The sequence below is a fragment of the Cryptomeria japonica genome, chromosome 8 (genome assembly GCF_030272615.1).
Source record: "Cryptomeria japonica chromosome 8, Sugi_1.0, whole genome shotgun sequence".
In the NCBI taxonomy this organism is placed as follows: Eukaryota; Viridiplantae; Streptophyta; class Pinopsida; order Cupressales; family Cupressaceae; genus Cryptomeria; species Cryptomeria japonica.
Window position 1 is genome coordinate 495,456,494 of NC_081412.1, and position 72,089 is coordinate 495,528,582.

Sequence of the window (72,089 nt, forward strand, 5' to 3'; positions counted from 1 at the left end):
CCCCACCACTCCAAGGAGAGAGAAAGGAGGTCACTAGGGTTGACGGTTTTCACTTAGGGGAGACTTTACATTCAAAAGAGGGGTTGAAACCCACAAGATCCAATCCCACACAATGCAAGATTGGATTCTAAATGAGTTTCAAGGGTTAAGATAGCAAGGCTACCCTCTTTTGTAAAGAATGTAGATAGAAGGATTGAGCTAGGAATGCATGTAAAGTGAGAAAGATTCACTTATAAATAGAGATAGAAATATAGGATGAAGTTGCGGACCTGGAATTAGTATTAAAATGTCGAGACAATGCTGTCCTGCAAATTTGAGTGAAAGTTGATGGGATGATGGCGCCCAACGTGCACACGGTCCTTCGAAAAATCCGCGAAACGAAGGGGGATCTGTTCGTCTCTGCATAAGGATTCCAAATCTTCAATTACAGCCGCGTACCTACAACCTACACATAGAAAAGAGAGGATGATTGGGGGGTTAGGGATTAGGGGTTTGCCCTTAGGTCAAACCCCGGTTTTGGAATTAACCAAGAAATGAGAATGTTGTAAATGTAAATGTTTGTAATGTAAACAAGTACTGATACCTTGTTGTAAGAATGTTTGTATTCTTACATGCGAAGGTGTAATGTTGTTGTATGTTGTAAGTTGTAAGTGATCTCCTCTTCAATGGTTGAATCCTTGTCTTGAATGCAACACTTAGCCTTGAATGGAGACTTAGAATGCTCAATTGCTTGAAGGAATGCTTGAATGCTTGAATGCTTGAATGTTTGAATATCGTTTCTGCGTCTTGTACACATATGTCCCTCCTTTTCATCTACCCTTTCTGAGAGGGGAAATGTAGTTTATATACTTTCCAATTAGGGTTGAAAGACTGATTTTTCCAACCTTGGGCCGACATAGCAACCTTATTTTCCAATTTGCAAACTTAAAGGCGCGAAGCCTCATAAGAGACCGGGCCCAAAATAGGGCCAGGGACCAGGGCACTGGGCGCCATGGTCCTGGGGGACCAGGGCACTGGGCACCCTAGTCCTGAAGGACTAGGGCACTGGGTGCCATGGTCACACCTCCCAAGACAGCAGGGTGCAAGGAGGGATCATGCCAGGGTGCTGAAAAATGTAGTTTTTGATGTCATAAACAAGTTTCGGGGTCTCCATTCAGGTTCAATGTTGCATCACCATCGTGAAGACCCAAATGTAGTCAAAATTACAAGTGTCACAATTTTAGGATGCTACACTATTATTGAATCTTGTAAGGATAAACATTGGTTAAAGGCTATGGAAGATGAATTAGATCAGATAGAAAAGAGAGAAACTTGGACTTTAGTTCCCCAACCTAAAAATAAAAATGTTATTGGAACTCAATGGGTTTTTAGGAATAAACTAAATGAGGATGGTCAATTTATAAGAAACAAGGCTAGATTGGTTTGTAAAGGATATTCTCAAATGGAAGGAATTGATTATGGTGAAACATTTGCACCTGTAGCTAGAATTGAAGCTGTTAGACTATTTTTTGCCTATGCAGCTTATAAGAACTATAAGGTTTATCAAATGGATGTTAAATGTGCATTTTTGAATGGTGAACTTAAGGAAGAAGTATACATTGAGAAACCTGATGGTTTTTCACTAATAGATGATAAATATATGGTTTGGAGATTTAAGAAAGCTTTATATGGATTGTAACATGCTCCTAGAGCTTGGTATGCTAGGTTGGATAAATATCTTTTGAAGCTTGGTTTTACTAAAGGCAGTGCTGATAGTAATTTATATTATAAGATCATTGATGATGATATTTTGATTATTGAAGTATTTGTTGATGATATCATTTCTGGAGAAGATAAATTGTGCATGGAATTTGCTAACAATATGAAGAATGAATTTGAAATGTCTATGATTGGTGAGATGAGATTTTTATTAGGTTTGTAGATTACTCAAAATGACAAAGGCATTTTTATCTGTCAAACTAAGTACCTGAAGGAATTGTTGAAGAAGTTTGGTATGGATAATTCCAAACCAGTAATTACTCCTATGGTGACAAGTGAGAAATTATCTATCAACGATACTTCTACACCAGTAAATCCTGACAAGGTATAAATCTATGATTGGTGGTCTCTTATATTTGACTCAGACTAGACCAAATATTATGAATGTAGTAAGTATTGTTTCAAGATATCAAAGCAATCCTAAAGAAAACCATGAATGTGTAGTAAAGAGGATATTCTGATATTTGCAAGGAACAACAGAGTATGGTTTATGGTATTTTAAAAATGATGATTTCACTTTATGCTCATATACTGATTCAGATTGGGTAGGAGATACTGATGACAGGAAGAGCACTTCTGGTGCAGCTTTATTTCTTGGAAAGAAACTAGTTTCATGGATCAACAAAAAATAGTCATGCATTTCTTTATCTACTACAGAAGTTGAGTATGTTGTAGGAGAAACTAATTGCACTCAAGTCTTGTGGATGAAGCAAATGTTGAAGGATATAAGTGTAAATTGTAGTGAACCAATAGTTATCTATTGTGAAAACTCTGCATCTATTGACATGTCTAAGAATCTGGTATTTCATTCTAATACTAAGCATATATCAATAAAGTATAACTTTTTGAAGGACAAGGTAGCAGCAAAGGAAGTCAAATTGGTTTATGTGAACACTAAAGATCAGATTGCAAACATATTCACTAAACCGTTGTCTAAGGAATCATTTAAGTATTTAAGAGATAGGTTACGGGTTTCTGCCCCTCTGATAGAGACTTGATTGATGTAGTGTGTCATCAATATGACATGCATTGTCAGAGACATTATTCATTTCGGTACTGAAGAGCGGTGCTACTACTCAGGGGGAATAGTCAAATTTGAGATACAAAGGTATATATTCTTGCTTTGATATTTTTATCAGATTTCTAGCATTGATGTCAAAGGGGGAGAGATAGTGATGTGAAAAATAGAAAAATTGGGAAGAGATAATGATTGGGAGAGATGTATTCAGAACCTTACAGAGATATCATTCATAGGGGGAGAGTTATTCAAGAGATTGATGGTTGTCTTCCATAGGGGGAGACTTGTTTGGCATTTCTTTGTACTTAGACTTTTTTTATCACATCTAGTGTTTCCATCAATGCCAAAGGGTGATATTGTTGGAATTATGGATGAATTGATTATGTGTTGCATTGATGTTTTGTCATTGATGTCAACACTAGCTGATATGGTTGGTTACCGACACTAAAAGACAGGTTTTGGTTATCGACAGAGGAGACTATCTATTGGACATTTCCGACATGTTTGGATCTATGGGATATGTTTGATTCATTTATTATGTGCTCTTGAAGCATGTATTGGTTAGATGGTATGGATATGGTAATTGGATGCTCTGGTAAAACCTTACCGACACTATTTTATGGCTCTACCGGTAGAGCTTTCACTAAGGAATCTTGACAGGATGCATAAGTGGTGTTGGTGCAGCTTCTAGATGGATTTCAGGATGATAAAGAAGTTCTTTGATCATGATTCAAATGCTTCAAGACATTTCTTTGGTTTGGTGGGCCCAGAATAGGTCTGACACCTATTTAGGTTATGGACCGGTATCATGATAATGTGTTCTCTACACATTACCGAGATATTTTATGGATTGGTTATTGTTGTTTTTGTGTTGAGCTGACATGGGATATCGTTGTAAATAGATCATGTATTGATCCTATTGAAATATCTTTTAGGTGGTCGACCTAATTGGTTTAGGCCTTAGGGTTTTTATAAATAGGAGGTACAAGCTCTTTGTAAAGTATCGTGGTTATTGGAAAGGTCATGGTCAAGGATTGTAATGTGCAAATGTTGTAATATTATTTAGGAAGAGGATTTGGTCGATCATTCATGATCAAATTGGGATTAAGAAAGAGGATTTAGTCCTCTGGTATTGAGCTTAACTGGGACTATAATCAAGCATGGTAGATGCTATCTATAGACACCCAAAAATGGTCAACGCTTGCGAGGTCATACTTTAACATTTGCGCATTGCCTCATTTTAGGTTTTTGCGTCGCATTAACATTTCTCCTATGTTACACACTTGGTTTTTATCATTTGCGAACATTGAGTCATTCTTCTACATTCTTCAATCATCTCGTCCTCAAATTTGGTCTTGTCGATAACATTATCCAGTCATGATTTTGATCGATTTTACTCTGTTGCATCAATGTGCGTATTCATTTGTCATCATTTTGGACATCATCAATCCTAATTAGGGTTTTGTCCTCCTATCAATCTTATCAATCTTATCATCAATCCTATCAATCTTATCAATCGTATCATCAATGTCATCATTTTGGACATCGTCAATCCTAATTAGGGTTTTGTCCTCTTTTCGATCTTTTCATCTAGCGATCAGTTTATCAATCTTGTCGTTTTACGATCGATTTGTCATCGATCATTGTCTTGTTCAATTTTATCATTTTGCGGTCGATTTGTCATCAATCATGGTCATTATCTTGTCATCTTGCAATCTATTTTGTTGTCGATCCTTGTCCACTTGTCAATTTTGTCATTTTGCGACCGATTTGTCATCGATCGTTGTCTGTCTCAATTATGTCAATTTGGATCAATTTGTCATTGTTCCTCATCAATTGGCGCATTTATCAATCAAATCATTTTGTCACATTGGTCATTTATCAATTCAAAATCATGACATTAATTATCTTCAATCAAGACCTAATTGTCATTTTCGCATTTCTAATTCGTCTTCTAGGGTTTTATGATTTAGTCATTTAACCTAATTTGCCATTTCTTCCTCTAGGATTACTAAATTATTTATTAATCCTAAGTTTCCTCATTACAATTAAATATTCATTTAATTGGCTAATTATTCCTCTTTGTGAATTGATTAATAAATGAAAAATTATTAATTAATTCACTAAATCCTAATTTCTAATTTCCTTCAATTTCTAATTCCTAATTGTCATCAATTTCAATTTCCTAATTTTTCAAATTTCTAATTCCTTTTCCCCCCTATTTCATCTCCTAATTCTATGGGAGTGACATTTCAATATTGTCATGAAATTGTCATAATTGATAATCAATCAATTTTGACATGAAATGTGTCATAATTTGTCATCAATTATCAATCAATCAAATTGTGCATGGAAAATGCATAATTTGTCATAATTTGTCATATTGATTTGCAATTTCCATTTGAATTGCATCATGCCAATCTTGTCACTTATCCAATTCTTCTATAAATTGGATAATTTTCTTCAATCAATCCCTTCATGAATCACGAATTTCTATCAAACTACCGAACTTACGTTTCTAGTACTCTTGAGCTTTTTGCTTTCAATTGTGTGAGCACTTGTAGGTGAGATCCACAAACCCATTGAAGAGGAAAGAACAACAATGGAGCCGCATGGAAGAAGCATCTGAATTGTTATATGGTTTGCATGATATTTTCTTTTAGATGCTTTGTTTTCATACCTCTATTGAATGTGCTTTGGAATTAGGTTCATTTCAATGAGTGTTCTTTTGATTGAGTTACCATGTCTTGTGTTTTGATTGATCTACTTATCTTGTGATGATTCCTAATTTCTATGCTACATTAACTGGTGAACCTGATGTGAATACTAACCTTCTAACCATCTTACTGTGTTTTGGAGTGCTTCTAAGTTGATTTGCAGGTCAAAAACTCAAAAACAGGGCCGTGCAGTGCATTCTGGACACTTCTGCACTTCTGTGAAGCATTCTGCGCCTGTGTTGAAACATCTTGCACCTATGTTGAAACATTCTGCGCTTGTGTTAGACATCCTGTGCTTGTGTCTTGACTTCTGCGCCTGTGTAAAGTCCATATTAGAGGTGAAAAATGCAGTTTACTTGAAAATTTTGATGTTTTTGCATTCTATTTTCTATGGTTTGGATTTTGGTACTAATTATTTGTGCAGGATCTTGGCATACGCATGAAAAAGACTAAAAATCAAACTACTAACATGTGTTATGTAGATTCGATGGTCAAAGACAACAAATCAAACATCTAACTAGGGTTTTGTAGGTTGCCTTGGAGAAACAACCAAATTGTGTGTTTGAGATTTTTAATTAGGCACTTAGTGAATTATAAATAGGAGGAAATGAACCCTTGTTTGCTTTGTTTGTTAAGTATGACATTGGAGTAGGAGAGTATGCTCTCATCCTTCATAGGGTGATCAGAAATCCAGATCTTCGATACCATGCTTGTGTTGTTGATTGTTTGTCACCCTTAGAGGGCCTGCCTTCCCGACCACTTTGCTTTAGCAAGCAAGTGATAATCGTGAGAAGGGAACGACCCAAAGTGAGTACAGCTTGAATTCCTTGGCATTCTAACTCACTATAAAAAAATACCCGATGAGTGAAAGCTTTGAAGGAAGTGTTACGTGGGAATTGCAGTTACTTGGGAAGTGATGACCCTTGAACTCTTTCTCATATCAACATCTAAGGAGGGCCTCTTGGTCTAAATCACGCTTGCACGACTACATTTGTTTGGTAGCTTGATGGGCTTAATGTCTCAATCATGCTTGCATGACATCAAGGAGTAATGCTTAACAAAAATCCTTACTACATACCTTGTTTTAGAGGCCAAAAACCCTTCTAGTTGCTTGAGAAGGACAAGTTCGGATACTTGGAAGAGATACTAAGTTCGCCATGGGGAGATTCCATGGGGACTGATGCTTGGCTACCCTGAGAAGTGAGTGTCATGGAGGGGAGCCCGTGGGGTCAATCATCTATGTATTCTCCTTGAATCCCATAATGAGTCTACCTCTCAAGTACCTAATGTCTTTGCCTACCCTAAGGAATGTGGAAATGAGCATGATTGTCTTGAGTCTAAGTTGTAACATCTTGTATTCTTTGATTGTCAAAAGTTGAATGTTATCCCATTTCAAAAGCAAAACAAATTAATCAAAACAAGATTAAACACAAAAGACATTCATCCAACAAAAGTTCAACAAGGTTCAAAACACATCTTCCAATATGATGATCAAATATTGTTCCAAATCTTGTCTCAACTCTTATGTCACTTACATTTAGGTTCATCCTAGGTTGCATTTTTCGAAGTCATTATCAAGTATCAAGGTTAAGTTTCACCTAAGTCATACTTCTTTTGCATATCAATAAAAGTCATCCATTTGCATATGTCCTCTTGCATAAGAGTAATATCATTTCATAATTAAACCTTAGGTTTCATCTTAGGTTGACATTGTCATACATTTGCATTTGCATATCCCAAGTCTCTTCATTAAGCCTAAGTCAATTGTCATATCATATTAAGATCATTTGCATATTAATTATCCTTTCGCATATAGTGTCAAAACTAGGTCTTGTCATACTTGAGTAATCCAAATCTTTGGTAAACCCTAAGTCATTGTTAGGAAGTCTAGACCTTATCAAAGTCTTTTGTCCTTTTGTCGTCAATATCATTTCGTCAAACCTAGCTTAGTATCCAAGCATATAGGGGAGACATTGTCATCTTATCCTTTGTCAATTAAGTCCTTTTGTCCTTTGAGGTCTAGGCATCATTTCAATTTCCTAAGGGTCTCTTTTAGATTTGCATTCATAAGTTTGTCAAGATCTTCAAAAACAACCAAAAACATAGATTGCATTTTCATCTATTTAGTTCGCATTTAGCTACATATCATATATTGTCTTTGAAAAATTCCAAAAAAGAATTGCATTTGCAAAAGTGACATGCCTGTTGAGACAAGATCAAGATCTAAGAAGATGAGTGAACCAATGTATCAATCCATGGATAACATAGTAAATTCGCAATTTCAAACAAGTCAAACAGTGCAAGTTGAAGGTTCATTAAACACATCTCTACCACCATATGGAACGGTTCAACTTGGACCACCTCCATTATATGAACCAGTATTTGTACCCATGAAACCAGGACATGGGAGTGTTCCACCAACTCCAAGAGGAAGTGCACCTTTTAATTGGGATCAACCAAATTTGCAACATGACATTCGAACTCAAACATTGTATGAAGACCAAACTCTTTCACAAGGATTCGGTTCAGACCAAGGTATTCAACAAGAAACGAATCCAAATGTCCAACCAGATTCTTCATCTGATTCTGATGCTTCTGATGATGTCGACATGTTCCTTCAAGATCCCAAGGTAATAAAAAGGATGGATAAGTTCCTGAGCAAAGTCTTTAAAATGTGTCCTCAAAAGTATCTTCACATGATGGGTAATATGGCTTCCTTAAATGAACCAATTAATGTGCAAACACAACAAGGCAGTGAGCCGTTAAGTTTCTCTTCGCATCCCAATGAAGAAAATGTGCAACAAGAGCTTCAACCTACATTGATGAGTAAACGTGCTTCAAAAGCATTGACAATGACTATTCCTCAAAAGTCATCACTTGAGACGATAAATAATCCATTATTCAATACAACGCCTATAATACAAGATCAAATGAAGACCATGCAAATATCGACAGTGGTTCCTCAACAAGAAGTGGTTCCTAATATGCATAAAATTGGATCAACATCTAAGATACAAGAAAGTTTCACAATTGGAATGCCTAATGTCAATAATTTCCAAAGCAATTCCACGATGCAACAAAGTTCTTATGTATCTTTGTCAAACACTATTGCGATGGATCCTTCGATAATGGCTACACAAAGAGCTATGGATAGTGGTGTGCATCACCAACAATTATTGCAACAATTGAATAATACGCAAAAGGTACAATCGAATGTGAAAACAAACGATGTGCAACAACAACAATATCGCATTCGACAAGAAATTGCAGCGCCTTCGGCACCATTACAAGTTAACACAAACTTGCAACCATCACAAGGGATTGGACAAATAACACAGCAAGTTAATGCAAGTGCTATACCCCATCCTAAGGAGAAGCAACGAAAATCATCTAAACAAACTTTTTTACAAATGATTGGATATACACTGCGACAACAATTGGCACAAAGTCAACAAATTCCAATTCGTCAACACCAACAACATGTGCCACAATATGTGCCAAGGCAAACAAGTTATCCTACTTCACAACCGCAAGTGGCGCCTATGCAATATCAACCTAGGCTCCAAGAAGCACAACAACAAAGTCAATATCAAGGCATAGCACAACCGCAACAACAAGAGAAGTACCAAGAACTTTATATGCAGGAGACGCCAAAAATGACCATTGCAGAGTATCAATAGCCGATCGAAAATGAGATATATCAACAAAGAATACCAACTGGAATTAATGATGGACCTCTACAATCTGATACAATTGCGCAACAACTTGAGAAGTTGCAATGAAAAGTTGATGCATTAGAAACTAAAGGAACAAAGAAGTTGTATACAGATCAAGATTTATGTCCTAATCCCTTTGACAAGAGTGTATACATGCCTCCATTCCCTAAGGATTTTGAGGCACCCAACTTTGAGAAATATAGAAGGAATGGCAAACCAAAAGATCATATTCGAGCATTTTACATGGCATGCACAGAAGTAAACTATGAGGATACATATTTAATGCGATTATTTGCATGAAGTCTCACTGGACAAGCTATGGATTGGTATTCACATCTGCCAGGAAATATAAAGACTTGGTCAGAACTGGCGCAAAAGTTTATATCTCATTTCGCATTCAACATCGACAGTGATGTGACTATGTCGGATTTATGCAATACCAAACAAAAGCAAGGTGAACCATTAGTGACCTTTTTGCAATGATGGCAAAGTTTGTATAGTCATTCTTCTCTCGATATACCTGAAGAACAGCAAGTGAATCTGTTTATCTAGAATCTGGTCCCAGAAATGATGTATGAGCTAAAATTGAAAAGTCCTAGCACTATAGAAAAACTCATTAAGAAAGGAATGAATATTGAAGTAGCTCTTGTAGCTAAAGGAATTATCAAGCTCAATAAGGACAATGACAACACAAATTATTCAGGGGATAGAAATAGATTTTGGTATAAGAACAAGAATGTCACTAATGATGGTGTTGTTGATGCGAGAACGGTGAATGCAAATCAACCCCCATTCACAATCAAGAAGTTGAGTGTTCCTAATATGTCGACTATGGAACAAAATCAAGCACCCAGGAACAATGTTACTCAACAGTCGCAATATCAACAGCATGCTCAACAGTCGCAATATCAACAGCATGCTCAACAGCCGCAGTATCAAGAGCATGCTCAACAGTCACAATATCAACCACATGCTCAACAGCTACAATATCAACAACATGCTCAACAACAGTATGCTCAACAATATAATCAACAACAAGGCCAACAACAAAATCAACAACGCAAACCCTTCCGATCGCGGGATGGGCCTCCTCGACAGTTTACACCATTGGGAGAGCCTATCGAATCAGTCATGAAGCAATTAATACAAGTGAAATTTATCAAGCTACCAGATATTAAGGCAGAACCAGTGGTAAAGCCGCATTGGTGGAATGATAATGCATACTGTGAATATCATCGGTCTAAAGGACATAAAACTGCTTCATGTTTTCAATTAAAACATATGATTCAAGATTTATTGGAACAAGGAGTAATTGAGATAGATCCAACCCATCCGACCTCTAATACTAATCATACTATTTTCAAAACTCCTTTGCTTGATCATGACAAGGGTAAAGCGTCTTCTTACAATTCTATTCAAACAGCCAATTATGCAAATACCGGTTATCACAATGTCATTAATTGTTTTCATGCGTCAAATGAGTATGTGTCCACCTTGAGAATAAAAGGACAAGATCCTTCTTGTGCGGTCACCACTTGTCGATCCAAAATAGTCGTGAAAGGAGCTCCTGCCATTCCTCCCAAACCAACTCCTGCAAGTCAGTATAATCTTTTGGATCATCTAGGAAAAACACCTGCACAAATATCCATTCTAGAGTTGTTGAAAATGTCTCCCATGCATCGTGCAGTCCTCGATAAAGCTTTGACTGAGTCCACTGTCCCGACAGATATTGATGTTGACCAATTTCAAGCGCGGATTGGACATTTAGCCATTTCCCAAAGTGTCGCATTTTCCGATAGTGATATATCACCTGACAAGCTTCCCCATAATGACCCTTTGCACCTAGAAGTCTTTGTCCACAATTTCAAAATCCGATGAGTCTTGATAGATGGCGGAGTAGGTCTTAATATCTGCACCTTAAGAGTGGTCATTGGCCTTGGATATTCAGAAAATGACATTGATGCTTCCAAAAGGATAACAATTAAAGCCTATGATGATGCTGAACGCCCATCCAAAGGGATAATTGTATTGCCCATCAGAGTTGGTCCAGTGACGGAAAACACTTTCCTACAAGTCCTAGACCTTGATCTCCCTTATAATATGATCCTTGGCTGTCCGTGGATCCATGCCATGAAAGCAGTTCCGTCCACTTATCATCAATGTCTAAAATATCCTTACAACGGAACTGAGATAACCATTCCAGGAGATCCTAATCCGTTCCAGTTCTGTGCTACCCTAAAGGATACTCCTCAGCGGCATGTACCAGTCAATAGAGAAGCCAAATCAGACAGTTATGTGGATCCCAATGCATTGTTAGATGCTGTCAAAGGAAAACTGAAGATACAAGACCAAGGGTGTGGAGAATATTCAATGGACCAAACATTCCTCATTGGGAATTTGCCGATGTCTCCAAAGTCATATGGAAAGCCACATTTATTGCAAAAGGAACCCAAGGTCATTATTCAATATCAGCCTCCCACTACATTTGCAAGATGGGGAGAACTTGACAAAGAAACTATAGATGATGATGTCATAGATTGGCTCTATAAAGATCCAACTGAAACCCCACCTGTCAAGCTACCAGTGGAATTGTATGGCAAAGGATTTACTATGCTGTAGAAGAAAGGATATGATGGCTGCAGTGGCTTAGGCCTGAACAACAATGGAAGGCTAGAACCCATCATACCTGAGAGGTGACCCCCAACTTTAGGGTTAGGTTTTGTACCGTTATGAATTGGATCCACATCTACCAAAAGGTCCACGTGTCAAAAAGTGCCTGATTCTGACGATGAAATAACACCTGAGGATACCCGACCCAAGACTGATTCTAATGAATGGGAGTGGAGTTCTTTTTCTTCTAGCTCCTATGCCCTTGACAAGATCTTCATTGACCCTGATAACTTGCCTATGGAGGATAAACATGAAATAACTCCTCTTCCTAAAACCTGTCCTCATGCTTGGATCGAGTCATTTTGGGATTTCAGCTCCGAATCTGACATAAGCAGTTCAGATAGTGACACCACAAACATTCACATTTTTACCATATCAGCCCTCTCTATCCTTACAATCGATGATGACATGCCCCTCATATATCCCCAACTTAGCCAATATGACCAACAAGAACCGCTCACATTGGACTATTTTCAGAATGACGAAGCAATTGTAGAGTTCATGGGACTACGGGAAGGTATACCACAAGGCGACCATAAGGCAGGCTTTGCTATTGACCTGGATTCAACAGTATATTTTGGGGAGTCAACTCCCTCTTCCAGTCATGAAAAAGAAAAAGAAAAAGAAAAAAATCAAAAGAATAGATCTTTGAGTGAAAACCGTAAGGCGCTCTCTGATCGTACAAAAGTAAAAATAAAAGACGTACCTGCGGGTGAAAACCTTTCTGAGGTGCCCAAAGGTGGAAGAGTGGATGTACCCCTATCAATTCAAGACAAATCAACATTGCTGGTGGAGATGACCGAGGAAATCAATTTGGGAACACCTGATAACCCTAAGGTCATTCACTTTGCTGCCTCCTTGTCAAAACAAGAGAAGATTGATTTTATTAATTTCTTTCTAGAGAAGAAGATCAGCTTTGCGTGGTCCTATGTAGATATGCCTGGCCTCGATCTAGAGTTAGTCCTTCATCATTTGCCACTAAAAGCAGGTGCTAAACCTGTCAAACAAAAACTTAGAAAAATGCATCCTCAAGTGGCTCTTTTGGTCAAAGTGGAATTGAAAAAATTGCTAGATGTGGGCTTCATTAGACCCATTGATTACGCAGATTGGATTTCAAATCTAGTACCAGTTAGCAAAGTAACTGGGGGCATCCACATCTGCATAGATTTTAGGGACCTGAATAAAGCATGCCCTAAGGATGATTTTCCATTGCCCAACATAGACATCATAGTGGACATGACGGCTGGTTATGAGATGCTTTCACTAATGGATGGTTTCTTCGGCTACAATCAAATCCATATTGCACCTGAAGATCAGCATAAGACCGCATTCACATGTGCTTGGGGCACCTATTGCTGGAATGTGATGCCCTTCAGTCTCAAAAATGCCGGTGCAACATATCAAAGAGCAATGACGACAATCTTTCATGATTTCATGCATACTTTGATGGAGGATTATGTGGATGACTTGTTATGCAAATCTGTCACCAGAGATAGTCATCTAGCCATCCTGGGCCCAATCTTTGACAGAATGGAGACCTACAAACTCAGGCTCAATCCAAAAAAGTGTGTCTTTGGGGTTACAGCTGGAAAATTACTCGGATACATTGTTTCTCACCGAGGCATTGAGGTCGACCCCGCCAAGGTCAAAGTAATAATGGATATGCCTCCACCTTCAAACCTCCAACAATTAAGAAGTTTGCAGGGAAAGCTCCAGTCAATTCGTCGCTTCATAGCTCAGCTGGCCGACAAATGTCATCCATTCCAACATCTACTGCACAAAGGTGTCGCTTTTAAATGGACCGAGTAATGTCAATCAGCTTTTCAAGCTCTAAAAGACTATTTGTTGTCGCCACCCATCCTAATGCCTCCTATCGAAGGAAAGCCCTTTTTATTGTATATCTCTGCAACTGAAACAGCATTAGGCGTTCTCTTGGCCCAACAAGATGAGAATGGCAAAGAAAGAGCTATTTACTATATCAGTCGGACATTGGTAGGCTATGAACTAAATTATTCCACTATTGAGAGGGCATGCTTAGCAGTGGTATTTGCAACACAAAAGCTCTGACATTATATGCTAAGCCATCAAACATTGTTGATTGCAAAAATTGATCCCTTAAAGTATTTGCTTAGCCGAGCAGCTTTGACAGGTCGCCTAGCAAAATGGGTCATGATTCTCAGTGAATTTGACATTGAGTATATGGAGCGAAAGGCGATAAAAGGACAAGTCATAGCAGATCAACTGGCAGATGCTCCTATTTCAGATGATCATCCCATGTTGACTGATTTCCCAAATGAATCAGTCTTTGCTCTCACACCATCCAATGAATGGAAGTTATACTTTGATGGGTCCCACACCAAGTTCGGATCCAGCGCAGGCATTTTGTTTGTCACCCCTCAAGGTGACGCTATTCCAAAGTCGTACAAAATAACTTTCCAATGTACCAATAACATTGCAGAGTATGAAGCATTGGTCACAGGACTCCGAGTGGCAGTTCACTGGAACATCAAGCATTTGCAAGTCTATGGAGATTCTCAATTAGTCATCCGACAAGTGAATGATGACTACGAAACAAAAGATGAAAAGCTTATTCCTTATAAGCACATGGTAGACTTCTTCAAGACAAAATTCATAGCTATCCATTTCAGTCAAGTGCCAAGAATACAAAACAAGTCAGCAGATGCAATGGCTACGATTGCTTCCATGATAAATATGCCTCATAATATGGACAAGTGTGAATTCTTGGTCGAACAATTGCTAGTCCCCTCTTTTGACATTCCGATAGCTGACGTGATGTGCATTCTTGTTGGTCCCAATTCCCCCTGGTACAATGACATATATCAGTATTTGAAATCCCAAACCTTACCACCTAACCTTTCCGCTAACCAATGTCGAGCCTTTATTTGACAAATGGCCAAATATGTCATCATCGCGGACACCCTTTACCGCCGTTCTTTTGACCATACCCTCCTTAGGTGTTTGGATTCTGACGAAGCACAAACGGCTTTACACGAGGTTCATGATGGTATATGTGGGGGCCATTTCAATGGTCTTAGCTTAGCCAAAAAGTTGATTCATGCTGGGTATTATTGGTCCACTTTGGAAAAAGATGTTCATGAGTTTGTTAAAAAGTGCTACAAGTGTTAGATCCATGGAAATTATATTCATGCACCAGCGCAAGAGCTTCATTCTGTTATATCTCCATGGCCCTTTTCTCAGTGGGGTTTGGATCTTATTGGCAAGATTCAGCCAACATTTGCAAATGGACACAAGTTCATTATTACAGCTATAGAATATTTTACAAAATGGATTGAAGCCATCCCCATGACCTATATCACTGGTGTCCAAATTTCAAAATTCTTGCTAAATTATATCGTATGCAAATATGGGGTTCCCCTTGCCATAGTCACAGATAATGGTCGACCCTTCAAGAATAAAGATGTTAAAGAGCTTTGTGAAAAATTTCATATTCAACACCGTTTTTCTAGCCCATACTATCCACAGGGTAACGATCAAGCTGAAGCATCGAATAAAACCATTATCAAGATCCTGAAGAAAGTTGTCAATGACGCTGGTCGAGATTGGCATGTACAATTAAATCCAGCACTGTGGGCCTATCGCACTTCTATCCGCACCCATACTGGTGCCACACCTTATTCCTTGGTGTATGGTGCGGAAGCCATTTTACCTTTGGAAGTCAAGATTCCTTCCTTGAGGGTTTCCTTGCAACACCTGATTGATGATGAGACACACAGAGTCTCTCGGCTGCATCAGCTTGAGATGTTAGATGAAAAACGTCAGACAGCTCTGACACATTTGCAAGCATACCAAAACCGTCTCCAACGCTCTTATAATAAGAAGGTCCAAGGGTGACACTTCGAAGTGGGAGACCTGGTTTTAAAGGCAAATCCCAAGAATGCACAGTCTACTGACATCATCAAGGGCAAGTTTGAACCTAATTGGGTTGGGCCTTTCATAGTAACTACAGCCTATGGCTCGGGGGCATATCAGCTTGCGACTCTAGAAGGTGAGCCTCTGTCTGATCCTATTAATAGCATGCATCTTCGCAAGTACTGGGCATAGTTTTCTGTCAGATATTTCTTCAAATATGATCCTGAAAAAATACAAAAAACATGAACAAGCAAAAAAAAAAATACAAAAAAAATGAAAAAAAGAGAAAAAATGCAAAAAAAAAGAGAAAAAAAGTAAAGAGCAAAAAAATGATTCGCCCTCTAGTGAAAACCTGGCAAACAGGCACTTTGGGCAAGTACCATGGTGAAAACCTGGCAATCAGGGGCCATGAGTAATGAGATTATTGCTCCGTCATCTATCGTGACTTCTAGCCATGCTTTCTCTCGGCCAGTTATCATGCCTATCTTTGACTCAACCCAATGTTTTATTCCAGGCCTGTTATTGGTCAACATCACTATCTCGCTTATTCCAGTGTCTTGTACATATGTTTTGGTCCTGGTTTATGTGTCTTTCAAGTGCGCATTGGGTGCTTTTCCCTCATCATGATCAATCACTGGAGCATTTAAATCCAAAAAAGTCTTTAAAAAAAGTCATAAAAATTGAAAAATGTCCTGAAAAAATTCATAAAAATTGAATAAAGTCCTGAAAAAATTCATAAAAATTGAATAAAGTCTTGAAAAAATTCATAAAAATTGAATAAAGTCCTGAAAAAATCTCTAAAAATCAAATAAAGTCCTGAAAAAACACAATAAAAAAAATTAAAAAATTGTAAAACTCCAAAAACAAAAACACGCATTTTGTAATAAAGTATTCCCTTTATGCAACAACAGATCACTGAGCATTCATCCAAGAACACTAGCAATCAATCCAACATTGTGCTTTAACTGAAATCATGCTTTAACCAGATGAACCTTTTCAATCAAATCAAACACTCAAACTGATCACAATTGTCTTATCAATCGAATTTCAGCATCAAAAAATCATTTGTCCTTGTCACATTATCATGGGTCTTATACAGGGTGTGGTATACTCGAAACCAGACTGTGTCCTGTCTTAGACGGGGTACCGCATTTCCTGAAACTAGACAGCATGATCGTCCTATCAGCACGTTCAACTTTTGACAATGAAGATCAAGATGTTTGTTTGATTTGCTTGAATTTGTGAGTCTTATCTTTTTATTGATTTATCTTTGGCTTCAATCATGTCCCTATGTTGCTCGATGATGTCACTGAGTGATTTAGAGTGACCGGGATGGCTCATGGTCTCTTTCTTTGATTGTGATTGTCGTTTGTCTGTGATGTGTCTGTCTTTCGCAAAAAAGGTTGCATTTCAGCTCTGGCCTTCCATGCCCTGATGCTATGCATCCATTTTGCTACATAAAAATAAAGGTTCTCACCTACAAAGTGCATTACTAAAAGCAAGTTTTTCGTCATCTTTAATTATCCTCTGTCTTATTTCTTCTTACTAACATTTCTTCCGTCAGTCCGGATAGTCAGTTCGGTCTAGTGCTCCGATATCCACATACATATTGCATCCTGCATCCATTTGGTTAGTACATTTGCATTCCAAGCATTTTATCCATTTCATTTCATAAATACATCAAAAATACATAAAAATACATCCATACATGTTCCTAAACCAGTGCATAAGTCATCCATACATGCAAAAAAAAACATAAGTCATAACATATTGCATCCATCATATCGATCCATATCATATCACATATCATAATAATGTCGGAGTACAAAACTGGACTGTCTGTCCTAAGTATGGCCAGCAGGCTGACTACATAATATCAAACTACATAATGTCCATTGTCTGTCATGAGTACGTGCCTCTGTCACTGGGTGCTCCCTCTGTCCTCCTCATCCCCGCAATGTCCCGTAAGTCATCAAAATTCATGAACTTCAACACATGGGTTTTCGAGATACATACCGCTGCTCTTGCATCCTCCAGTCATCTGAATGTGCGTACACGTTCTCCAAGGTGATCCGCCGTTGGAATGTTCGCCATCTGTCTGCAAGTGTCCTTGTCCAGAGCAACAAATCCTCCTCTTTGGCTAGTAAAAATGAGCACTTTTCACCCTCTTGGTTTCATTTATAGCTCTTTGTCATTGCATAGATGGACGTGCATCCTCTCCATCTTATGTTGGTCATGGTCTTGTGCACCTTAAATTGCTTGTCCTTCATGCATCTGATATCCGATTTTCAGTCCGTTCGATCCTATCATTTTTTATCGATCAATTGGCCTCTTTTCTGCATGTTTCCGGCCAATTCCTCGAGGGGGCATGCATATGTCATTATCATTGTCTGGGGCATTTTCGTTATTGTTCTTTGAAACAACGCTTAAAATCACATTGTCTCAAAGAGGGGCAAAATGTAGACACCCAAAAATGGTCAACGCTTGCGAGGTCATACTTTAACATTTGCGCATTGCCTCATTTTAGGTTTTTGCGTCGCATTAACATTTCTCCTATGTTACGCACTTGGTTTTTATCATTTGCGAACATCGAGTCATTCTTCTACTTTCTTCAATCATCTCGTCCTCGAATTTGGTCTTGTCGATAACATTATCCAGTCATGATTTTGATCGATTTTACTCTGTCGCATCAATGTGCGTATTCATTTGTCATCATTTTGGACATCGTCAATCCTAATTAGGGTTTTGTCCTCCTGTCAATCTTATGAATCTTATCATCAATCCTATCAATCTTATCAATCGTATCATCAATGTCATCATTTTGGACATCGTCAATCCTAATTAGGGTTTTGTCCTCTTTTTGATCTTTTCATCTGGCGATCAGTTTATCAATCTTGTCATTTTACGATCGATTTGTCATCGATCGTTGTCTTGTTCAATTTTATCATTTTGCGATCGATTTGTCATCAATCGTGGTCATTATCTTGTCATCTTGCAATCTATTTTGTTGTTGATCCTTGTCCACTTGTCAATTTTGTCATTTTGCGACTGATTTGTCATCGATCGTTGTCTGTCTCAATTATGTCAATTTGGATCAATTTGTCATTGTTCCTCATCAATTGGCGCATTTATCAATCAAATCATTTTGTCACATTGGTCATTTATCAATTCAAAATCATGACATTAATTATCTTCAATCAAGACCTAATTGTCATTTTCGCATTTCTAATTCGTCTTCTAGGGTTTTATGATTTAGTCATTTAACCTAATTTGCCATTTCTTCCTCTAGGATTACTAAATTATTTATTAATCCTAAGTTTCCTCATTACAATTAAATATTCATTTAATTGGCTAATTATTCCTCTTTGTGAATTGATTAATAAATGAAAAATTATTAATTAATTCACTAAATCCTAATTTCTAATTTCCTTCAATTTCTAATTCCTAATTGTCATCAATTTCAATTTCCTAATTTTTCAAATTTCTAATTCCTTTTCCCCCCTATTTCATCTCCTAATTCTATGGGAGTGACATTTCAATATTGTCATGAAATTGTCATAATTGATAATCAATCAATTTTGACATGAAATGTGTCATAATTTGTCATCAATTATCAATCAATCAAATTGTGCATGGAAAATGCATAATTTGTCATAATTTGTCATAATTTGTCATATTGATTTGCAATTTCCATTTGAATTGCATCATGCCAATCTTGTCACTTATCCAATTCTTCTATAAATTGGATAATTTTCTTCAATCAATCCCTTCATGAATCCCGAATTTCTATCAAACTACCGAACTTACGTTTCTAGTACTCTTGAGCTTTTTGCTTTCAATTGTGTGAGCACTTGTAGGTGAGATCCACAAACCCATTGAAGAGGAAAGAACAACAATGGAGCCGCATGGAAGAAGCATCTGAATTGTTATATGGTTTGCATGATATTTTCTTTTAGATGCTTTGTTTTCATACCTCTATTGAATGTGCTTTGGAATTAGGTTCATTTCAATGAGTGTTCTTTTGATTGAGTTACCATGTCTTGTGTTTTGATTGATCTACTTATCTTGTGATGATTCCTAATTTCTACGCTACACTATCTATGGTAGTTCACTCTATTGGATTGTTGTCCATTTATCTTGAGAAGGTTGTAGCCTCTCTGTAGTCAAAGAGACTCTTTTTGTAATGAGCAGTATGCTTTAGGCAGTGTGCCTTCCTGCATGTTGAGGCCCCTCATTGTAAGACATACTTTCTGCAGAAGTATCATCTAACTATGGGTAGGCTTCCCACCATAGTTTTTCCCTTTCTGGGTTTTCCACATACAAATCATGGTGTTATGTGGTATGGTTACTTTGCATTGATTATTTGTTTATTTTTTAAGTTGCAGTGTTTACCGATATCTGTTTCTTCTTTACCGATACTTAATTTGGTTAAAGGTTATTGAGTGGATTAAATGTTATAATTTATTAACAACTGATTCACTCCCCTCCTATATTTTTTTCACCAGTTATCCTAACACTCTAGAGTATCATCTTATTATAGGTAGGTTCCCACTATTGTTTTTCCCTTAATCGGGATTTCCACGTCAAAAATATTGGTGTTATGTGTGTTTCTATTATTGTTGTTATCTTTCTTTTTTTCTACAGTTGATCAAATCTGAGATTGTGCTTTTTTTGTTTAATTTGGTGAAAACTGATTCACCCCTGCTCTCAGTTTTCTTTCTTTGTTTTTGCCAACAAGTGGTATTAGAGATAGATCCTCCAGAATAAGTTTAACTACTTGATGTGATCCAGTATGGCAACCTATGTGTTCAATAAGGAGAGTCCTAGATTTGATGGAAACAACTATACTATTTGGAAGGACTAGATGAAAGTTCATCTAAAGTGTCTTAGAGAACATTATTGGAAGATTACAAAGAATATCTACAATGTTCCTCCAAATAGACCAGTTACTGCTGATGAAATCAAGGAACCTGAACATAACATAAAAGATAAGAAAGCATTTATGGCTAAAGTGATTAAACTTGTTATGAACATTAGATGTGTTGGTGGAACACTTGAGGAAGATGAGATTGTTGCTAAGGTGTTGAGATCCTTTCCTTCTTCTTATAAAGCTAAAGTTTCTACAATTGATGAGATCTAAAGTGTGACTAGTATGACAAGAGACATGTTGGTTGGTAAGCTTGTTGCATTTGAGTTGAGAAAATTTAGAGATTTGCATGGTAAATCTAAGACTGCATTTAAAGCCTTTGTATCTAGGAAACAACTGTATGATTTGGGAGAGAGTTCATCTAGGTTTTCAAGATAAGAAAGAGAGATGAGAGAGATGGAAGAGCAGGAGGGAGAGTTGGATGAGCTTGAATCACTTATAGCTCGAAGATTGCCTAAGGGAGCTGGTAATTATGATGGAAATTTACCTTTCAAATGTTTCTCTTGTAATAAGATAAGACATTTTTCTTCTAGGTGTCCTAAAAGAATATCTAGATATGATAAGAATGATAAATTTTAAAGGCATGATAGATCTGATAAGCATGATAGATATGAGAGTCATGAAAAGTATGACAAGCCTTACAAGACCTACTAGAAGTACAAAAATAAGAAGAGATGCTATTATACTACTGATGAAGGTGTGAAAGATGAGAAATCAGACAATAGGAATTTAGGAGATGAATTTGTTTTTATTGCTATCAAGGAAGATGATCCAATACCAATGAGTCCTACAAGCTGCATTGTTTGAGAAGAGAGCTTTGGCTACTAAGATTAAAGAGAAAGATGAATGGGTAATTGACATCGGTTGTTCACATCATATGATAGGTGATAAAAGTAAATTTGTGAATATGGAAAGGTATGATGGTGGTATAGTAAGATTTGGGGATGATAAAGCTTGTGTGATTCGTGGTGGAGGTTCTATATCTTTTTATGCTAAGAATAATATTAATGATGTCTTATATGTTGAAGATTTAAATTAGAATATTTGAATGTTAGATAAATGGTTGACAAGGGATATGATTTGCCATTCAAGAATGGTAAATGCAAGATTCTGAATGCCTTCGGTATAGAGATTGTAACAGGGACTAAAACTAAAGGTAATATATTTCACTTGAATGCCACTCAAAAAAAGTTGTTTGATTGCTCAAATTGATGAAAGTAGGTTGTGGCATAGGAGGATGTGTCATGTTAATTTTGACTGCATGATAAGAATAATTTCTACACAAGCTATTAGGTATTTTCCTAAGATTGTGAAGCCCTCTAAACTGGTATGTAAGGAATGTCAGTTGGGAAAGCAAACGACTACATCATTTAGAAGTAAGTTGTATACATCTAAAGGTATATTGGATCTTGTGCATACTAACTTGTGTGGTCCTACAAGAGTCAGAAGCATGCAGAGTGGCAGGTTTTTCATGTTGATGATTGATGACTACTCTAAAATGATGGGGGTGACTTTTCTAAGGGAGAAATCACAAGCATTGGAGAAATTAAAGATATTAAAAGAAAACATGGAGACTGGGATGAGGTTGAAGCTGAAGTGTTTGAGATCTAATAGAGGATGAGAATTCACATCCGGTGAGTTTGATTCACTTTTTGAGAGGAATATAATTAAAAGACAATTATCTACTCCTAGAACCCCTTAGTAAAATGGAATTGTTGAAAGGAAGAACATAATAATATTGGATTTTGCTAGAATGATGTTGATTGAAGGAAATGTTGCACAAATATTTTGGAAAGAAGTTGTGAACACTATTGTTTACACATTCAACTAAGTGCATATAAAAGGTGATTCCGATAAGAGTCCCTATGAGCTATGGTTTGGTCATATTCCTACAGTTAGATATTTCAGAGTTTTTGGAAGTAAATGTTATAAAAAAAGAGATGAGGATATAAGAAAGTTTGATGCACTTGATGTGATGAAGGAATCTTCTTGTGATATTCCACTAAGAGAAAGGCCTACGAGTGTTACAATAAGAGGTTGAAGAAGATAGTGGAAAATGCAAATGTGAAGGTTGATGAATGCCATGGGAAGAAGACCAGAGCATTTGGATATGAGATTGATGATCAGGATATGAAGCAAAATGATTTGGTGGTGACAATTAATCAAGATATTGCTGTTGCAGGTGAGGAACTTCAAGAACCTGAGAATCAAAACAATCCAAAGACTCCAAGGTATGTGAAATTTAATCATTCCGAGAATCATATTATTGGTGATAAGGATAAGGGTGTGATGACTAGAAGAAGAATTTCTACACAAGAGATATGCCTAATTTCTAAGATTGAGCCTAGAGATGTTGTTGAAGCATGTAAACATGAGAACTAGATAAAATCTATGGAGGAAGAGTTGAATTAGAGAGAGGAGAATAACACTTGGGAGCTTGTTTTGAGACTGAAAGACAAGAATGTAATTGGTACTAAATGGGCGCTCCAGAATAAATTGAATGAAGCTGGTGAAGTTGTGAGAAACAAAGCAAGATTGGTATGTAAGGGATGCTCTTAGATGGAAGGTATTTATTATGAAGAAACTTTTTCTCCTGTAGCTAGAATTGAAGCTATTAGATTTTTGATTGCATATGATGCTTAAATATTTTTAAGGTATATCAGATGGATGTCAAGTCAGCCTTTTTGAATGCTAATCTTGAGGAGGAAGTCTACATTGAGCAACCAGAAAGATTTTCATTATTAGATGAAGGAGACATGGTATGCAGATTGAAGAAAGCATTGTATGGACTAAAGAAATCACCTAGAGCCCGATATGCTAGATTAGAAAAGTATTTGATGAAATTGGGATTTTGTAAAGGTACTGTTGACAGCAATTTATACTTTAAGGTTGAGAATGATAACATTTTGATTGTTGAAATGTTTTTGGATGACATTTTTTTTGAAGGTGATGATGATTTGAGTATGAAGTTTGCTAAAGATATGAAAAAGGAATTTTAAATGTCTATGATAGGTGAGACAAAAAAATTCTTATGATTGATGGTTACTCAAATTGGTAAAGGTATTTTCATTTCTCAATCTAAGTATGTGAAGGAACTGTTGAAGAAATTTGGGTTAGCTGATTCCAAACCTGTTGGAACTCCTACAGTGACTAGATGCAAGTTATCTAAGAAAGATGAATTTTAGAAAGTTAATCAAACCTTGTACAAATCTATGGTTGGTGGACTATTGTAGCTGAATCAAACTAGACCAAATATTATGCATACTATTTGTCTTTATGGCAGATTTCAAGATGATCCTAAAGAGACTCATGTTACTTCTCTGAAGAGGATTCTCACATATTTGAAGTGGACTATTGATTATGATTTTTTTAGACACAATGCACCACTGAGAGGGGGGTGAATCAGTGGTTCTCAAACTTTTCCATTTAAACTATCCTATGTGTGCATACTAGTTATTAGATTTAACTCAGAATAGACTTACCGATTAATGAGGAGAGCAACTCAAATGCAAACACACAAAGGGGCATCACATAATACTAGTATGTATGAGGAAAACCCAAGAAGGGAAAAACCTCAGCGAGAAATGTTGTTGGAGTCTACTGCTCCAATCCAGCCTCACAATCAAATCTCTATTACAATGTTAAGGGCACCAACCCAAGGAGCTACAACCCCTGCCTTGTTTATGGGCTACAACCTAAAGCATCTTCAACCCCTGATTTAGGGCGACAACCCTTGATTTAGGGCAACAACCCCTACCAGATTTATGGGCTACAACCCAAATGATCTACAACCTCTACACTAAGAAATAACTCAGTAATCATAATGAAAGCATGAATTACAAAAGTAGTTGTCTTGTTACAATTTAATCTTGTAACCATTCCATATACCTTAAGTTAATCTTGTAATCATTCCATATACCTTATGTCGATGAGATATCATCTCTGCTACACCGATACACCTCTCTTGTTGCTCACATCTGCTGCTTCACTACCAGTAAACTCTACTAGTATAGTCTTCTCTTCTTCTGCTCTACCAGATCTCCTCCTTATTGCTCTTCTCTTCACCGGTGCTATACTCTGTCGGTTCTATGTCTCCCTTTTCTATAGCTTCCTTCACTTCTACTTTGCCGGTATGGACACTATCGGTTCTGCTATGCTATCGATTGAACTCTTCAACCTGGTTCTCCCTCACACTCAGTCTCTTCTCAGATACTCATTGAGCATTTGATTGATTTTCTCTAACTTTTAGAAGTAACACTCAATCACTTAGAAATAACACTATATTCTTCGATTCAGCAACAACTTAACTATATCTTTGGCCTGCATATTTATAGCCTTGTTTTCCTACCAGAAGCCTATTCAAATTCTAGGCAGTTAGGGTTTCCTCATCATCCTTGAGGAAAACAAAATCTAATCCGATCTCGATCAATCTAATCTCCCTGACAACCAACTATACACCTTTGTCTTTAACGCACCTTCTTGATCACACCTTCTATCTCTAGCAATCTAATTTTTCCCTTATCGACTGATCTCTTGGTCAACCACCAAGGTCAATCTTATTATTTCCTTCATCCACCTCGATCTCCTCAATCACTCTTAGCTAGTTCTTAGTTGTCCTCTAGACTTCAAGATGCACACCTCTGCCACAACTTTGCAACATGTCTTGTGGCTTGTGGGATCTTCCATTAATGTTGACCAACTCTGCCACTACTCCATCAGTGTTCATTCCATCTACCACTGCATGCAATTCCACCATATTGACTCCATGTAGCATCCATGATGACCAACTTCCATCTTGAATCTTCAAGTCAATCCAAATAGGATCACTGACCAAACACTCTACTAGTTCCTATTTTCTACCAATTTACTAACCTTGCCGGTATCTCACATTCTACCAGTTAACTCATCATGTTTGCACTTGTTGAACTATCAGTGGAATGCCTAAACTGGTATTCAAACATGTCTATCCAAAGCATGCACATTCCCACACAGAGGGAGGTATTTTGCATATGCACCTTTCTCATATTACCAATGAACATTCATATCGATAAAACCTCTTGATGACACTATGTCATCAACCTTTGCTAGACTCCATCTTTAGTTAGGCCACATTCCTCTATTTGCACCTTCTCATCCTTGCCTTTTCCTTGATTATCTCAAACCATATCACAATCGGTTTGTCAAGGTGACAAACCCATCACTCTTAAACTGCACTGACATACCAAACATGCCTTCTATGTTGGTCTAGTACATAACCCTAATTCCATGCATGTGAGGCATTCCTTTATTTTACCACTAGATCTGGTGTGATCTTTAAGAACTTGCCTTTACCTCTTCTTCCTTATCTCCCAGAACTATAATGCATATTATGCATGATAGGAAGTAAGCTCCACTTACTAGTTGAGTGACACCTAGTCATCTACTTTCCACAGTGTACTCATGTGACTTCCCTATTTGTGCAGCACATCTTCAAACAGGCACATGTGATCTGGTGTTGGCACTTTCACTGTTAGTCATCTCTTCCCATGATGATTGCATCTTCATCCGGTGGGAGTTTTGTTGTTCTATGACCTTTCAGTACACAGATGACCTGTTCATCCTTCTCCTCTATTGTTGATGTGATTCATGTAACATTCTTCCTCTTCATCACAAACAACATCCAAGCACCTTGGCCAGCTGACAACCACTCACTTGGTTGATTTGAATTATCCATATCAACACATCATTTACTAGTTGACATCCTTTCCTTACTCATGATACACTATACCAGTAACCTATCCATCTCATCCACATAAGTCAGGCACTAACTTGTGTACTGGTAACACTAGTGGTCATCCATCTGAATGACATTCTCTTCCTTACCTTATTGGTGTCTTGCAACACAAAGTGATATCAAGGATATCTCAACTTTTACTCCTTCATGACAATGTTGCATATACATCTCTCATATCGGTATTCATCCCATACCAGTTGACATCAATGACAACACAATGCCAACAATCTCCCCCTTTGACATTGAGGTCAACACATGTAGTATCCGACATACTACATAATCTTTCTCCCCCTTTCTATGATCCATGGATTCTCACACATGTAGTATGCGGTATACTACAAAATCCTTCTTCTTTAACAATGGTAAAGGGCACTGTCAGGATATCATTCCTCCTTGTATATATTGTTCACTGACATAATTCTTTCTCCCTTTTTTCCCCATTGGAAGCATCTCCTCCTTTGATACCACTTGTTATATTTTCTCAAGTTATAGTACTTGAGATGGTGAACTCAACCATCAACTAAAACCAATTGAGTATGCATATTTGATAACATTTTATTAAAACACTCAACTACAGAAGGATGTGTCAATGAATACTACTCACCTACCGGTCAACCTGCATCACCTCCCATTTGATCCCAAATTTCTTTAGAATCAAATGTGATTGTACCATGAATACAACCAACCAGAAGACAGGTAAATACCCATAACCATGAAATTTTCTTGGGTATCCCTACTAGAATTTCCATCACATGCAGTTTGGGCAGTCAGTATCGTTACAAGTTCAAGCATGTTAGCTCTACATCGTGAGCACTTGAACTCCCCCAGAGTCATACATCTCACATCCTCATCTTCGATCAGGTCCAATACTGGGACTCCAATTATTTCCATATACTGGTTGAATTGTGTATATGTGATCATCTTATGATCTTTTAGCTCCATTATATCCACCACAACCAATGACATGATCTTGAATCCACGCAAGGCCATACAATGACATCACCATGTCATAAATTAAACTCGTTAGCCCAAAAACATGCATGCCTACATGATCAACAACCCTGCCAACATATGCTATTAAGGTCTTTTCCAATACCACCTGAGACATAAACAACCTCATTTTATGCTACCAGGGCTATTGCAATGATTTCCAACCTCATTATCTTGCATAACCTACAAATACTAGTTAGCATTCATACCGGTAACATCCTGCACAAACCGGTTTCTTGTATTGGTCCACTATCACTACCGAAGCACCTTCTTGTTACTCTTAATCTTTTTTGTCATGTGGCATCTAATTTCAATTGTTAACCTCCATTCATTGACACATGCAGTAGTGATCCAACATTGATCTGTAGGTGTGTAGTCAAGGAAGCTTCTACACACACTTATCATCTCATTTTCTTCTTTCATACCGGCAACAACATGTTTTTCTATGTTGCCTTCTTGACTAAGGGGGTGAATGATAAATTCAATGTACTACTCCCCTTGAGGTTTTGTGTCTCCTTTAAGCCTTAGGAGATATCTCTTGTGCATTGAATGCACAGTGTCGGTACAAGGTCTTCTTTCTCCATACCTGCTTGTTTTCATTCTTCTTCCCATTTTCAGACTTGGCAGTAGGTCTTTCCTTCTTCTGCTAATGGGTCCTTCCATTTCCTAATTTTGCATCATAGCCAGAAGTAGTGCTATAGTAGCACACAATATCCATTCCAACTTCATGATTAGGGAATCTCTTAGCATGCTGGTTAGACCTTCTTCTTCTTGTCCTCCCATTGAATCCTACTGCTAGAATTGGTGGACCCCTTGCTCCTATAGGCACATTCCTTTTTTGGTTCCATGCCGATCTCTGACTTCCATATGCTCTGTATCCACCTTTCTATAGAGCATAGTTGTTATGTCAACCTCAATGTGACTACAGGTTCCTCTTCCTGCACTCAAACTCTCTATGGCCAAAACCATTATAGTTATGACAAACAATATTTGCATAACCGCGAGAGGGGACATGCATATATCTACTCTTGGATACATTCTTCTCATATGCGTGCTGTCTACGAGATCCTATATTATTCTTTCTAGATCTCTATCTACATTCCTCTGCCCTATTGCCATCAGCATTATATGTAAAATAGTAACCAGTAAAGGATGGCATATTACTTACAAATTTATTCTGCCACGCACGGGGAGATCTTACCAGTCTAGAATCTCCATCTCTTCTTCTTTAAGAATGGATCCTTGGTTATCCATTCTATGCAGCTCTTCCATCTGGTCTCTTCTTTTCCCACACTTTCTTTTCCCTATGGGTGGTAGCATTTATTTGTCCTCTACCAGTAGGAGTTCTTCTTTGCTGCATCCTTATTTTCTTGCTTCTAATGAAGCTATCTTCTCCCATCTTCCGTTTACCTTTGGGATTTGCATTGTTCCTCCTTCTTGCAACATCGGTCTTCATTCTTATCTACACGTCTTCACTGGTTGTATTTAGACCAACCTTCTCCCGAGGAGCATTTCTCGCTATGAAGGTTTGGCATTTGTTTTCTCCATTGGAGTAGACAAACAAAATGTCATTGTGGGGGACATTCTTGCTAGTGGAGCATTCACCAGCACCATTGCCTATACCTTCAGTATCCTTGGCATGTTTTTGCTTCTTCAACATTTTGTCCAAGGCATCACTACTGCCATCAAACCAGATTCTCACCTTGAGCTCATTTTGACATTTCTCAAGGTCATTTTGGAGAATATCCATTTTTCCAACCAGCTACAGATATTCTTTATCTTTAACTTCTAGCACAGATGCTAGATCATTACATCGACACTCCTTGGTGTCTTCTTCTTGAGTATTCAACTCTAAGATGCATTTCTTAAATTCATCAAGGTTTTTTGTCAGCTAGTTCTTCTCTACTATAACAACATTTTTGAATAACTTATATTTATTTATTACACTTCTGAGCTCCTCAAGAGAATTTACAAGTTCTCCTTCAAGATCTGTCTTTGCTTCTTCTTCTTCTTCACCTTCACTATCACTACCAAACACATCTTGTTGGTGGAATCTATTTGCCTTATCACTCCTAGATGTGTGCTCCTCTCCTTCAGATTTTTGAGCCATGAAGAGGTCTGTCTCCTCATCACCAAAACTTTAGCAACTAACAGATCTACCTTCATCATCTTCAGATATATGAGATACATTTATCATCCTATCACCACAAGTTGATCTTGCAGTAGTAGGCTCATTTCCATGGAGCTTCTTCAGTCTCTCCCATAATATTTTTGTTGTTTTGCATATGTCCACCTATGAGGAGACATAAATTGTAAGTCCACTGAATATAGCCTTCATGGCTTCTTCATTGCACAAGGATCTTCTTTCATCTTCAGGACTGGTGGGAGGACTAACATTCCTAGTGAGACCATTAACAACCAACATGCATACATCAAACCCTAGATAGGATAGGAATACTTCCATTCTGCAACTCCAGATAGCATAGTTTGATCCATAAAAAACTGGAGCAGGAATTAACACTAAACAAACCATTGTGTCCTTATGCCAAAATCTACCCAAGCTAGAGAAATCTCATCTGACTGGGAACCTAGGCTCTGATACCAATTATTGGACATAATGCACCATTGAGAGGGGGGTAAATTAGTGGTTCTCAAACTTTTCCCTTTAAACTATCCTATGTGTGTATATTGGCCGGTTAGTGAGGAAACCAACTCAAATGCAAGCACACAAAGGGACATCACATAACACTAGTATGTATGAGGAAAACCCAAGATGGGAAAAACCTCAGTGAGAAATGATACTGGAGTGTACTGCTCCAATCTATTCTCACAATCAAATATCTATTACAATGTTTAGGGCACCAACCCAAGGAGCTACAACCCAAAGGAGCTACAAACCCTAATCTAGGGAAACAACCCAAGGAGCTACATCCCCTACCTAATTTATGGGCTACAACCCAAAGGAGCTACATTCCCTACACCAACCAACAACTTGATGATCATAATGAAATCATCAATTACAAAAGTAGTTGTCTTCTTATAAGTTAATCTTGTGACCACACTATATACGTTACTCTACCGGTGAGATATCTTCTCTGCTACACTAGTACACCTCTCCTACTCCTCACATTTGCTACTTCACTGCCGATAAACTCTACTAGTATAGTCTTCTCTTCTTCTTCTCTACTAGATCTCCTCCTTCTCTTCTCTTCACTGGTGCTATACTCTATCATTTCTATGTCTTCCTTTTCTACAACTTCCTTCACTTCTTCTCTACTGGTATGGACACTACCGGTTCTTCTCTGCCACCGATTGAACTCTTCAACCCAATTCTCTATCACACTTAGTCTCTTCTCAGATACTCATTGAGCAGTTGACTGATTTTCTCTAACTTTTAGAAGTAACACTCAATCACTTCGCAGTAGCACTATCTTCTTCTATTCAACAACAACTTAACTATGTATTTGGCCTGCATATTTATAGCCTAGTTTTCCCACCAAAAGCCTATTCAAATTCTAGGTGGTTAGGGTTTCCTCATCATCCTCGAGGAAAACCAAATCCAATAATATCTTGATCCATTTGATGTCCCTAATACCCAACTATACACCTCCGCCTTTAACGCACCTTGATCACGCCTTCTATCTCTGGCTATCTTCTTTTTCCCTTATTAGTTGAACTCTTGGTGAATGAACAAGATCAGTCTTGTTGTTTCCTTCATCTACCTCAATCTCCTCAATCACTCTTAGCTGGTTCTTAGTTGTCCTGCAGACCTTAAGCCGCACACCTCTGCAACATGTCCCATGATTTTGGGATCTTCCATTAATGTCGACCAGCTCTACAACTACTCCATCAGTGTTCATTCCATCTACCACTGTATGCAAGTCCCCCACCTTGACTCCATGTGACATCCATGTTGACCAACTACCAGCTTGAATCTTCATGTGGGTCTAGATAAGATCGTCAACCAAACACTCTACCAGTTCCTCTTTTCTTCTAGTTTACTAACCCTATTGGTATCTCACATTCTACTGGTTAACTCATCATGTCTACACTTGCTGAACTGCCAATGAAATGCCTAAATTAGTCTTCAAACATGTCTATCCAAAGCATGCACATTCCCACATAGAGGGAGGTCTTCTACATCTGCACCTTGCTCATATTACCGATGAACATTCATACTGGTAAAACCTCTTGATGACACCATGTCATCAACATTCACTAGACTCCATCTTTAGTTAGGACACATTCCTCTGTTTGCATCTGCTCATCCTTGCCTTCTCCTTGATTAGCTCAGACCATATCACAACCAGTTTGTCAAGGTGACAAACCCATCACTCTTCAACTACACTGGCATCCCAAATATGCCTTCTCTATCAGTCCAATGCATAACCTTGATTCCATGCACTTGAGGCATTCCTTTGTTTCACCTATAGATCTAGTGTAAGCCTTTAAGCACTTGCCTTTACCTCTTCTTCCTTATCTCTTAGAACTATAATGCACATTATCCATGATAGGAGATAAGCTACATATACCGATGGAGTGACACCTAGCCATATCTTTTTTGCAGTGTACTCATGTGACTTCCCTATTTGTGTACCACATCTTCAAATAGGCACATGTGATATAGTGTTGGCACTTTCACTATTAGTCATCTCTTCCCATGATGACTGCATCTTCATCTGGTGGGAGTTTTGTTGTTCTAAGACCTTTCAGTACACAGATGACTTCTTCATCCTTCTCTTCCAATGTTGATTTGATTCAGGTAACATTCTGCCTCTTCATCACAAACAACATCCAAGCACCTTGGCTTGTTGACAACCACTCACTTGGTTGATTTGACTTCTCCATGTCAACACATCATTTACCAATTGACATCCTTTCTTTACCAGTGATACACTATACTGGTAACCTATCCATCTCATCCACACATGTCAAGCACTAACTTGTGTACCGATAACAACAGTGTGATGAATCAATGATGAATAGTTAGTACCAAACTGGTACTGAAAGGGGGGTGAATCAGTACTAATAAAAACACTTTTCCTTGAACCAGTTTGACTAAGAAGCCTACACTTTGACTAGAAAGTAATAATACCGATCTAAACTAGATTACTACCGGTTAAACACGGTGAAAGACATAAACTGGTAACTCAGCTTTCCACACAATCTAACATCTTATTTCCACTTCACCCATATGCATACACTAGTAATACTTTAACAAGAATGTAAATACTTATAGGTTCAACATGCTTTACCTCTTAATAGAGAATAACAAAGCATCATATAAAAAGCATCACACATAACACATATTTTTTCACGTGGAAACCCAACTGGGAAAAACCACGGTGGGGATGAATACCCACAAGTTGTTCTTTGGACCCTTTTGAAGTCTGCTCTATTAGGAGCCTAGTTCGGTTAAAGACCTTACAATAGGTTCTATTAGGAACCGATCCTGCTAGGGATCACCCAGATAAGGGATGGCTAGAATACTCGGTTAAGGGTTAAACCCTGTTAGAGGTTACCTTGTTAGAGGATTTTATGAACTCAATGGTTTTGATTCACCCTATTAAAGGATTTACAACAAGCTAGTTAAAGCTGCTCTGTTAAGGGATTTTCCAACTGTTGAAGTGGTTAGAGGTCAATAGGTATTACAATGATCTGGTAACAGCACTCAATGCCAATGCAGATCCACTTTAGTTCCTTCCTTCTACACTCACACTCTGGAGGTACCCATTCTCATATCTGGTCTAGCAAGAATCACGTATCTTTGCACTTAGATAGACACACAATTGTAAAGCGGAAAATCGCGGTCGAACCCTAGTTGGTCTCCCCTCTTCTAACTCCAAGGAGAGAGAAGGGAGGTTCGCTAGGATTCGATGGGTTTTCACTTAGGGGGAAGACTTTACATTCAAAAGAGGGGTTGAAACTCATAAGATCCAATCCCACACAATGTAAGGTTGGATGCTAAATGAATTTCAAGGGTTTGGAAAGCAAAGCTACCCTCTTTTGTAAAGAATGTTGATTAAGGAAATTAAGCTAAGGATGCATAGAAAGTCATAAAGATTCGCTTATAAACTGAGTTTAGGTTATAGGATGAAGCTGCGGACCTGGAATTAGCAGTAAAATGTCGATACGGTGCTGTCCTGAAAATTTGAGCAAAAGTTGTTGGGACGATGGCGCCCGACGCCACGGTCCTCCGAAAAATCTGCGAAACGAAGGGGGATATGTTCGTCTCTGCACAAGGATTCCAGATCTTCAATTTCAGCCGCGTACCTGCAACCTACACACAGAAAAGCGAAGACGATTGGGGGGTTAGGGATTAGGGGTTTGCCTTTAGGTCAAACCCCGGTTTTGGAATTAACCAAGAAATGAGCAAGAGCTGTAAATGTAAATGACTGTAAAACAAGTACTAATACCTTGTTCTAAGGATGTTTGTATCCTTATGTGCAAAGGTTTAGATGTTGTATGTTGTAGTATGTAGTATGTGATCTCCTCTTCAATGGTTGAATCCTTGTCTTGAATGCAACACTTAGCCTTGAATGGAGACTTGGAATGATCAATTGCTTGAATGCTTGAATGCTTGAATGCTTGAGTATAGTTTCCACGCCTTTTCCCTCATCATATCGAATGAGAGAGGAAAATGTAGATTATATACTTGTCATTTAGGGCTGATAGACTGATTTTCCCGACCTTAGGCCGACTAGGGAAGTATATTTCCAAATTGCAATCAAAAAGACCCGATATCACTTAGGAAACCGGGCCCAAAATAGGACCCAGGGACTAGGGCACTGGGCGCTCTGGTCCCACCTCCCGGGACATCAAGGTGCAAGGAGGTTCAGGCCAGGGTGCTTGAAAAATGCAGTTTTCAGCGTCGTGAGCGAGTTTTCGGGTCTCCATTCAGGTTGCGTGTTGCGTCGCCATCGTGAAGACCGAAATGCAGTCGAAATTGCAAGTGTCACAATTTTAGGACGCTACATTTAGCCCCCACTTTAGCGGGAGTATGTATGCTCATACTTCCGGTAAAGTACAAGGAAACAACGTTGAAAGACTTTCACCACGTCAAGGAGGCAAGATACACCAAGCCCCCAGTGGACTAAGGATCTTACAACTTCGATTGACAAAGTAAAAGGGAAGATCACGAGGGAGAACCATGACTATCAGTAGTAAGGCTCCCTCACTATGAGTCATGCAAAAGAAATACCAAAAATCTTCAAGACAAAGCTAAGTTCGCCAAGAAATTTTCAAGTATCTTTGAAAGGATAGATAGGGTGTATGCCCCCCTACGTTAAAGCGATCGCACACGCCTCAACGGGGGTGATTGTTTTAACATAGTGATACACATAAGAAATGAGAAAGGAAAAAGGAGCATGTTATCGCAAGGATTTAGCCCCCAAGTGTGAGATAAGCCCAAGGATAATAGACACAAAACACAAAGCACGAGGTGACTTCGCTTTCCTCGGGGTCAGTATGCTGTATGATAAGTAATGTATATATCATATGTATGTATGCATAATTGTTCTTCATTCCCCAATCAAGGAAGGTCACCTAGAAGAAGGGAACACATGTGTCTTTTGAGTCAACATGAGAGAGACCAAAGAGATCTCAATGCTTTGCATCATCCTCAAGTAGACAACACTAAGGACGACAAATAGAAGAATGAGAATAACATATAGAAGAAGTAACAAAAGAGAGGGGGAGAGAGTCTGCTATGCTAATGTAACTAGTCTAGCATGTCATCTACCCCCCGATCTTGCTGATCAATGTTTTGGGAAGGCAGGGAACACACTAGAGGAGGAACATCCAACACAGCAGATGGAGCTATCACAAGATCCAAACAAGGGCTATGTTCATGTTCCAAGCCATGTTGTTCTTGTCTAGGAGCAAGGATAAGTGCTTTAGAAAATTCATTAGATAAATGGTTATCAACATCAACAAGTTCATATTCACTATCAGAAGCAAGAGGAGTAATATTTTCATCTATATCATCATCAAGATTTATAAAAATTGGATCTTTAACTCACACAGGATCAAGACCATCATGCATCTTATGTTTAGGAGATTTAGGCTCAATATCCGGCTGAGGAGAAAATGGAATAATGCTTGTTGAAGGTGTTTTTGGAGATTGCAAAGTTTGAGAAGCAGCTGCTTGAGCCCTAAGACGACGCTTTCATCGACGTTCCCGTGCAGAACGATTACGTCTAGTCTTAGTAGGAAGTGTAGAAGATAGAGGAGGAGGAATGTTCTCATCCCTATCACTTGGGTGTTTAGGTTGTGGTCTCTTAGGCTGGATAATAGGAGAAGAAGAAGGTCTCTTCTCTCTATAGAAGGTAGGAGGAGGAGCTGCTCCATATAAAGGAGGAGTTTTTGGTTTAGGAAGAAGACCAAGTCCACCATGACGAGGAGGTCTAGGTCTATTTTTAAAAGATTTATTAGGCATAGACATAGTCGCATCCATAGGGACGGGTTGGGAATCTTCTTGGGGAAAGACATTAGTTTTGTCTTTCAAAGGAAGAATTTCCTTCTCAAGAATGATAGGAATGTCAAGTTTAGGTGCTCTAGGTTCACTTAGAGATAGGATCATATCTGTTTTCCACTTTTGATAAGATTTGAAAAGATGATCACTTCGCGGAGGAAGAGATTGAAATTGTTTAGGCCAAAAGTAATCAATAGGAACACTAGAGGTTCTTTCAGCTGGTTTAAAGAGACTATGATTGACAGTAACAATTTCACCATTATGGGGAAATTTCAAACACTTGTGAATAGGAGAAGCAATAGCTTTCATGGAAGATAGCCAAGGATAGCCAAGCTTCACACGAAATTGTTCGGAAGATGGAATAATAGCAAAGTTCACATCAAGAGATTTGTTATGGACCTCAATGGGCAATGTAATAGAACCAATTGCAGGAGAAGAAAATGCATCAAATAATTTCACAATCACATCTGTTTTGTCATAGATCACTTGATTCAATTGCAAATTAAAAAGAAATTCTTCAGTAATAACATTAACCATGCACGAAGGATCAATAAGCACTCCACGGCAAGGCATATTCTTGACTTTTGCAACTATGTATAAAGGACCATCAGGTGCCCTAATGGTTTCGCTAGAATCAAATGTGATGGAAGGTTCTTTAGGGTTTTCTTGCTGCTCTACAAAGTTAATCACATTCGGAGTCATAGACACAAGACCATTAGATGAGAAAGAGGAATCATTAGCCTCAATCGCATTAGAGGTATGAGAGGTATGAGAAGGTAATGGATCAGTAAAAATCTGAAGATTTTGGTTAGGAGGAGCTATAGATGTGTTGCCTTTATCATTCACTCCAGAAACAGAAATAGTATTATTATCAATCAAATCTTGAATTTTACCCTTTAAAGAAAAACATTTTTCAGTATCATGCCCAGGCTGACGATGAAAGTGACAAAAAGATTTGTGATCAAAATAAGGTGAAGTAATCTTTGCAGGATCAATTTGTCTTATAGGAGGAAGGGTAAGCACATTTTGTCCCAATAACTTATTCATAATATCGTGCAATGATTCATTCAAAGGAGTATACTTTCTTTCTTTCTTGAAAAATTTAGAAATAGGAGGCACACCTGATGCTGCATTCACATTGTTGTTGATGATGTTTTCATTGAATTTGATGGAATCTCTGTTCGGTTTAAACTTCCCAAATGGTTGTTGACTGCTATCACCCTTATCACTCGGAGCCATAAGATGTGATTGTTCCATTTGACTCACAGTCAGTTGATAATTGTGAAGAGTGGCGCACAACTGTTGGAAAGAAGTAAACTCAGAAAATAGAAGTTTGTCTCGAATATCTTTTTGCAAATTAGAAATAAAGATTCTTTGAATATCATTATCAGGCACTGGAAAAGAAATTTGAGCATACAAATGCTTATATCTACCAATGAAATCAGTCACTTTTTCTTTAACACCTTGTTTACAATGCATTAAATCAATCAAAGTAACTTTAGGACTTATATTGTTTTGAAATTGTTGAATGAAAGCATTTGCAAGTTGTTCGAAAGAAGTAATAGAATAAGAAGGCAACGAGCAATACCATTGTAGGGCTTTGTCTCTTAATGTTCTGGTGAATAGTTTTGCAAGCAACCTTTGGTCATAAGCAAAATCAGTACATATTGTTTGAAAAGTCTTAACATGTGTTAGAGGATCTCCTTTACCATTATAAAGTTCCAAATGCGGGATTTCAACATGCTTAGGAGGAATAGCTCGAACAATGTCAAGAGAAAGTGGGCTTGCAACATCAAATGTGGGCACACTAAACTTAGATTGATTCATAGAGGCAATTTGTTGCTGTAAAGAAAAGATAGTTTGTGCAAGATTATTAATGGTAGCTTCAGTCGAAGATTTCATATTGGGTGTGTTAGATTGAGATGGAGGTGTGATGTTATTGAAAGATGGTAAAGAGTAAGGTGGTGGGACCCTATGATAGTCAACCATAGGGGATGATTGGATACGAGGAACACTACAAGGAGGAATGGAATGGTTAAATGAATTGCCCCCTTGTGTCATGTTCATTTGTGAAGATGTAATAGGAACACTTATTGAAGGAATGAATGAAGAAGTCGGATTAAATGAAGGAATAGGGTTAATTGAAGAAGGAGGATTGCCCCCATGACTGGTAATCACAGGAGGAATGTCTTGTATAGAGGTAGCCATGATGTTTGATGTAAAGGTAGGTAAACTAGCAGTAGAAGTGGTCAAAGGAATAGAATGATTGACTTGTGTAGGAGGTTGTGTATAACCTAAAGATTCAGCACAACTCTTCATAGGCATCACGTTCGAATTCACAATGTGTGAAATACCACGCAAAATATCAATTCCACTCTTATCACTTTGAAGCATACGTTTTAGACCCTCAATTAAAGGAAGAGCTTGACTATCGGGATACTCATGAGACATCCATTGGTGAAAATCGTCAAATTGGTTATCCAATTTGGAAAGTTGTTCAACAGAAACTTCATGGGGAGCTTCTTCATCATTAGGAGGATTAGAGGAATTACCCATGTCCTCGTTAAAAAGACTACTCAAATTAGGTTCCATCTCCTCAGTAGTTAAACCTCAGAAAGACTTAATTCTACGGCTTCGTCTAACGGGAATAGTGTAAGTAGGGCTTATTGTTGTAAAACTCATGCACTAGAGAGAGAGAGAAGATTTTGATTTTAGAGGTAGCAATTTTCAGTAAAACCAGCCAATCTTCCAGATTTAAGCTGTTAAATACAATCACAACAGTCTCCCGAAATTTCGAAAAAAATGTCCGGGACCGTGGCGCTCGGAGTGCAACACGGTCCTTGCAACTTTTTTTGAAATTTGCAGGGATGAAAGGTATGATGATTTTAGAGCTAATCTGAAAAAATTGAGGGATTTTACGATCTGTAGATAGGCCAAATTAAAGTTGCAAATTCAAAATTGAACCCTATCAAGATTGTCGAAAAATGCAAAATTTGAATTTTGAAAAAGAGAGGGAGACTGAAATTTTGAATTTTATGATTTTAGAGGGAATGTCAAGAGCAATGCAAATTTTGAAATTTGAAAATTGACTCAATTTCACGCAAAATTCAATTTTGAAAGCGGAAATCAAAGTTGTTGTAATTAGGCACTTAATTTCAAAAGTCACAAAATGCAAATACTTGAATAAAGCACTGAAATTTCGAATGAATGCAAATACAATTTTCGGATCTAAGACAGTAAGAACACAATTTTGACACAAAATTTCAGTTTCAATAATTTTTGAATGATTAGGATCCTTAGACCAAGCAATCACAAGACCAACTTTGACTGTAATTTTGAAAGTGTTATAATTGACAAAATCAGCCAAAATTCTGGATTTTAGCAGAAAAATACAGCAAGATCTCGCTCCCGAAATTTTGGAAAAAATGTCGGGGACGATGGCGCTCGGAGTGCAACACGGTCCTCGCAACTTTTTTCCAAATTTTCAGGGATGAAAGATATTGTGATTTTATTGCGGAATCCAAAGTTACAGCTGATTTGGAGATGTTTTGATTGGTCAAATTGTCGGACAAAGGTTGAATCAAGAGGGTTTCAAAAATTAGGGTTTTGACTTTTAACCACTTAATTTTCAGAATTAAAGCACAAATATGAATTGATAATTTGTAATAGAAGGACAGATCTAAAACAAGCATTAACATTTAGACATTTCGCAAGTTTAATTACTAAAAAGAAATTTTAGGGTTTTAATGCAATCACCTCTAAAACTTTGCAAAAGATCAAACATGGAAATGTAATCAATTTTTTCAGATCTAAGAATGAAAAATCAGAAAGGATGTTCACGTCGGGTTCACCAAAATGTAAAGCGGAAAATCACGGTCGAACCCTAGTTGGTCTCCCCTCTTCTAACTCCAAGGAGAGAGAAGGGAGGTTCGCTAGGATTCGATGGGTTTTCACTTAGGGGGAAGACTTTACATTCAAAAGAGGGGTTGAAACTCATAAGATCCAATCCCACACAATGTAAGGTTGGATGCTAAATGAATTTCAAGGGTTTGGAAAGCAAAGCTACCCTCTTTTGTAAAGAATGTTGATTAAGGAAATTAAGCTAAGGATGCATAGAAACTCATAAAGATTCGCTTATAAACTGAGTTTAGGTTATAGGATGAAGCTGCGGACCTGGAATTAGCAGTAAAATGTCGATACGGCGTTGTCCTTTAAATTTGAGCAAAAGTTGTCGGGACGATGGCGCCCGGCGCCACGGTCCTCCGAAAAATCCGCGAAACGAAGGGGGATCTGTTCGTCTCTGCACAAGGATTCCAGATCTTCAATTTCAGCCGCGTACCTACAACCTACACACAGAAAAGCGAAGACGATTGGGGGGTTAGGGATTAGGGGTTTGCCTTTAGGTCAAACCCCGGTTTTGGAATTAACCAAGAAATGAGCAAGAGCTGTAAATGTAAATGACTGTAAAACAAGTACTAATACCTTGTTCTAAGGATGTTTGTATCCTTATGTGCAAAGGTTTAGATGTTGTATGTTGTAGTATGTAGTATGTGATCTCCTCTTCAATGGTTGAATCCTTGTCTTGAATGCAACACTTAGCCTTGAATGGAGACTTGGAATGATCAATTGCTTGAATGCTTGAATGCTTGAATGCTTGAGTATAGTTTCCACGCCTTTTCCCTCATCATATCGAATGAGAGAGGAAAATGTAGTTTATATACTTGTCATTTAGGGCTGATAGACTGATTTTCCCGACCTTAGGCCGACCAGGGAAGTATATTTCCAAATTGCAATCAAAAAGACCCGATATCACTTAGGAAACCGGGCCCAAAATAGGACCCAGGGACCAGGGCGCTGGGCGCCCTGGTCCTGAGGGACCAGGGCGCTGGGCACTCTGGTCCCACCTCTTGGGACATCAGGGTGCAAGGAGGTTCAGGCCAGGGTGCTTGAAAAATGCATTTTTCAGTGTCGTGAGTGAGTTTTGGGGTCTCCATTCAGGTTGCGTGTTGCGTCGCCATCGTGAAGACCGAAATGCAGTCGAAATTGCAAGTGTCGCAATTTTAGGACGCTACAACAATATTTACCAACAACTCAACATGAAAAACAATATCGACCTTATAGAAAATAGATAGGTCGGTAGCATAAACCCTAAACCCTAAATATTTAGGTTAAGGAATTTAGTCAGTTCAATCCTAACCATTGAACACTTTGCTTTGAATACAATGGTCTTGAACAAATCTCAAGATGTTCTCCAACGTTCATTCTTCACTACATCTTGGAGGCAATAATCCACCATGCATTTTCCACCATTTGCAGAGACTTCGCACATTCCCGAGGTAGATAGGATCAATCTCCTTCATGCAAGATCCTTCACGCACACAAGGCTGACATGGAAACACAATCTGTTCTTCATTCCAATGCAAACACATAACACAATGTCATCAATTGAATCACAAAAGCATAGAACACTTCAACTGAAAACCCTAAAGCTAAGACTACCAATCAGTAGTCATACCATATGAAACCTTGATACAAAACATTCCATATACTGGTTCACATTTTTGCATATACAGGTTCACATTTCAACATACCGGTTCACTTGGACAAACATATTGATTCACTTTTTCACATATACTGGTTCTCTTGCAAGTGCTTACTTCAATACACCAGTTCACTCTTCATCATATTGACATGAATGACAACATACTCTGCACGTATGCCAACAATCTCCCCCTTTGGCATTGATGGCAATTGTAAAGTGGAAAATCACAATCGAACCCTAGTTGCTCTCCCTTCTTCCAACTCCAAGGAGAGAGAAGGGAGGTTGCTAGGGTTGATGGTTTTCACTTAGGGAGACTTTACATTCAAAAGAGGGGTTGAAACCCACAAGACCCAATCCCACACAATGCAAGATTGGATGCTAAATGCATTTCAAGGGTTAAGACAGCAAGGCTACCCTCTTTTGTAAAGAATGTTGATAGAAGAATTAAGCTAGGAATGCATAGAAAGTGAGAAAGATTCGCTTATAAACTGAGATAGGGATATAGGATGAAGCTGCGGACCTAGAATTAGTAGTAAAATGTCGATACGGCACTGTCCTACAAATTTGAGCAAAAGTTGACAGGACGATGGCGCTCGGCGTGCACACGGTCCTCCAAAAAATCCGCGAAACGAAGGGGGATCTGTTCGTCTCTACACAAGGATTCCAGATTTTCAATTTCAGCCGTGTACCTGCAACCTACACATAGAAAAGAAAAGACGATTGGGGGGTTAGGGATTAGGGGTTTGCCTTTAGGTCAGACCCCAGTTTTGGAATTAACCAAGAAATGAGAAATTGCTATAAATGTAAAATGTCTGTAATGTAAAACAAGTACTAATACCTTGTTGTAAGGATGTTTGTATCCTTATGTGCGAAGGTATAGATGTTGTTGTATGTTGTATGTTGTATGTTGTATGTTGTATGTTGTATGTAATATGTAGTAAGTGATCTCCTCTTCAATGGTTGAATCATTGTCTTGAATGCAACACTTAGCCTTGAATGGAGACTTGAAATGATCAATTGCTTGAAGGAATGCTTGAATGAAAGAGGAAAATGTAGTTTATATACTTGTCAATTAGGGTTAAAAGACTGATTTTCCCGACCTTAGGCCGACCAGGAAATGTAATTTCCAATTTGCAAACAAAAAAGACCCGAGACCCCATAGGAGACTGGGCCCAAAATAGGGCCAGGGACCAGGGCGCTAGGCGCCATCATCCTAGGGGACCAGGGCGCTGGGCGCCTTGGTCTTGAAGGACCAGGGCGCTGGGTGCCCTGGTCCTGAAGGACCAGGGCGCTGGGCGCTCTGGTCCCACCTCCCAGGACAGCAGGGTGCAAAGGAGGTTCAGGCCAGGGTGCAAGAAAATGCAGTTTTTAGTGTCATAAACAGGTTTCGGGGCCTCCATTCAGGTTGCGTGTTGCGTCGCCATCGTGAAGACCGAAATGCAGTCGAAATTGAAAGTGTCACAATTTTAGGATGCTACATTTAGCCCCCACTTTAGCGGGAGTATGTATGCTCATACTTCCGGTAAAGTACAAGGAAAAACATTGAAAGACTTTCACCACATCAAGGAGGCAAGACACACCAAGCCCCCAGTGGACTAGGGATCTTATGACTTCGATTGACAAAGTAAAAGGGAAGATCACGAGGGAGAACCATGACTATCAGTAGTAAGGTTCCCTCACTATGAGTCATGCAAAAGAAATACCAAAAATTTTCAAAGCTAAGTTCGCCAAGAAATTTTCAAGTATCTTGAAAGGATAGACGGGGTGTATGCCCCCCTACGTTAAAGCGATCGCACACGCCTCAACGGGGGTGATTGTTTTAACACAGTGATACACATAAGAAATGAGAAGGGAAGGGAGCATGTTATCACAAGGATTTAGCCCCCAAGTGTGAGATAAACCCAAGGATAATAGACACAAAACACAAAGCACGAGGTGACTTCACTTTCCTTGGGGTCAGTATGCTGTATGATAATTCATGTATATATATCATATGTATGTATGCATAATTGTTCTTCATTCCCCAATCAAGGAAGGTCACCTAGAAGAAGGGAACACATGTGTCTTTTGAGTCAACATGAGAGAGACCAAAAGAGATCTCAATGCTTTGCATCGTCCTCAAGTAGACAACACTAAGGACAACAAATAGCAGAATGAGAATAACATATAGAAGAAGTAACACAACAGAGGAGGAGAGAATCTACTATGCTAATGTAACTAGTCTAGCACGTCATCTACCCCCTGATCTTGCTGATCAATGTTTCGGGAAGGCAGGGAACACGCTAGAGGAGGAACATCCAACACAGCAGATGAAGCTATCACAAGATCCAAACAAGGGCTATGTTCATGTTCCAAGCCACGTTGTTCTTGTCTAGGAGCTAGGATAAGTGCTTTAGAAAATTCATTAGATAAATGGTTATCAATATCAACAAGTTCATATTCACTATCAGAAGCAAGAGGAGTAACATGTTCATCATGAATAACATTTTCATCTATATCATCATCAAGATTTATAAAAATAGGATCTTTAACCCGTACAGGATCAAGACCATCATGCATCTTATGTTTAGGAGATTTTTGCTCAATTTCTGATTGAGGAGAAAATGGAATAATGCTTGTTGAAGGTGTTTTTGGAGATTGCAAAGTTTGAGAAGCAGCTGCTTGAGCCCTAAGATGACGCTTTCATCGGCGTTCACATGCAGAATGATTTCATCTAGTCTTAGTAGGAAGTGGAGAAGATAGAGGAGGAGGAATGTTCTCATCCTTATCACTTGGGTGTTTAAGTTGTGGTCTCTTAGGCTGGATAATAGGAGAAGAAGAAGGTCTCTTCTCTCTATAGAAGGAAGGAGGAGGAATTGCTCCATATAAAGGAGGAATGTTTGGTTTAGGAAGAAGACCAAGTCCATCATGACAAGGAGGTATAGGTCTACTTTTAGAAGGTTTATTAGGCATAGTCATAGTCACATCCATAGGGATGGGTTGGGAATCTTCTTGAGGAAAGACAATAGTTTTATCTTTCAAAGGAAGAACTTCCATCTCAAGAATGATAGGAATATCAAGTTTAGGTGTTCTAGGTTCACTTAAAGATAGGATCATATCTGTTTTCCACTTTTGATAAGATTTGAAAAGATGATCACTTCGCGGAGGAAGAGACTGGAAATTTTTAGGCCAAAAATAATCAATAGGAACGCTAGAAGTTCTTTCAGCTGGTTTAAAGAGACTATGATTGACAGTAACAACTTCACCATTATGGGGAAATTTCAAACACTTATGAATAGGAGAAGCAATAGCTTTCATGGAAGATAACCAAGGATAGCCAAGCTTCACACGAAATTGTTTGGATTAAGGAATAATAGCAAAGTTCACATCAAGGGATTTGTTATGGACCTCAATAGGCAATGTAATAGAACCAATTGTAGGAGAAGAAAATGCATCAAATAATTTCACAACCACATCTATTTTGTCATAGATCACTTGATTCAATTGCAAAGTAAAAAGAAATTCCTCAGTAATAATATTAACCATGCACGAAGGATCAATAAGCACTCCACGGCAAGGTGTATTCTTGACTTTTGCAACTATGTATAAAGGACCATCAGGTGCTCTAATGGTTTCACTAGAATCAAATGTGACGGAAGGTTCTTTAGGGTTTTCTTGCTGCTCTACAAAGTTAATCACATTCGGAGTCATAGACACAAGACCATCAGATGAGAAAGAGGAATCATTAGCCTCAATCGCATTAGAGGTATGAGAAGGTAATGGGTCAGTAAAAATATGAAGATTTTGGTTAGGAGGAGCTACAGATGTGTTGCCTTTATCATTCACTCCAGAAATAGAGATAGTATTATTATCAATCAAATCTTGAATTTTACCCTTTAAAGAAAACATTTTTCAGTATCATGCCCAGGCTGACGATGAAATTGACAAAAAGCTTTGTTATCAAAATAAGGTGAAGTAATCTTTGCAAGATCAATTTGTCTTATAGGAGGAAGAGTAAGCACATTTTGTTCCAATAACTTATTCATAATACTATGCAATGATTCATTCAAAGGAGTATACTTTCTTTCTTTCTTGAAAAATTTAGAAATAGGAGGCACACCTGATGCTGCATTCACATTGTTGTTGATGATGTTTTCATTGAATTTGATGGAATCTCTGTTCGGTTTAAACTTTCCAAATGGTTGTTTACTGCTATCACCCTTATCACTCGGAGCCATAGGATGTGATTGTTCCATTTGACTCACGGTCAGTTGATAATTGTGAAGAGTTGCACACAACTGTTGGAAAGAAGTAAACTCAGAAAATAGAAGTTTGTCTCGAATATCTTTTTGTAAATTAGAAATAAAGATTCTTTGAATATCATTGTCAGGCACTGGAAAAGAAATTTGAGCATACAAATGCTTATATCTACCAATGAAATCAGTCACTTTTTCTTTAACACCTTGTTTACAATGCATTAAATCAATCAAAGTAACTTTAGGACTTATATTGTTTTGAAATTGTTGAATGAAAGCATTTGCAAGTTGTTCGAAAGAAGTAATAGAATAAGAAGGCAATGAGCAATACCATTGTAGGGCTTTATCTCTTAATGTTCTAGTAAATAGTTTTGCAAGCAACCTTTGGTCATAAGCAAAATCAGTACATATTGTTTGAAAAGTCTTAACATGTGTTAGAGGATCTCCTTTAACATTATAAAGCTCCAAATGCGGGATTTCAACATGTTTAGGAGGGATAGCTCAAACAATGTCAAGAGAAAGTGGGCTCGCAACATCAAATGTGGGCACACTAAACTTAGATTGATTCATAGAGGCAATTTGTTGCTGTAAAGAAGAGACAGTTTGTGCAAGATTGTTAATGGTCGCTTCAGTTGAAGAATTCATATTTGGTGTGTTAGATTGAGATGGAGGTGTTGTGTTATTGAAAGAAGGTAGAGAGTAAGGTGGCGGGACACTATGATAGTTAGTCATAGGAGATGATTGGACAGGAGGAACACTACAAGGAGGAATGGAATGGTTGAATGAATTGCCCCCCTTGCATTATGTTCATTGGTGGAGATGTAATAGGAACACTCATTGAAGGAATGAATGAAGAAGTCGGATTGAATGAAGGAATAGGGTTAATTGAAGAGGGAGGATTGCCCCCATGACTGGTGATCATAGGAGGAATGTCTTGTATAGAAGTAGCCATTATGTTTGATGTAAAGGTAGGTATGCTAGCAATAGAAGTTGTCAAAGGAATAGAATGATTAACTTGAGTAGGAGGTTGTGTATAACCTAAAGTTTCAGCACAACTCTTCATAGGCATCACATTCGAATCCACAATGTGTGCAATACCATGCAAAATATCAATTCCATTCTTATCACTTTGAAGCATACGTTTTAGACCCTCAATTAAAGGAAGAGCTTGACTATCAGGGTATTCTTGAGACATCCATTGTCGAAAATCGTCAAATTGATTATCCAATTTAGAAAGTTGTTCTACAGAAACCTCATGGAGAGCTTCTTCATCATTAGGAGGATTAGAGGAATTACCCATGTCCTTGTTAAAAAGGCTATTCAAATTAGGTTCCATCTCCTCCGTAGTTAAACCTCGAAAAGACTTAATTCTACGGCTTCGTCTAACGGGAATAGTGTAAGTAGGGCTTATTGTTCTAAAACTCATGCACTAAAGAGGGAGAGAAAATTTTGAATTTAGAGGTAGCAATTTTCAATAAAATCAGCCAATCTTCTAGACTTAAGCTGTTAAATGCAATCATGACAGTCTCTCAAAATTTCAGAAAAAATGTCCGGGACCATGGCGCTCGGAGTGCACACGGTCCTTGCAACTTTTTCCGAAATTTGCAGGGATGAAAATTATGATGATTTTAGAGCTAATCTGAAAAAATTGAGTGATTTTACGATCTGTAGATAGGCCAAATTAAAGTTGCAATCTCAAAATTGAACCCTACCCAGATTGTCGAAAAATGCAAAATTTGAATTTTGAAAAAGAGAGGGAAACTGAAATTTTGAATTTTATGATTTTAGAGGGAATGTTAAGAGCAATGCAAGTTTCGAAAATTAAAAATTGACTCAATTTCATGCAAAATTCAATTTTGAAAGTGGAAATCAAAGTTGTTGTAATTAAGCACTTAATTTCAAAAGTCACAAATAGGAAGAATTTGAATAAAGCACTGAAATTTCGAATGAATGCAAACACACTTTTTGGATTTAGGACAGTAAGAACACAATTTTGACACAAAATTTCAATTTCAATGATTTTTGAATAATTAGAAGCCTTAATCCAAGCAATCACAAGACCAACTTTGACTGTAATTTTGAAAGTGTTATAATTGATAAAATCAGCCAAAATTCTGGATTTTAGCAGGAAAATATAGTAAGATCTAGCTCCCGAAATTTCGGAAAAGATGTCGGGGACAATGGTGCTCGGAGTGCACACGGTCCTCGCAACTTTTTTCCAAATTTTCAGGGATGAAAGATATTGTGATTTTATTGCGGAATCCAAAGTTACAGCTGATTTGGAAATGTTTTGATCAGTGAAATTGTCGGACAAAGGTTGAATCAAGAGGGTTTAAAAAATTAGGGTTTTGACACTTAACCACTTAATTTTCAAAATTAAAGCACAGATATGAATTGATAATTTGTAATAGAAGGGAAGATCTGAAAAAAGCATTAACAATTAAGCATTTCACAAGTTCAATTTTCAAAAAGAAAATTTAGGGTTTTTATGCAATCAACCTCTAAAATTTTGCAAAAGATCAAACATGGAAATGTAATCAAGGAATCAATTTTCAGATCTAATCATGAATAATTAGAAAGGATGTTCACGTCGGGTTCACCAAAATGTAAAGTGGAAAATCGCAATCGAACCCTAGTTGCTCTCCCTTCTTCCAACTCCAAGGAGAGAGAAGGGAGGTTGCTAGGGTTGATGGTTTTCACTTAGGGAGACTTTACATTCAAAAGAGGGGTTGAAACCCACAAGATCCAATCCCACACAATGCAAGATTGGATGCTAAATGCATTTCAAGGGTTAAGACAGCAAGGCTACCCTCTTTTGTAAAGAATGTTGATAGAAGAATTAAGCTAGGAATGTATAGAAAGTGAGAAAGATTCGCTTATAAACTGAGATAGGGATATAGGATGAAGCTGTGGACCTGGAATTAGTAGTAAAATGTCGATACAGCATTGTCCTGCAAATTTGAGAAAAAGTTGACGTGACGATGGCGCTCGGCGTGCACACGGTCCTCCGAAAAATCTGCGAAACGAAGGGGGATCTGTTCATCTCTGCACAAGGATTCCAGATCTTCAATTTCAGCCGCGTACCTGCAACCTACACACAGAAAAGTGAAGACGATTGGGGGGTTAGTGATTAGGGGTTTGCCTTTAGGTCAAACCTCGATTTTGGAATTAACCAAGAAATGAGAAATTGTTGTAAATGTAAAATGTCTGTAATGTAAAACAAGTACTAATACCTTGTTGTAAGGATGTTTGTATCCTTATGTGCGAAGGTATAGATGTTGTTGTATGTTGTATGTTGTATGTTGTATGTAATATGTAGTAAGTGATCTCCTCTTCAATGGTTGAATCCTTGTCTTGAATGCAACACTTAGCCTTGAATGGAGACTTGAAATGATCAATTGCTTGAAGGAATGCTTGAATGCTTGAATGCTTGAGTATAGTTTCCATGCTTTTTCCATCATCTTGAATGAAAGAGGAAAATGTAGTTTATATACTTGTCAATTAGGGTTAAAAGACTGGTTTTCCCGACCTTAGGCCGACCAGAAAATGTAATTTCCAATTTGCAAACAAAAAAGACCCGAGACCCCATAGGAGACCGAGCCCAAAATAGGGCCAGGGACCAAGGCGCTGGGCGCCATGGTCCTAGGGGACCAGGGCGCTGGGCGCTCTGGTCCCACCTCCCAGGACAGCAGGGTGCAATGGAGGTTCAGGCCAGGGTGCAAGAAAATGCAGTTTTTAGTGTCATAAATAGGTTTCGGGGCCTCCATTCAGGTTGCGTGTTGCATCGCCATCGTGAAGACCGAAATGCAATCGAAATTGCAAGTGTCACAATTTTAGGATGCTACAGCAATATACAAAGATATCTCTGAGCTTTACATCTTCTCCCCCAATACTACAGATATCTTCTCCACTTCATAGCTTCTCCCCCTTTGACAACAATGCCAAAGTGAAGGCATAAACATCTATGATCTACTATGTTTCTCCCCCTAAAGAGTAGCATCCTTCAACACACCGATCCTGAGAAAAATATATCAATGTAAGTCCTAACTAATGTGGAGCACACACCTTTAGTTCACCTCTTGAAGGGGCAGGACCCCTAATTCACCTCTCAAATAGGTAAAAGTAGCCTTCTATAGAGGCTTGGTGAATATGTCTGCTAACTGCTCCTTACTGGAAATATGTTCCAATACAACTTCTTTGTTTTTAACCTTTTCCCTTAAGAAATATTACTTAAGCTCAAAGTGCTTGGTTCTAGAATGTAAAACCGAATTCTTGCAGATGTTAATCACACTTGTGTTGTCACAAAATATACTTACCAGTTTAGATATAGAAATTTTGAAGCCATTCAATACAATCTTCATCCAAATAGTCTGGGTGCAACTCATAAAAGCTACAACATACTCTGCTTCTGTTGTAGACTAAGAGATACAACTCTATTTCTTACTCATCGATGAGACTAGTCTTCCACCAAGAAAGAATGCACCACCGGTTGTGCTCTTCTGGTCATCCACATTACCAGCCCAGTCAGCATCTATAAACACTTTTAGGTTGAAATCATTATTGTATGGAAAGCATAATCCATAGTCAATAGTTCCCTTCAAATATCTTGGAATTCACTTGATTGCTACCAAGTCAGATTCTCTTGGGGTTTTCTGGAACTGTGTAGCAATGCCCACTACATATGCAATGCCTGGTCTGCTATGTACTACATAGTGCAATTTACCAATCATTGATCAGTATTCTTTCTCATTTACTAACCCTAAGTCATCCTCTTTGGATAATTTACAACCGATCACCATTGGTGTACCAACCAGTTTGTTGTCTTCCATGCCAAAGGTCTTCAACACCTCTTTGACATATTTGGACTAAGTGATAAAGATTCCATCTTTCATTTGTTGAATCTGTAGTCCAATGAAGAACTTAATCTCCCCTATAAGTGACATCTCAAACTCCTTTTTCATCTCATTTGCAAAATCATGACTCATCTTGTCATCTCCTCCAAAGATTATGTCATCAACAAATACCTCACATATTAGAATCTGATCTCCTTCTGACTTCAGGTAGATACTACTATCCTCACTTGTTCTCTCAAATCCAATCTTCAGAAGATGGGAGTGCAAGCATTCATACCATGCTCTAGGTGTCTGCTTTAGTCCATACAAGGCCTTATGTAGCCTACACACCGTGTCACTATCTTCTGATAGGGCAAACCCATCTAGTTGCTCTATATACACCTCCTCTTCTAGTATTCCATTTAGAAATGTAGATTTTACATCGATTTGATAATCCCTTGGATGCTGCATATACAAGAAGCATACAAACTCCTTCCAATCTAGCTACTGGAGAAAAGGTTTCTCCATAGTCTTCTCCTTCTTCTTGGGCATATCCTTTACACACCAATCTAGCTTTCTTTCTAACCACTAAGCCATCTTCATTCAACTTATTTATGAAAACCCATTTGGTGCCAATGACATTTTTATGCTCCAGTCTAGGTACCAAAGACCATGTACCATTCATTTCTATCTAGTCAAGTTACTCTTCCATTGCCTTGATCTAGTCTTCATCTTTATGAGCCTCTCTGAATGTTTTAGGCTCAAATTCAAAGATCATGCAAGAGTTTTCTCTGATATTTCTTCTTGTAAGAATTCCTACATCCTTGTCTCCTATGATCTTCTTTGGATCATGATTCAACTTTACATACCTAGGAATGATCTTAGTTGTTTCCTTTTGCTTTTCTTCTTCATCCTCATCTTCATCAGCATCAACATCCACTAGTGTAGGAGCACTATTACTAGTGCTTGACTATTTTGCAATTGGTTCCTATAAGGTTACTACCGATTTCCTTAGATTTCTCAGAGATTTCATCAATTCTAACATTGATGCTTTCAACAATTCTCTGAGTCCTATTGTTGAAAGCTTTGTCCTTCAAGAATGTGACCCACATCATTCTTGAGGAATCATCAGTAAGAATCATAAAATACCTATCTCCCTACACACTCCTAGTTTTCATACGACCACACAAATTAGTATGCACAAGATCAAGTCAATTATTTGCAGTGAAAGGTTTACCTTTGAAGGTTGAGGAAGACATTTTCCCTAGTTGACACTCTCTACATAAAGGATTTTCCGGTTTGCTCAGCATAGGCAATCCTCTAACTTCTTTGATCTTACTGGTCTTCACAATATTGTAAAAGTTCACATGGTAGAGTCTCCTATGCCATATCCAGCTATCCTCCAACTTAGCCATAAGACATGTACTGAAATTAACATTTAGCTGAAATAGGTTACCTGTGGTCTGCATACAAGTAGCTATTAGTTCACCACTCTTTCCTTTGATTTTACACACTCTATTTTTGAATTCTAGAGTGAGTCCATTATCATTTAGTTGAGAAACACTCAAAAGGTTGTACCTTAGACCTTCTACCCAATACACATTGTCAGCACTGCTTCTTCCATTCAGAGAGATAAACCCTCTACCTTTTACCATACATGGTGCATCATTACCAAAACAAACCACACCACCATCATACTCTTCCAGAGATATAAACTTACTCTGGTCACCAGTCATATGGTGAGAACAACCACTGTCAATAATCCACTCATTGGAATTATCAAAGTGAGAAACAAGAGCCTTCTTGTCTGACACATCTTCCTTGACTGCAACAAACACAATATCTTCATTCTCTTCATCTTCTGATTCCTCATCAGTGACGCCTTCATCAACTACTACAAAATAGTTTCTCTGATTTTCTCCTTTGAACTTCTTGAACCCCTCTGGTTTATCCTTGTTGTCACCATTAGGGCAGTTTACAACAATGTGTCCTATCCGGTTACAAGAAAAGCATTTCAAAGGAAGCTTACCTTTGTATTTACCAGTTCCCTTGGGAAGTCTCTTGGCAAGAAGAGCTTCAAATTCCATCAGGATCTCCTCATCATCCATTTCTCTACTTTGTCTTGGTTCACCATAGGTACTAGCTTCTTTACCTTTTCTAGAGGGTGCAGCAAATTCTCTGAAGGCTGATTTAGTCTTCTGAATAGTGCCATCATAATTATTTAGCTCATAAGTTTTAACTTTGCAATGATGGAGTCCACAGATACCTTTGTCTTGTCTACAAACCTCAACTCCTAAATAGCAACAACCCTTATTGCATAGACCGGTAATAAGGATCTCAAAACTTTGCTAACAATAGTGGAATCTTCCATTTTACCACCTGTACTCTTGATATCTCCAACAAGAGTTTTGATTCTTATTCCATATTGTTGAATGGTCTCTCCTTCAACCATCCGCATGTCTTAAAACTTACCCCTAAGGCTTTCTTCATTAGCTTGTTTCACATGCTTATCACCACCATAGATATTCTCAAGGGAATCCCATACTTCTTTGGGATTCTCTTTGTCTTGAACATCAATAAACTCAATGTCAGATAAAATGCTAATTAGGGCTTCCATGACTTGCTCATTCTCCTAAATCTCTCTCCTTTGATCATCAATGAGAGTACTAATAGTGATAACATAAGAATTCTCAACATAGCTCCAATGTTGAGCACCCATGTTTCTGATGTATATCTTCATTCTATCCTTCCATATTTTAAAGTTGTCTCTGTTGAACTTTGCACCTTCCCTCTTCATCATTAGAGTAGGATCTTTACCTCAAGCAGTTAAGCTTGCAACATAGAGGACCTGGAGGATGCTCTGATACAAATTGATGAATCAATGATGAACAATTAGTACCAAACTGGTACTGAGAGGGGGTGGGTGAATCAGTACTAATAAAAACACTTTTCCTTGAACCGGTTTGACTGAGAACCATGCACTTTGACTGGCAAGCAATAACACCGGTCTGAACTAGATTACTACTAGTTAAACATAGTGAAAGACATAAACTAGTAACTCAGCTTTCCACACAATCTAACATCTTATTTCCACTTCACCCATATGCATACACTAGTAATACTTTAACAGGAATGTAAATACTTATAGGTTCAACATGCTTTACCCCTTAACAAAGAATAACAAAGCATCATATGAAAAGCATCACACATAACACATATTTTTTCACATGGAAACCCAACTGGGAAAAACCATGGTGGGGATGAATACCCACAAGTTGTTCTTTGAACCCTTTTGAATTCTTCTCTGTTAGGAGCCTAGTTCGGTTAAAGACTTTACAATAGGTTCAATTAGGAATCGATCCTGCTAGGGATCACCTGGTTAAGGGATGGCTAGAATACTCGGTTAAGGGTTAAACCCTGTTAGAGGATTTTATGAACTCAATGGTTTTGAGTCACCCTATTAAAAGATTTACAACAAGCTAGTTAAAGCTACCCTGTTAAGGGATTTTCCAGCTATTGAAGTAGTTAGAGGTCAACAGCTATTACAATGATCTGGTAACAACACTCAATGACAATGCAGATCTGCTTTAGTTCCTTCCTTCTACACTCACACTCTACAGGTATCCATTCTCATATCTAGTCTGGCAAGAATCACGTATCTTTGTACTTAGATACACACACAATATTTGCCAACAACTAAACATTGAAAACAATATCGACCTTATAAAAAATACATAGGTCGGTAGCATAAACCCTAAACCCTAAATATTTAGGTTAAGAAATTTAGTCAGTTCAATCCTAACCATTGAACACTTCACTTTGAATACAACGGTCTCCATCGTTCTTTCTTTACCACATCTTGGAGGCAATAACCCATCATGCGTTCTCCACCATTTACAAAGACTTCACACATTCCCGAGGTAGATAGGATCAATCTCCTTCATGCAAGATCCTTCATGTGTACAAGGCGAACATGGCAACACAATCTGTTCTTCATTCCAATGCAAACACATCACACAATGTCATCGGTTGAATCATAAAGGTGTAGAACACTTCAACTAGAAACCCTGAAGCTAAGACTACCAACCGGTAGTCATACCATATGAAACCTTGATGCAAAACATTCCATATATCGGTTCACATTCCAACATACCAGTTCTCTTGGACAAACATACTGCTTCACTTGTTCACCTATATTGGTTCACATTTTCACATATCCCGGTTCACATTTCAACATACTGGTTCACTTGGACAAACATACCACTTCACTTTTTTACATATATCGGTTCGCTTGCAAGTGCTTACTTCAATAGACCGGTTCACTCTTCATCATATTGACATCAATGACAACATACTCTACACATATCCCAACACAATGGTCATCCATCTGGATGACATTTTCTTCCTTTCCTTATCGGTGTCCTGCAACACAAAGTGTTATCAAGGATATTTAACTTGTACTCCTCCATGACAGTGTTTCACATACATCTCTCATACTGGTAGTCATCCCATACTGGTTGACATCAATAAGAACACAATGCCAATAGGTTTATGGTATCTGAAGAACGATGATTTCATGCTATGTACCTACACTAGTGTTGATTGGGCAGGTGATGTAGATGACTAGAATAGAACTATTGATAGAGATTTCTTTTGGGGGAAGAAGTTGGTTTCATGGGCAAGCAAGAAACAAGATGCTATATCTTTATCTATTGCTAAAGTTGAATACATTGTTGCTGCTAGAAAGTATACTTAGGTAGTTTGGATGAAGCTAATGTTAAAAGATATTAGAGTTGTGTATGATGAACCTACTGTTATCTACTATGATAATTCAAGTGTTGTTAATATTTCCAATAATCTAGTACTCCACTCTAAAAAAAAGCATATATCAATTAAGTATCATTTTTTGAGGGATAAAGTTAGTGATGAGGAAGTAAAGCTAGAGTATGTATCCGCATAGGATTAGATTGCAGATATTTTCACTAAGCCTTTGCATGTAGATACATTTGTGTATTTGAGAGATAAGTTAGGGGTCTTTGCCCCTCCTGATGAGAACTAGGTTCATGGAGATGCATCAATCCGGTGGACTTTAGATTCTTATCTCCTTATCCAAGTTGACGAGTTGGTTTTGCTACTTAGCTAGACTAGTCAGTATGTTGTTTAGAGTTGTGAGTTTATCCTAAGGGGGAGAGATTGTCCTTCTTAATGGGAGAGAAGCATGTGAAAAATTGCCTTATCTTTGGTGCTTTGTGTGCATGATCTTAGCAGGAGTTTGTTGGAATATGTTGGTGTTAATTTATTCCTTTGCATTGATTTTTTTTCATATTTATATGTTGCCATCAATAACAAAGGGGGATATTGTTGGATATTGTTGCTACCAGGATATGTTGTTGTCATTGATGTCAATATATTCTTGTGTTTTGGTGTTAAAGAGAATTGTTTTTCTGATCCGATGATTGTAGTGAGTTGATCTAGTTGGTTTATCTATTTTCTATGCTAAATAAACTAGATACACCACTCTTTATTGATTCCATGATGATATGTGATGATTTGATCAAGTTGATGATTTCTATATGGTGATTGGTTCTTAGTGTTTAGTGTTGCAGTGTTCTAGTGTTTGATCCAATGTGCTCTGGTATGATCATATCCTGTGTTGTGGATTTGGGAGAGTGTTTGGGATGTTTGTGTGTATCTTTATTTCAGATTGTTCATGATTTGATTCTCTACAAGCTATCTTTCCTGTCTGAGTTTCTGCTGTTAAGTGTTCTTGATTGTTAGCGTGTTGATCGATGAAGATTTGAATAAGTGGTGTTGGTGTACCCATTGCAGATGGTTCTAACGTGCTTATCATTGTTTCATAATCATGTCCTATTTGTTTTGATAGTCCACATTGATCATTGTGTGTGTCCTTGATGATCTTATGGGTCCGGTGATATTCTTCATGTTATGCGTTATTTTTTATGGTGTAACATGTAATAGTTGATCTTGGCGAGATTTTCAATGGTGTTGCGCATTCAAGGAGTTCATTTAGGTCCATGCTATGTTTTTTATGACATTTTATTGGTTCAGTGGTTGATTTATTTATCGTGTGATGTAATTTTGTAACTAGATGTTAAGGGTTTGATTGACCTTGTAGTCAAGGTTGATGATTTGTATAAATAGGTGTTATATTTGTGGTTCGGTGATGTATGGATGTTGAGTCCACATTATAGAGAGTGATGTATGTGCAATCAAGTGAATTAATATTTTGGTGTGGTGTGTTGAGCAGAGATTGGTGAAGCATAAAAATATGATCTTAACTGAAACTATCATCAGGCATTAGAAAATGCTATTTTTGGAGTTCAACTTTGTCAGATTGTAGTTCAATTTTTTTGGTAAGGTAGTGAACCTTACCTAAGGATTGGAGCCTTCTGGGTCATTGAAATTTGAGTAGTGAGCTCAAGGAAGTGTTCCTGAATGCATGTGCATTCCCCATTGTAATATTTACACATACTACTATAGAGTATCATCTTATTGTGGGTAGGTTCCCACCATGGTTTTTCCATTAACTAGGCTTTCCATATCAAAAATCTTGGTGTTATGTGTGTTGCTATCATTGTTGTTATCTTTCTTTTTGCTGCAGTTGATCATATATGAGATTGTGCTTAATATGTTTAATCTGGTGAAAATTGATTCACCCCCCCCTCTCAGTTTTCCTTCTTTATTGTTGCCAACAAGTGTCTTGATATTTCTCCATAATGGTCTTAGGGATTATTTCCCTCGCATGCAACTCCTCCTAAAAATTCTTGAAATAATCCCATAAATTATTTTTTTGGACCTTAGAGTCACCAGAATTGTATAGATATTCTTAGATTTTTACTCCTACTGGTCTATCATATGCCCACTGCACTTGACCAACTCTTAGAACCTCACTCGTGAAGTAGAAGAACTTGCATAGAATCAGGGTTCTATGTTTGAATGGATGCTTCTTATTTTCCTTTATCTTCTTCATATTTTTAATAAGCTCACTTCAGAGAAATTCACAAAGATCATATTTCTTGTTTTCTCTCATCATTTCATAAGCAACATATATTGTAGTACGAGGAATATAATTCTCTCTACTAGAATAATAGATCTTATAGCTAGTCACCATTGATGCAAACCTAATATTATGCTCCAGGATATCGTTAATTTTTATTGCCCATTTATCAAATCTCGATCTTATTGCTTTGGTAACAACATCATTCCTTATAGCCTTGAAAGACAACATCTCCCCGGATGGACATAAACCTATCACCGTTGGGATAACAGATTTAGTGATACTGTGTGGCTTTTCCAAGTATATGAATTTTTCATGAACTCTTCTCAATATGAATCGGATCCACTCAGGTTCAGAGAATAACAAAAACCTGATGAACTATGCAAAACCCTTGTTTTCCAACCCTTAAAATTTTGGTTTCAACATTGAACTTGTTGGCAATTGATACTCATCGAATTCATTTTGCTGTCATTGATGGGAACAAGATTATATGGAAGTCATGCATCGGCATTGGACTATCCAGGTTTACATAGACACTGACACTGACACCAACACTGACACTAGAATCAAGTACTTCAAGGAAGCTGACATTAAGAAAGTTTTATTTAAAAAATCATTTTTGTAATTATTGTCGAGGGTGACATTGAATATCTTTTGTAATGTATTGTAAGCCGACATAAGGCATATTGTTCGTAATCGGTATATAGGTCAGTTTGCTAGGTCATTTTGAATACATATAGATAGATATAGAAGGAGATAGGAAATCTATAGAAGAACTGTGTAATGCAAAGAATATGTATGTAGATCATTTGTATGCGAATTTTACATCATGCAATGATCTGTAGATAGTTTGGAAAGCATTTCTTGGAGGAGAAGAGATACTAGTAGGAGTGTTCAGGGTTTATGAACTAGTAGAAAGAAGAGCTATAACTGGAACTATTTTTGGCATAGTAGATGCATTTTGTGAGTTCATTATTAATGTTTCATTTCAGCAGAAGCTTGTAGTTAGTGAGACTCTTTTGTGGCGAGCAGTGTTCTCTAGGTAGTGTGCCTTCTTGCATGTGCAGGTCCCCATTATATGTAATATCCTTTCATATGGCCAATGAACTGATATTGTGGTTCACAAATCCCACCATTTTTTTTCCTCTTTGAGGTTTTCCACATATAAATTCTATGCGTTATGGTGTTCATTTATGTGGATGGTTTATTTGCTTCAAGTTATATGTTTCTTCATTTACTAGTTTATATGTGTATGGTATAAAAGGATAAAATCTTATCTTACTAGCAGAACACTGATTCACCCGCCCCCTCTCAATGTTCTTGGATCCCAACAATTCTTATCAGAGCTTGGTACCTCGGAAGAATTTTAACAGCTTGAGGAATATCCTAAAATTGGAATCTTTGAACATGCCTATGAAAAAGCAACTTGAGGTGGCTCTTGAGGATTACGATGCTGAAAGGATGAAGAATTTAAAATTGCAAGATGAATTGAATTTTGCTAATGAATTCATTCTTATCCTACAAGAAAGGTTATCATCAGCTCAAGCCAAGAGAAAGGAACTTTTGGAAAACCCAGATGATGAGGAGAAAAATGCACTTAAGGAACAATGTCAGAAACTATGTCAAGCAAACATGCTCATGAAGAATGAAATGCAAGACCTGACTATGAGGTTATCAAAATATATTGAGGATAGAAAGAAGAAGGAAGATAATCTTGTTATATCTCTGAAGAACAAATTTGATGAATGTGGCAGATTGACTCATGATAAAAATCTATTGAGAAATAATTTGCCACACTTCCAGAATAATGAACAAGAACTTGAAAGACAAATAACTACTCTAAGAGATGATATGACTACTAAAAGTGAGTATAAAGAAAAAATCAAGATTAGTGTTGCATAGTTGGATGACTTATTGAAGAGACAAAGGCTGATTGATGACTCTAGGGACATGGATTTGTACAAGGTGAAAGCTCTGGTACTACAAATGAAGATCAAACATCCGGTATGTAGAACTCATCAAAACAGAGGAAACCGGTAAGGAAATCTAATGCTTATAAATTCAATGTTAGATGTTTTATTTGCAATAAATTTGGGCATATGGCTAAACATGTAGAAATAGAGAAAATCAAAACTACAATTTTGTTCCCAATCAATGCATAAACTGCAATAAATCTAGTCATAGATCATAAGATTGCAAAATAATTTTTAAATGTCATGCATGTGGAAAGTTTGGACATTTTTCTAATCATTGTAGGTCAAGAAATAACACCGGATATGACAAAGCAATTCAAAAGAACAACGTTACATGTTATGCGAGCAACAAAATAGGTCATATTGCTAAGTATTGCAGAAGCAAGAGTCAACCGGTTAGCAATAATAAAGATATTGAGAAAGGAAAGAAGAAGGTAGATGAAATAAAACAAGATCACACCAAGAGATGGGTTATAAAGTCTGAAGAACCAAGTGGAGATGGACCTACACCGGTAACTCCACCGGTAGAATAGAGCATTCCTGCACCGACAAGAAATTCCACCGGTAACTGAGGCATAGGCCTTAGGGGTTGGAAAGTTCATTGCAAAGCTTGCTTATTCCCTTGGAGGAGATTGAAAGAGATCTAGAGAGTTTAGTTCATCATTGTTGAAGGTTCACTTGACATAAGACTGTGAAACCAACATGCGGTAGGATAGATCGAGAAGCATTTATGATGGTAAAAGATTAGGGTTTATTCACTGATAAATGAGGGAAAGTGAATTCATTTTCACTCACCCTGCATTCAAGCATTCACAGTGAAGTAAAGGCAAATTTTAGGAAAATTAAGAGTGAGCAAAGACATTCTGAAAGGATTTCAAGCAGTTATCTGATAGGCACTCAATCTTCCACCGACGTTCACTTTCAGGTATTCTTCAAAAATGGCATCTGGATCTTCAACTCCTACTTTTATTGCAAATCCAACCATTGTTGAAGTTAAGGATAGGTTGAGGCCCATATTAAAGGAGGTTCCCCTGATTTATAAGAAAAAAGACTCTACAAGGGCATTTTCTAGGGTTCGTGATGGAGTGATGTATGTTGAAGATGTGAGGGCATACATTCATTGCACCTTGGAGGATCTAGGCATAGAGGAAGTCAAAATAATGTATCAATCTATGATACTGGGAAGCTCTAGAACCATCAAGTTGAAATACAATGCAATTGAGGATCTAGGGTTAATTGGTATTCTATACCTACTAGAGTTCAAAGATGAGGTAATCATATATGTTTGGAGTAGGATTCATAATGAGTTCATCTAGCTAGATAAGCCCCACATGATCACAAAGGAAGCAAATTCAAACAAGAGCGTGGTAAGAAGATTTCCAACATTGTGGTTGAGAAACTCACTAGTGCAACTCCTGATTGTAGATCAATAAGGATCGACACAATTACCAACACTGATGTGAAATTTGCAAGCATGATAATAGGATATAAGGTAACTCAATCTAATAGATTGAATTCTGTTGCTAGTTCTTGCATTCATGCTACATATTAGATGCTAAGGAATAATACAAAATATAATTTATGTGAATGGTTGAGGAGTTAATTAATGTTGAACCTTGAAAACATCAAGGGAATTAAGAAAGGAACTTTGAGATTCAGAAACTTGATTGTTTGTTTAATGCTTTACTTCATGAATGAGCTACCTAGTCTAGGGAAGAAGTCTTGGGCTCATGACATACTGGTAGGTATGCAAATCAAGGAAGCAATCACTAGTCTTGGTATTGACAAAGATGAGAAGCTTTGGGGTTATTTCAAAACATTTCAGGAAAAAATAAGACAAAGGGAAAGAATATCAAAGCACATTATGGAGAAGTACTCCACTGATATTTATTTTATGGTGAAAACTGATGAAACTCTCATGGAGGCAGTAGAACCTAGGACCATATGGATCACTGAGCTTGGATATGAAGTGGATGATAGCATTTTTGAATTCTATACAAAATGCTACGTGAAGCTCCATTGGATGATCAAACAAAGCATTTTGGCATGGTAGAAGAGAAGGCACTTGAAGCCAAGATTGGGTTTGACAAGAAAAGAAGAGAGAAGAAAATAGACAAGATGTCAGCATATATGCAAAATTTAATTCATAAGATAGACAGTCAACTGGGTTTAGGTTCCAAACTGGTAGCAGAACTGATAGTGGCTAGTACTGTAGAAGTAAAGAATCCTTAAGCTTACATCTCTACCATCACTTTTGATTCTAACCCCAAGGACAATGAACCTCTAGCTTTCAGAAGAGTACAAAGGAAGAAAGTAGATCAGCCACCAGTAGAGCAGAAGAAGGTAGATCCTATGAGGAGACTTGTTAGAAAGGAAACTAAACCTACTACACCCTAACCTCTAGCAAGGAAACCTATTCAGAAGAGGAAACTACTTACATCTACTCTAGCAGCCACAAGAAAAAAGAAGAAGAGTGATGATACCGAGTCTGGTAAGACTAAAATTACCTATGGTGAATTGATTGATGAAATAACAAAGGATGAAATTTTGAAAAATGTATCTAAGTACTATGAGGATTTAGAAGAAAATGAGCAGCTTGAGATAGAAGAAGAAACCCCTAACTTGTCTCTCAAATACTCAAATGATTCCTTAGATAGTGGTTTAGTGAATATATCTACAATCGGCTCTTTAGTGTTCACATAAACTAATTTGAATTCCTTTCCTTCTACCTTGTCCTTCAGAAAGTTATACTTTATTGACATATGCTTAGTCTTAGAGTGAAATACTAGATTCTTATACATATCAATAGCTGCAGAGTTATCACAATAGATAACTACTAGTTCACTTCAATTTACCCTGATGTCCTTCAACATTTGCTTCATCCATAAGACCTTAGTGCAATTAGTTGTTCATTTGTTGCATATAGATATCTATAAGAAAGCCTTAGTAGAAATTTTGAAGGAAATACCTCTATCATTGTACAATAAACTAGATTCTAGAAGACTTGATGCAGTCAAGAGAGATAGGGAGATCAAAGAGGTAGAAATTTTGACTTTATGTGGTGCTATTAGTAATGATGAAATAAAAATATGTATTGATGTTGCTAATAGGAGAGGTTTCGGTAGTAAAACCTGGCAAATAAGCCTAATGATGGGTAGAGTTAATGAGGTGGTAAATGAGACCAGTGAGGGTTGGACCAAATTCTTCTAGAAGAATCTAGATTTTCTCACATCTCATGAAGAGTTTGTTAAGACAACAACTTCCACCATTCCAGATAAATCAAAAGGGAAAGGTATTATGGGAAGTTCAAATCTAATTTTGATTAAACTGGTAGTAACTGTTGAAATACAAACACAGCCAATAGTAAAGGAAAGTGTATAGTTTGTACTGACAGAAACAACTTTTGAGCAAGGAAATATACAAGATACTATGAATATTATGGATAATACTCCACCGATAGTAAATGACACTGCACCAAGTGCCAAATCCACCGGTGCTAAGGAGGATAAGGCAAAGGGAGCTGAGAATATACTGACAATTAATATTGATTCCCCAACAAAGGTTTTGGAAATTGACCCTTCTCAAGTTGAGAAGAAATCACTCACTGAGATGAGTCCCACTGAGTTATTGATGATGGCTACTCAGAAACTATTAAAGGAGGGATCCGTAGATAAGGGAAAGATTAATCAGTTATAGTTATGCACAGATTAATCCCTGCTTGTCAGATTGAGAATGAAGCAATCCCTTCCGGTAAGCTTAAGGCACTAACTGAGCACATATCTAATAATTTTCAATCACTACAATAGATATCTGATTGACAGACATTAGAAATATTTACTGTGGCTCAGAAAGCCACCTTTGACCAGGTCATTGAAATAGAGAAAAATAAAATTGAAGGAAAATTGATTCTTATTGAGAATTGTTTGAAAAAATGTATAAATATCTATAAGGTCTATTGTAACATAGAAATTCTCACAACAAATGTAGATAGCAGATTAAAGGAATTACATGATAAGATAGCTAGCATTGCTAATTCTTTTGATGGATTAACATCACTATCAACATCTATTGATGGACAAATCTTGTCCTTGGAAAACCAATTTTTTTCTTTTGAGAAGGAGAGAGATAAAATCATTTGGAGAGCAAGGAGTCTTAGAGGATTGCTGAGTCCTAGATTGGATTCACTAGGTGTACATAAAAAGGAGTGTGTGGACATCATTGCTAAACCCACACCGGCAGAAGTCAAAGAGAAGGAAACATTGGCACACTTACTAAGTGGACTAGCATCCATATCTTAAAATTTCAACACCGGCTGGGATACATACCTATAGTTGCTAGATAAGGCTTAGCTAGAAATTTTGAAGTTAGTCAAGCTCCAATAAAACAAACAGTACTTATTCATTCTTTTCTTCTAAATTCTTTCAATTATTTCACTAGTCTTTGGCATTTCTGATAAAGGGGGAGTGTATATATGTGAAAAATATTTAAAATATCAGATAGGAAGGACATCATAATATCAGGAGTGTATTGTTCATGGGGAGCATACTTCAGTTTAACCGACAAGGAATCCATTTTTCACATGAGTATTGCCATCAATGCCAAAGGGGCAGATTGTTGGCAATTAACATTCATTAGATTCATTTTGTTGTCATTGATGACAACAAAACTAGATGGAAGTCATACACTAGCATTAGGAGTCACTTACTGATGGTATGATGAAAGAATAAGAATCTAGTAGAATACTAAGAGGGGGGGCTTAATCATTATACTGAGAAACTGATACAAAGTTCCCAAACTCAAATTCAATCACACAAAGTAAACACATCTCAATCAACATCAATATTCATAAGAATACTTGACATCAACTGGTTTGATTGTTATGACAACTTAACAGTAAACAACTTCAATCTTGCAAACATCAACAATTCTTAATCATAACTCAATATATTCATCTCTCAATGCTTCTAGTTATCATGCCTTTATCAGAAGTTAACCAAATCAACAACTAAGATAATAACCACAAAAGCATTCACCACTTGACACAAATGTTCATACATGGAAAACCCAAATAGGTAAAAAACCATGGTGAGATGAGACTCACAAGGATAGCTATCTAAACTCTTCTGAATTTTACCCTATTAGGAGCCAAGCCTATTAAAGCTTTTATAATAAGTCCTATTAAGAACTAATTCTTGTTAGGAATCACCTAGTTAAGGGATTTACAAATATGCCTTGATGAAAAGAACAATACCCTCTTAGGAGTAACCTTGCTGGAAGATTTAAGAATCCAAGCTAATGGACCACCTTGTTAGAGGATTTAATGAGTAACTAGGCTTCTTAGAGCTTACTCGGTTAAGGGATTTCACTTCTGTTGTAATTGTTAGAAACAACAAGTTTTGTTGATCTGTCTAAATAGCACTACATTTTATTGATCACATCCTTTTAAGCTTCAATCTTCCTTCACTCAAAGTGTAGATCCATTCATTGGTTGGGCAACAACACACTCAATAGGTTTCTATCAATCTTGCCAACTACTTTTACAAACAACTTCATTGACCTTAAATATAAATCAAATAGGTCGATAACACAACAAAAACCTAATTTTCATCATCGAGATTACAAACAAGTTGATATAATCTTGACTGTTAGAAATCATGACAATCTCTTCATATTCTTCAAGAAAATTCCAACCACTCCATGATCACCGCTTCATCAAACTTTGTAACTTATCACGCATTGTGCATTAGATGCAATCCACTTTGCTCCTTCCCTAGACAATAAACAAACGCGCCAAAACAATTTGAACTTATCCTCATACAATGATCACACGTGTCTCCATCATTACCACTCATCAGATAATAAACCAACAAACTTGATCGGTTTAGGGTTTAACAACTAATAGGGTTTACCGGTTACATTGTATTACCGATTCAATTCACATCAATGACAACATATCATTAATGCAATCTATATGCAAAATGCCAACAATCTCCCCCTTTGGCATTGATGGCAATACAAATATCAATGCCTCTGATTGTTGCTAAGATTGTTGAATAGGAATCCTAGTTTACATTACCAAGTATTCACCTTGCTCTGTCTATCTTTAGCCTGCCGCTGGTTCACCTAATCAGACATATAGTTATTCTCCTCAATCACATAATTGTTCTCCCCCTTTGACAACAATGCCAAAGTGAAAGTAAAATCATGTAATTCTACTCTCACTATGCATCAACATCATACTACAACTTGATTCTCCCCCTATGGAAAACATCCACTTCTTCATCAATCAATGCAAGATTCTACAATTAATCTAGGGACTGATGCAATCAGCATCATGGTCAACTAGCTTCATGTAGAGGGATAACGCCTAATTGACTTCTAAGATACTCGAAAGTGGTCTTAGGCAAAGGTTTGGTAAAGATATTTGCAAGCTGCTCCTTGGTAGAAACATGCTTCAAGATAACATCTTTACTTTGAACTTTTTCCCTCAAGAAGTGATACTTCAACTCAACGTGCTTAGTCCTTGAGTGCAAAACATGATTTTTTGAAATGTTTATCGCACTTGTATTATCACACAGAATGTTTAATGGTTATGAGATTTCCATCTTCAAACCTTCCAAAATGTGCAATTCATATAAGCTGCTACATACTCATCTTCAACAGTAGATTGTGAAATAGAACTCTTCTTTTTACTACTCCATGAAAGTAGCCTTCCTCCTAGAAAGAATGCTCCATTGGTAGTACTCTTCCAATCATCAATATTTACTACCTAATAAACATTTGTGTATGCCTTCAAATCAAAATTTCCACCATATGGATACCATAACCCATAGTCAACAATAACTTTCAGATATCTAAAAAATTTCTTGGTTGCCATCAGATGTGCTTCCTTTGGATTCTCTGAAATCTAGCAAGAATACCAACTGCATGGGCAATATCTGGTTGACTATGAACAACATAGTGTAATTTTCCATTCATTGACCTGTATTCCTTTTGATCTACAAAATTAGATGCACCTCTTTCACATACTTGGACTGAGTAATGAAAATACCATTCTTCATCTGATGTATCTGTAAGCCTATTAAATTTTTTATTTCCACTACTAATGACATCTCAAATTCATTCTTCATTTCATCTGCAAAACAATTACTCATGTCATCATTACCTCCAAATATAATGTCATCAACAAATACTTCACTCACCAATATTTCATCTCCTTCAAACTTGAGATAAATGTTGTTGTCATCACTAGTTCTAGCAAAGCCTATCTTCATCAGATGAGTATGAAGTCATTCATACCATGCTTTGGGTGCCTGCTTTAATCCATATAGAGCTTTATGCAACTTGCATACCATGTCTTCCTTATCTGTCAATGAATAACCATCAAGCTGCTCTATATAAACCTCTTCTTCTAGTATCCCATTCAAAAAGGCAGATTTAACATCCATCTAGTATACCTTGAACTTCTTATGATCTGCAAATGCAAGTAATGTTTTGACACCTTCCAACCTTGCTACTGGTGCAAAATTTTCTCCATAATTTTCTCCTTCTTCTTCTGCATAACCTTTGCATACTAATATTGCCTTGTTATGAATTACAACACCATCTTCATTTAACTTGTTTCTGAACACCCATTTAGTACCTATAAAATTCTTGTTTACCGGTCAGGGTACTAGGGTCCAAGTGTTGTTCTTCTCAATTTGATCTAAATCCTCCTCCATATCATTCACCCAATGATCATCACCAAATGCCTCCTTAGCACTTCTAGGTTCAAAGGTGGAGATCATGCAAGAGTTCTCTCTTATTCTCCTTCTAGTTAGTACACTGACATCCTTATCCCTAATTATCTATTCAGGACTATGATTCAGTCTCACATACCTAGGAATAACATGATCATTCTCTTCAGGTTCAGCTTTTTCATTGTCATCATTGTCTGAATTTATTTGTTCCAGTTGAACAAGTACATCAGGATTTACTTTACCGGTTTCTAATTTAATAGTTTCAGGTTCCAAAAGCAAAATGAAAGGATCCTCATTCTTCTTCTCCAAATTGGTTCCTTCTGAAACTTCAAGACATTCATCTACATGAACATCAACACTCTCAACAATTCTTCGTGTCTAGTTGTTGAAGTATTTATAGGCCTTACTCTTGGTGGGGTAGCAAAGAAATATGCCCGCATCACTCTTAGCTTCAAACTTGCTTATGCAATCACCTCTTTAAATAAAACATTTTCTTCCAAATATCTTAAACTAGCTAACATCAGGTGATCTTCCATACTAGTATTCATATGGGGTCTTGTCCTTACCTCTTTTCACCAAAACTTGGTTTATTGTGTAGACAATTAATTGTACTTACATCTTCTTTCCAAAATGTTTTAGCTACACCTCCTTGTATCAACATAGTCCTAGTAGCTTCAACCACTAATCAGTTGTTTCTCTTTGCTATACCATTCTACTGTGGTGTCCTTGGTGCAGAAAGTTGTCATTTGATACCATTATCATCACAATACTTAGTGAACTCCACAGAAGTGAATTCACCGCCTTGATCTATTCTCAAACATTTTATCTTTTTGCCACTCTCTTTCTCAGCTAATTCCCTAAATGCCTTGAATTTACCAAAAGCTTCATTCTTATCCTTCAAAGATCATGAAATATTTGTCACCTTGAATGCTTCTTGTTCTTATTGGTCCACATAGATCTATATGAACCAAATCTAACAAGTGCTCTGTTGAGAGGGACTTTCTCTTGAAAGTTGAAGAAGTCATCTTTCCTAGCTGACATTCTTTATAAAGATAATTAACCAGTTTGTCTAGCTGAGGTAGACCTCTTACTATCTTAGACTTGCTTAATTTTACAATATTGTCCAAATTTATATGACAAAATATCCTATGCCAAAGCCAACTATCATCTGTTTTTACAATCAAATAGTTGCTAACTTTAGGATTAAGATGAAATAGATTAACTTCAGTATGTTTCCCCATTGCAATCAATTCACCTTTGTTGTCAAATATTTCAAGTTATCCTTTGTCACTAAGTTGTGCCACACTTAAAAGATTGTGCTTTAGCCCTTCAACCCAATAGACATCGTCAACACTGCTCTTTCCATTAAGAGAAATAACTCCCTTACCTTTAACCATACAGGGTGAGTCATTGCCAAATCTGACAACACCGTCATCAAACTTCTTCAAGGAAATAAATTTGTTTTGATCACTGGCCATGTGATGTGAACAACCACTATCAATGATCCAATCATCAGAGTTATCCATCCTAGATACTAGTGCCTTTTGATCTGATATTTCTTCCTTAATAGCTACAAACACAATATCTTCACTAGCATCATCATCATATTCTTCATCTATAATACCATTTTCAATAGCTATAAGACAATCTCTCTTTCCGTTACCCTTATACTTCTTAAATTTGTCTTTCTTGTATTCATATTCACCATTAGGGAAATTAGGTTCTATATGACCAATCTTGTTGCGTGCAAAAACATTTTAAAGGTAGCTTACCTCTATGTTTACCAATGCCTCTAGGTAGTCATTTTGCCAACAATGCTTCAAGTTCCACTAAGTTGTCTTCATCATTAGCATCTCTGCTGGATCTAGATTCATAGCTATGGCTGGTATCTCTACTTCTTCTCACAGATGGGTTAGAGACAGAAGCTCTGAATGTAGATTCTGATTTCTATACACTACCATCATAGCCATTTAATTCAAAGGCAATAAGTTTGCCAATAATAGAGTCAAGAGTTACCTTTGTCTTGTCAATGGATTTCAACTCATAAATAGCTACAACTTGGATAGCATAGACCGGTAGCAGGGTTCTCAGTGTCTTACTAATTATTGTGTCATCTTCCACTTTCCCTCCTATACTCTTTATTTCACCAACTTTCTCTTTAATCCTTTGACCATATTGCTGGATATTCTCACCTTCAGACATTCTCATGTCATCTAACTTTCCTTTTAAACTCTTCTCTTTGGCAATCTTAACATGTTCATCACTACTATAGATCTCTTCAAGTTTTTTCCATGCTTCATGTGCAGTTTCAAGACCATGAACATCTACATATTCAACATCAAATAGGGAACTAATAATAGCCTCTAATGCTTGGTAATTTTCTTGTTGTTCTTTCTTCTGATCATCAGTTAGGATTCTAATAGGTGTAATATAATTAGTTCCTATATGATCCCAATACTGACTACCAAGACTCTTAATGTAAATCTTCATTTTGTCGCTCCATATTCTATAGTTATCTTTGTTGAACTTTGGACCTTCTTTCTTCATCATGAGCTACAAGATCTTTTCCTCAAGCTGTTAGGATTTAAGATTAAGAGGACCTGACACACTCTGATACCAATTGATGGTATGATGAAAGCATAAGAATCTGGTAGAATACTAAGAGGGGAGGGGGGTGAATCAGTATACTGAGAAACTGATACAAAGTTCCCAAACTCAAATTCAATCACACAAAGTAAACATATCTTAGTCAAGATCAATATTCATAAGAATACTTGGCATCAACCCGTTTGAGTGTTATGACAACTTAAATCTTGTAAACATCAACCATTCTTAATCATAACTCAACATATTCATCTCTCAATGCTTCTAGTTATCATGCCTTTATCAGAAGTTTACCAAATCAACAAATACGATCATAACTACAAAAGAATTAACCACTTGACACAAATGTCTATACATGGAAAACCCAAATAGGTAAAAACCACAGTGAGATGAGACTCACAAGGATAGCTATCTGAATTCTTTTGAAGTTCTCCCTATTAGGAGCCAAGCCTATTAAAGCTTTTACAATAAGTCCTATTAAGAACTAATTCCGATTAGGAATCACCCGGTTAAGGTATTTACAAATATGCCTTGATGAAAAGCACAATACCCTGTTAGGAGTAACCTCACTGGAGGATTTAAGAATCCAAGATAATGGACCACCTTGTTAGAGGATTTAATGAGTAACCAATCTTGTTAGAGCTTACCTAGTTAAGGGATTTCACTTCTACTATAATTGTTAGAAAACAATAGGTTTTCTTGACCTGTCTAAATAGCACTACATTTGCTTGATTTGATCCTTTTAAGCTTCAATCTACCTTCACTCAAATTGTAGATCCATTAACTAGTTGGGCAACAACACACTTAACAGGTTTCTATCAATCTTGCTAGCTACTTTTACAAACAACTTAATCGACCTTAAATACAAATCAATTAGGTCGATAACACAACAAAAACCTAATTCTTATCATTGAGATTACAAACAAGTTGGTACAATCTTGACTGTATAAATCATGCCAATATCTTCACATTATTTAAGAAAGTTCCAACTGCTCCATGATCACCACTTCATCGGACTTTGTAACTCATCACACATTGTGCATTAGATGCAATCCACTTTGCTCCTTCCCTAGACAGTAAATAAATGTGCCAAAACAATTTGAACTTATCCTCATACAATGATCACATGTGTCTCCATCATTACCACTCATTAGATAATAAACCAACAAACTTGATCAGTTTAGGGTTTAACAACTGATAGGGTTTACTAGTTATATTTTATAGAAAGGTTTAACCCTTTACACCAGTTTACAACATCTTCCACAAATCTCTTCTTATCTATTACTAGCCAATATCAAAAACAACAATATTAGCAATAACATGAATACTATTACCGGTGCAATTCACATCAATGACAACATATCATTAATGCAATTTATATGCAAAATGCCAACATTTACTAGCAGACACCAGTATTCGAGTATCTAGGTTTACACAGACACCGACACTGGCACTGGCACTGACATCATGTACTTCAAGAAAGCTGGCATCAAGGAAGTTTTATTTAGAAAATCATTTTGTAATTATTGTCGAGGCTGACATAAGGCATATTGTTTGTAATGGGTATATAGGTTAGTTTGCTAGGTCATTTTGAATATATATAGATAGATATTGAAGGAGATAGGAGATCTATAACAGAACTATTTAATGCAAAGAATATGTATGTAGATCATTTGTATGTGAATGTTACATCATGCAATGATCTATAGATAGTTTGGAAAGCATTTCTTGGAGGAGAAGAGATATCGGTAGAAGTGTTCAGGGTTTATGAAACGGAACAGAGAAAAGCTATAACTGGAACTCTTTTTGGCATAGCAGATGCATTTTGTGAGTTCATTATTACTGTTTCATTTCAACAGAAGCTTGTAGTCAGTGAGACTCTTTTGTGGTGAGCAATGTGGTCTAGGCAGTGTGCCTTCTTGCATGTGTAGGCCCCCATTATAAGTAATATCCTTTCATATGGCCAGTGAATTGATATTGTAGGTCACAAATCCCACCATGGTTTTTTCTCTTTGAGGTTTTCTACGTATAAATTATATGTGTTATGGTGTTCATTTATGTGGATGGTTTATTTGCTTCAAGTTATATGTTTCTTCATATCAGGTTATATTTTTATGGTAAAAAAGGATAAAATCTTATCTTACCAGAAGAACACTAATTCATCCCCCCTCTCAGTGTACTTGGATCCCAACAAAACTCTTATCAGATTATTG